Source organism: Cydia strobilella, chromosome Z (genome assembly GCF_947568885.1).
Source record: "Cydia strobilella chromosome Z, ilCydStro3.1, whole genome shotgun sequence".
Lineage (NCBI taxonomy): Eukaryota > Metazoa > Arthropoda > Insecta > Lepidoptera > Tortricidae > Cydia > Cydia strobilella.
In genome coordinates this window covers 57,844,463-57,903,984 of record NC_086068.1, presented here as the reverse complement: position 1 = coordinate 57,903,984, position 59,522 = coordinate 57,844,463, and the positions used below count along the sequence as shown (strand labels likewise).

Sequence of the window (59,522 nt, the reverse complement as noted above, 5' to 3'; positions counted from 1 at the left end):
GAAATAGATCACATGGCGCCATCATACTGGCCCACTAAGATGGGCCAGCGTGTTGAGAGGGTAGGTGTAGGATGGCTTATGGCGCGGCGGGATGGCCACGGTGTCGATTTTTCGTCCGCACATCAAAGGTAGTGGGCCAGCGATGGTGCGTACGCACATAGAGTAACTTATACTAGAGCGGTACTGCCATAGTAAATTTTGTAACCCCAGTAAATTCACTGCCATCTGTCGACACACTTTAAAACTAAAAATGAAGATTTATAAAAATACGATAGAATGTATTTAAATATAGATAAATGATTTTTTCTTATTTGCATTAATTATTTTTATGATTTTGACCCATTTTCTTTCACTGATATGCGTTAAAATTGTTAAATAACAAACGAAACCGTCAACGCCACCTATACGAGTGTAGGCCAAAACTAGTAGCGCCCTCTGAACGAGAATCAAATTTTCTTGATTTTTGAGGCACGTTTTTTCCTTAGACTGTATCCATCTATTACGGAGTTATATCTATCTTTGGTGCGCATCTGCACGTGGCCCATTCCATAGTGCGTGCTCTCAACCATCGCATGGCCATCTCGCTGGTCCAGCGCTGGGCCATCGTGTAGAGGAGCCAATACACTAACGAAAAACTGACCAAGCACTGGCCGAGACCAGAAGATCTATCATCATCTACATCTGTTTCAATTTATAATTGTCTATAATTTATATACAGCGTGGTCCAAAAATACGTTGACAAAGTTTTATTCTAATTTTACGTAAATAGTACAAAATAAGTTAAAAATTAAAACTGCAGTTTTTATGCAACAAATATTAATTGTCTTCAAAATAGCCTAATTTCGCGTTGATACAGCGACACAAATAGCGACAATTGACAAAATCTAACTAGTATGGATGGTATAGAAAGGATGCCAATTTCTTATGGCAGAATTGTTGCAAAAGTGACCGCTTTCAGCTTTAAATAATAGTTCCTAATCTCTCCGGTGGCGCTAATAGTTAGGCTCTGGGACATAAGTATAACATGAACCACAAATAACCCGACCAAATTACGTAGGTTGTTTTTGATAGTATTATGGTGGCGCCGCCTAATTACTGTTTTTTGATGGACACTTTTCATACATAGAGATTGTGCTCCTTTATATAGTCTCCATGCTAACTAGGTAAACAATCACACACCTTAATCTTTCCGTCTTCCACTACACACTCAGTCACAGTCACATACACACACACGACACGCACACACAATCACTCAAAACACACACGTACACACGTTATGCAAGCAATATCTAGTTTGTATAAAATGCTTTTTTCACATAACCAATTCGAAAAAGGGGTTTTTCTTCCCTGCTAGGAGGGATCAAAGTGGCACTTTTCTTCCCTGCTAGAAGGGATCAAAGTAACACTTTTCTGTTTTAGGACACAATTTAAATTTGTTTTTGCACATTATTATTTTAGCTTAAATAATATTTTTAAACGTCATAATTATCTCATAGGTGATGTGAAAAGCAGTATGTGTCACATGGTAGCAAAATTAACAATAACATTTAAACTTACCGAGCCGACAGAATCCAAAAAAGGATCTCCATCTTCCTTATTTAAACATAGAAAAGCAAGCGACGCATTGTTTACGGTGTCATATCTAACGTTACATTGGAATATTACAACTCAAACACATACAAAATGTCTACGTACCTATACATTGCCTATACCTACAGCGCGCAAGGGAGCGTGCGTGTACTGTAGTGGGAAGTGGGAAGCACCCGCTTTGGCGTGTCAATGTCAAGTTTATGTTTCTGATGTATACCACAAGATGGCAGCTCTAGCTCCAACGTGCACGCTCCCTATTTACCACCCATCGCCTCGCGACCGCGACACAAAGGAAATTTCGCACAATCCATTTCTGTATTAATGACGTCCTTGCCGTTATCGATGGAGCGACGTACGATAACTATCTGAAGGTCACATCACTATCTGTGACGTCAAACCGTGCATTCAATGAGGGCTATCGTTTTTTTGCTCACCAGTTGGCGCCTCTGTTGATGGTGGTCCAAAAGACTAAAGAACAGCTGTCAGTCATTGAAGTGACAAGTGACATTTGACATTTCGAACTATGGAAAAGACCACCATCTACACTAGCGCCCCTAGCGGCGAATTCATACGCGTTAGCCCTCATTGCCAAGGCGCTAGTGCATGCTCGGATATTTTGAGCACCTCGGCCGCTCCGATATATCTGATGGCGACTGTAATAGGACTGACCTTATAATGCCATTTTATTATTTTTTTGTTTTATTTATTTAATAAAATACAGAGTATTCATACAATAATCATAGCCCCGCAAAACTCAATAATGAGTTTGACTATGGGGTCATCAGTCTCTAGATACATATGTACTTAACTTAACAGTTGCCAACCCCATTGCGTGATTTCGCACCTCTTTCGCACAGCTTGTGGCGAGTCGCTTGAAATGCTTAAAGCGCGTTATATAATCGGTCAAGCAAATCTTGTCAGTAAATAAGAACAAAAAAAACTACACTCAATCCCCTTCTTCTGGGCGCCAACACTAGTGCAATACGAAGACAGTATGACTTTCTCCGTCTACGCCCGAAATGAGACCGTCCCTTGACAAACTATACCTACCTAGTTAAAAAAAAATTACATTACATAAATAACCTCGTTGGTTCGTAAATCGTATGTTTTTGGTCAAATAAAAAAAAACTTTTTTTGCTACGCTTTTTTTGCTTTGCTTTCCAAAACTGCAAATTTTCCACATGTAAAAATAGGTATTGCCGCTTGTCGTATTTTTGTATGGGAATTGAAATTTTCCGTTTTCAAAATGAAAGTTTCCTTTTTCCTTTCAAAATATTTATCAGTACGGTTTTTACTTACTATTATTTTTAGTCGCTTTTGGCGACATGTTTCGGATTCTTTGTTTGTTGTGGGTGTTTTGTTTCGTGCCTGAGGAAGGATTCCCAAAGAATCCGAAACATGTCGCCAAAAGCGACTAAAAATAATAGTGAGTAAAAACCGTACTGATAAATATTTTGAAATATGTCTCACGATAGTTTAAGTGCGAAAGTTTCCTTTGTTTTCTGCGCGTATACTGTGAAATTTTCCTGAATTTACCGAGAATTTTTCGTACTTTTTGGACACTTTCCGAACTTGCACTTCTCTGTGCAAGCACAGAACAAGATGTTACGGAGAAATATGTGCCATTTTCAATCAAAAGAGTACTTATTGTCGCTTGTCAGTAAAGCGCTATTTCCGTATAGCTTGAATTAGAAATCAACCTTATCGACGACAAGTGACAATGTGGTACCTTTTGGTTGAAAACGTCACATATGGTGAAATGCTCATTTCAGTTATTATTCACGATCTCAACTCTGCCGTGGAACTCTTCTATGAATTGGTATATGAGATCTTTGATAGATGTATACCGAGAAAGACTAGATTTCATAAACCTTGCAAGCGTTATCCAGTTTGGTTTACGTCCGACATCATCCGAGATATTAAGCAGAAAACTAGTCTGCACCGAGACTGGAAGCGTGACGGTGACCCAGTTGTATATTCCGCATTTTCCAGGCTCAGAGCAGACATTAAAGCTCGTATTGCGGCTGCTTACGAAAATTATATTAACAATATACAATCTAAACTTAAGTCTGACCCTCGCTCTTTCTGGCAACATATCGGTAGTCTTAAAGCCAAGGGAGGATTCGAGGCCCAAGTCACCTACGAGGGGAATGAATGCCAGGGGAGGGATGCGGCTCAGGCTTTTGCGGATTTCTTTTCGTCTGTTTTCTTGCCAAATCATCCTCATTTGGACTATCGGAATGTTATTCATGAGGATCGCAGTTACAATGCTCATTATGTCCATATTGCCAAGATTACCCCGCTGGATGTCGAAGTTTCGTTGAAACATCTAAAGCCTCGCAGCTCCCCAGGGCCTGACAATCTCCCGGCATATATATTAAAAGGTTGCAAGGAATGGATTATTGCACCTCTAGTGCACATATTTAACTTGGCGATAGGTACCGGGGAGTATCCAAGCCAATGGAAAGTCACGCGAGTAAGGCCGATTCCGAAAGTAAATAATTCAACCTGTGTCGAGGATCATCGACCTATAGCCATCCTGTCGTCGATAGCCAATTTGTTTGAGTCTATCATAAATAGACTAGTAGTCCCGCAAATCAAGCCCTTTCTTTGTGACTCTCAACATGGTTTTAGGGCTCGGCGATCAGTCGAAACAAATTTGTTAACCCTGGCTGATACCATTTCAGACCATTTAGATAAGGGCATACAAGTAGACGTGCTGTATTTTGACTTTAAAAAGGCCTTCGACCGAGTAGATAACGACGTGTTACTGAGCAAGCTGTGCAAAATTGGATTCTCCCCCCAGCTTCTTCGTTTTTTCGCTAGCTATTTGCGTGACAGGCTACAGTACGTGCAGCACGGATGCTTTGTGTCCAAGACCTTTCAGACTCTGTCCGGTGTCAGCCAGGGTTCCATTCTAGGGCCATTGCTTTTTGGAATCATGATCGATGACTTACCATCTGTTCTTGGATCTGCCAGATGCTTACTGTATGCCGATGACCTCAAAATTATTTACGGTGTCCAAGACATATCAGACTGTTTATCTCTCCAGGAAGACGTAGACAGAGTTTACCAGTGGAGTATCAAAAATAGGCTGACTTTTAATACTACAAAGTGTGCAGTCATGACGTTTAGTAGAGCTCGCAATCCACTTCTCTACGAGTATACTCTGGATTCAGAGGCTATATCCCGTGTCAATTCCATTCGGGACCTTGGCGTTATCCTTGACTCCCGCCTCAACTTTCATGATCACATGTTGTCATTAGCGCGTGACTGCTATAAGAGGTTAGGGTTTGTAATCAGGAATTCTAGGGATTTTCATGACACAGGTACCATAAAGCTCCTTTACTGTGCCCTAGTGAGAAGCAAAGTGGAGTCCGCCTCCGTTGTTTGGAACCCTTATGAAGCATCTTATGTCTTACTTCTGGAGAGAGTGCAAAAAGTATTCTTACGGTTCCTCTATAAAAAAATGTATGGGTACTATCCGTTTTTATACCCAACCAAATTTTTGCTAGGCATACTGGGTTTCAACTCGCTGGAGGTAAGGCGTAACTTTGCACTTCTCACTACTGCTTGCTGTATCCTGCGCGGGGAGTCGGACTGTATCGAACTGGCGGAGCAATTGGTACGTCTGTACGTTCCCTCGCGGACCAGAATCGATTTCAGACCTCGTGACCGTTGTCTCCTGGCAGTCCCGGCTTTGCGTACTGTATCGCGTAGGAATTCCCCTCTGGTTCGTTCCTTGCTCCTTTTGAATGCGCTCCTTGCATCAGCCTCTCAGTGTGATTTGTTTGCAGGCAGACAGGTGGTTGTGCGTGATGAATGTTTGAGGTTCTGTGAGAAGATGGATGCACGTCCTTCAACTGTTTAAAATGTGTTAATTATTTATTTTTAAATGTTATTATTTTAATTTGTGATTATTTGTATATTGTTTCTTTTTCTTTTTGTATTTTCTGTGTAAGTTAGCAGTGGTTTGGTAATTTACTGTCATGCTGTTTAACTTGTTTGATAAAAAAAAAAAAAAAATAATCTTTCTGACATACTTATACTATAGTGTGTCAAAGGACTGTCTCATTTCAAACATAGACAGAGAGACTCATACTATCTTTGTCTTACACTGGTACTAGCAGTACTAGCACCCAAAAGAAAAGGATGAGTATAGTTATTTTGTTGTTATTTACTGCCAATTTGGTTTGACCAACTATAGTTACTTTACTATGTATTGGCCAGTGTTAAGAGGCCGGTGTCGATTTTAGTCGCAAAAATATAAAATTGATAGATTTAGTCTGTGAAATTGTACATCTTTTTTTAGCTAATTGAAATAACAAGTACTGGTTTCTATTAGCACGTCTTCTTATCTTGCCTTTTATCAGATCAATTTTCTGAAAACAGGCTCACTAAGTTAGTAATGATTTTTTTTCTGATGGACGTTTAAGTAAACGCGCGTAAAGCACTGATTTTGTCGCTCTTATTTGTAAATTTCGTAAAGTTTGGACGGCTAAAAATGGTAAACTTGTATTACACATATTCTGTACTTGACCTTTATCAGATTACATTTTTGTCATATGATTTAGAGTTCAAGGAAATGAAAGTTAAACGAATTCAATTTTCTCCAGCAATTACTTCAAAACAAGTGACAATTTCTCTGAAAATGGACTTAATTTCAACGTAATTTTGATACTTAAACAATCTACAACATTTGCTGAAACTATTCTTATACATCAATTTGTATAATTTACCACCATAATTTTTTGATGAATTTTTAAAAACTGCCCCTTCTCTTCATATATTACCGTTGACGCACGCTCGCGACCTCATTATTAAAAGGCAAGATGAGAAGACGTGCTAATAGAAACCAATACTTGTTATTTAGATATTACGTAACAAAACGTGTATAATTTCAACGACTAAATCTATCAATTTTACATTTTTGCTCCAAAATCGACACCAGCCACTTAAGCCTGTCAATAACATTGGTCAGTTCTCGCTATTTTGATTTTAGAAACATAAACAAGTTTCAAACATGAACTCAACGAGACTATTGTATATAATTGGCATTCTAACGCGAATTCAACCTTCTGAATAAAGCATTAAAGTGCAATTTCGCTTAACAATGCGTACATTTTATGTCCAAAACCAGCGTCGAACGATTGAATTTCAAATTTGGCATTCAAACGGGTACGGCTGTTCGGTATAAATTTAAAGCGCAATTGCCTCAGAACACTCAATATCCAAACAATCATATTTAATATCAAAACTAAAGACACTTACGCTATTTTCGAATTGGCACTATCAAACACCGCAAACTTATCTATACAGGTGGATAAATCTGGAACTACAGTAACAACGTAATAAGTTGTAAGTGTTTGTTCTATGATAGCGACACGGTGAGCCGCAAAGTAAAGTTGGTACGGCGGTGGATATCCCGTATGTTTTGTAAATAATTTCCTTATTATTCTGAATAAGAGACTGAATAAGTGATTATCGCTTGGGTAACTTTCGCGACATTGACATGTACCTACACTGCTAATTCGCATACAAAATCTTGCTATTAAATATATCCCTCTACCTCTATTCCCATATCAAATATGTAATCGCCATTTGTACTTGATTATTTACATACTTCATTCCATTTTAGCTCTGTTAGTCGTTACATATTTTCCGACATGTCACGAACCGTTATTAGAACCACCTAGTCGAATGCGCCCCAAGGTCAACGCCCCTCGTCTTCAGCCATTTTGCAACGACTACGCGTCACGCGTCCTTGACACTGATGTCTATTAGACTATGTACTCGAAAACAATGACCGAATGTGGACCATATATGTTACTACTTAAGGTTTATGTATTGTCAGTCGACAGTGTAATGGTGCCTGATGGTACAGTCGCCAACAGATATATCGGAGCGGCTAATGTGCTCATAAATATCTGAATACGCACTCTATACTCTATCTAAGGCCTTGAAAATGGAGGCGAAAGGCAAGAATATATTTGCTATCACAGATAAGTAATTTTAAAATTATATTATGCGTAAATATTGTATGAAAAAGTCGGCACGCTTGGTTTCAATACAAATCGTGGTATTTGCGTCATCCAGCGTATATATTAAATCTGTGGTCGCTAGGGTTTAACCCTTAAATGCATAATGATGTATATATGCATCGTATATTTGATGGTCCGTGGCTCAATATGCAGCTATCCAAAATCACATTTATTACTTTTATACAGCATGACACATCTATTTCAATTTATTAAAAAGTTATACAAAAAATCATGCATTTAAGGGTTAAGGCCGCGCAAAACTCATAGTGAGAGTACTGATGTGACTGTATTGTTTATTAAGTTTTGAAATAAATTGGGGCATTTTCTATGAAAAGGGACCTTATTGTCGATGGCGCTTACGCCGCACAGCTTCGCGCGGCATTGTATTTATATCGGAGCATCGTTAATAATGGCGTAAGCGCCATCGACAATAAGGTCCCTTTTTATAGAAAATACCACAATTTAAAAATCCCTCTAAGCACTGCCTTTGTTTTTAATCCCAAGGATCACAGGCAAGACACAGTCGTAGGTATTTGAGGGGTCTAAACCAAATTTTGTGACGTTCCATAGTTAAAGGTATCTTATGGCGGTCGGCGCTTACGCCACATAGCACCGCATTAGTATTGGAGCGCCGTTAATATCGTAAGCGCCAACCACCATAAGTTACCTTTATTAGTAGAACGTCACATTTGTAGTTTTTATATGTGGTATTTTCTATAAAAAGGACCTTATTGACCTTCGGATCTTTTTTTCGATTTTGTAAATTTGCCCGAGAAGACATATGTTACGGCAATAGTCACCGAGGAAAGTTTTAAGCAGACTAAATTTGCATTAAAGTATTCGGGTTTTTTTTTCAGTTTTGCTCATTCAATTAATAAAGAAACAATCCGTAGCACGTAAATTAGTCTGTTGTTTTGCGCGCAACCGGCATCGGCAGCTGTTCAAACAACAGCCGGGCAGGACGACTACCGATACTATTATTTCTCTTGTTAATATGTGGTATTTTCTATAAAAAGGGACCTTATTGTCGTTGGCGCTTACGCCATTATAAACGATGCTCAGATATAAATACAATGCCGCGCGACGCTGTGCGGCGTAAGCGCCATCGACAATAAGGTCCCTTTTCATAGAAAATGCCCCATATATCGTTTATTACGGACAAGCTTGATCGTGTAAATTTAAAAAAACCGGCCAAGTGCGAGTCGGACTCGCGCACCGAGGGTTCCGTACGTTTTAGTATTCATCTGTGAAAATTTCAACTATCTAGCTATCACGGTTCATGAGATACAGCCTGGTGACAGACAGACGGACAGCGGAGACTTAGTAATAGGGTCCCGTTTCTTCCTTAGACTATCTGCTTAGCGCTCTGAACGAGAATCAAGAAAATTTGATTCTCGTTCAGAGGGCGCTACTAGCTTTGGCTTACTGTCGTATAGATGGCGTTGACGGTTTCGTTTGTTATTTAACAATTTTAACGCATATCAGTGAAAGAACATGGGTCAAAATCATAAAAATAATTAATGCAAATAAAAAAAATCATTTATCCATATTTAAATACATTTTATCGTATTTTTATAAATATTTATTTTTAGTTTTAAAGTGTGTCGACAGATGGCAGTGAATTTACTGGGGTTACAAAATTTACTATGACAGTACCGCTCTAGTATAAGTTACTCTATGGCCAAAGTAAATTCACTGCCATCTATCGACACACGATTATAACTAAAAATAAAAATATCAAAAAATGTATTTATATATGGCTAAATTATTTTTTCTATTTTCATTAATTATTTTTATATTATTTTGACCCATGTCCTTTGAGTCCTTTCACTGATGTGCGTTAAAATTGTAGGAACAAGTTAAGACATACATTTTATAATTGTAATTGTTTTTTTTTCATTAGTAAATCATTTTTGTTATATTTGAGCAAATTAACGTTTATTCCTTGTATGTTATTGTATTTTTTTTTGTGTTAGCCTAAGTATTTTAATGTATAATATGCGATGAAAATATTGCTTGTGAATGAAATAAATGAAAAAAAAATGAAATTAAATAACAAACGAAACCGTCAACGCCATCTATCCGATAGTGGCGCCATCTGATCGAGAATCAAATTTTCTTGATTTTGAGGCACGTTTTTTCCTTAAACTGTATCCATCTATTACGGAGTTATATCTATCTTTGCTAATAGAGATAAACTTGTACAGTCTCGCATTTTTATTTATTTTTGCAATGAGTTTAGAAAAACATCTACTGTTCCTAGACCCAGCCCAGGGCTCAGTGCGGGGTCACGATGCCATTCCCCCCTGGATTCGGCCTTGTGATGAGATAATATGGGGCATTTTCTATGAAAAAGGACCTTATTGTCGATGGCGCTTACGCCGCACAACGTCGCGCTGCATCGTATTTATATCGGAGCATCGTTTATAATGGTGTAAGCGCCATCGACAATAAGGTCCCTTTTTATAGAAAATACCACATATTGTTAACATTGATGTTAAGTTGTCAATATACCTTACACCCTGGTTACTTATTTCTTGTGTATCTAGTCTTAATAACTATAAATTTAATTCTTGTAATGTTACAAGAATCATGTTCCTGGGCAAGAGTACGAGTAAGAGTAGTACGGTAGTACTATTGGTTATTCTGTGGCAAGAGCGTAGTGTTTTCGGTAAAAAATCGGTAAAAGTTTATACATATAACAACCATCTGTTATTAAAAAAGTAGAGGCAAAGAAACTTACAAAATATTAGAATGCACATAGAAGTTTAGTATGGAAATTTGTGTCACTCCCCAGAAAAAGGATCCCTAGAGACATTGGCGCTTACGTGTTTTAGGAACGTTGATATTGACGTAAGCGCCAATCTATTTTTTATCGAAAAAAATCTACAAATACGCAGTGTTTGCGACAGATTGACAAAAAAAACGAAATAAACTTCTTATGTTTAAATATTTTCAAAATCAATGTACATATGGGGCATTTTCTATGAAAAGGGACCTTATTGTCGATGGCGCTTATGCCGCACATCGTCGCGCGGCATTGTATTTATATCGAAGCATCGTTAATAATGGCGTAAGCGCCATCGACAATAAGGTCCCTTTTTATAGAAAATACCACATATTTACATTTTATATTTCAGTGCACTTTTATTTTTAATTTTTCCTCAGTCTCAGAAATATTTACGTACGTTACCGAGGTACGTTATTTGAATACATACCTATATATTTAGTCGTACATAAACATTTTTATGCAATATCAATATGAACGCACAAAGAAAGGGATGAAAGCTCATATCGCGACGGCTCACAAACTAGTTACGCCGGTCGACGACCCCGAGCCCTGTCTAACGGCACCCAGGCCGGGCTCGCTAAATTCGTTTCATTCACAGAATTTTCTACTATAAACACAGCACGTGCACTTGAAACAATTGCATTTTTCAAATTTAGAACGCGTTCGATTAGTTCATATTCTGAAAGTCAATAAATCTATCAGCCAGAACAAAGAGAATATATAGAATAGAGGGGTACTGGCATAGTAAATTTAGTAGTCACATTAATTTACTGCCATCTATCGACACACGACTAAAACTAAAAATATCAAAAAATGTTTATATATTTTGATTTTGACCCATGTTCTTTCACTGATATGTGTTAAAACTGTTAAATAAGTAACAAACAAAACCGTCAACGCCATCTAAACGAGAATAGGCCAAAGGTTGATATTGGTGGTAGCGCCATTTGTGCGAGAATCGAATTTTCTTGATTTCCAAGGCACGTATTTTCCTTAGACTTTATTCATCTTATACGGACGGAGTTACATAGGTCTTTGGCCAGAATAAGCAAACCACTCAAACTTTGCATCAGATTGCTTTGCCACACAGTGGATAAAATGCAACTTTCTTAAAAAAACAGTTTTTGAAGTATCAAGAGAGCCTTTTACCAGCTGGTGTGATGAAAATAACTGTTGTTGACTATCGCGTGACGTCACCAACGACGCAGCTAAAGTCTCTGCGTACATTTTTATTGTGGTATTTTCTATAAAAAGGGACCTTATTGTCGATGGCGCTTACGCCATTATAAACGATGCTCTGATATAAATACAATGCCGCGCGACGCTGTGCGGCGTAAGCGCCATCGACAATAAGGTCCCTTTTTATTGAAAATGCACCAATTATGAAAAATACAAGTCTTTAAAAAAACAAAAAAAAAGTGGTTAAATAATAACAGGACCAAAACCGAATTTGTAAATTAATAAATATTATGGGACGATCTTACACAAATCGAGCTAGCCCCACGGCAAAGAGAATAGATAGTATAGAGGGTTATTGTCATAGTAAATTTTGTAGTCACAGCACAGAATATATAAGGTACAGAAGATTCACTCCCTAACAAAACGCGACTATTACGCGCAAGCGCATGCACGCACACCTCAATACAGGGTGGCTAAAAATTAAGTGCATTCCCGCTGCCAGGGAGGTTTAGGGATTATACTGAGCAACTTTTACTATGGGACCAACCACGAAATAGCGAAAAAAAAATTACCTTTCCATAGAAAATGGACCAGCCAATATGTATGAAACAGCCAAGTATTTTTTTGCGATTTCGTGGTTGGTCCCATAGTAAAAGTTGCTCAGTATAATCCCAAAACCGCCTTGGCAACGGGAATGCACTTATTATAATATTTAAAACTTTCGCGTTTTGAACACATATCAAAGATAGATATAACTCCGTCATAGATGGATACAGTCTAAGGAAAAAGCGTGCCTCGAAAATCACGAAAATTTGATTCTCGATCAGATGTCGCCACTAGCTTTGGCCTACTCTCGTATAGAGGGCGTTGACGGTTTCGTTTGTTATTTATAATTTTAACGCATACCAGTGAAAGAACATGGGTCAAAAATAATTAATGCAAATAAAAAAATCATTTATCCATATTTAAATACATTAGTATTTTTATAAATCTTCATTTTTAGTTTTAAAGTATGTCGATAGATGGCAAGGAATTTACAGTGGTCACAAAATTTACTATGACAGTACAGCTCTATCTTATTATATCCTCTTTGCACATATTAAACTACACCACATCAATCATTATAAGTTAGCCGCGACCACGACCAGTGAAACCTGTGTCGAAACGTCGGTAAATAAAGGTAACAAAATAAATTCGCGATAGACCCGATTGTAAATGAAGGGTACACGGAAAGAACATGTCTAGTCTAGTCACTTAAGTAACATTTTGAGTAATCGCGGTTTTAAAATTTGGCACCATGTCAAAATGTATGGTAATTCCGTGACCAGGTCTTTTTTAACAAAAAAAAAGTTGTGTTACTATTATACAGTAGAAAAAGATATAACTAATCATTTTGAGATGAAAATCTCATTTTCCGAAAAAAGTGACTAGGCATGTTCTTTCCGTGTACCCTTCAAATGTGAATGGGAATACACCTTTTTTTTAGCCACCGTGTATATGCTGCGCAATTGACCGCAACACCGCAACCGAACAATGGACTCCGATAACTAGGAGTCGAAGTGGTAGCCATGGTCGAAATCGGGCGGAAGATTCATCGTCATCACTCATCATCACCCACTGCTAAGAGGCCGTTACAAAAATAAAAATAGTAAAATATCCTCAAGGACCTCAAGTATTCGACTACATATAACTAACCAATGAAAATCCACGGGCAGAAATATCTGAAACGCGCCCAAGTAAATGTTGTACACCTTGGTTAACTAATTGAGAGGCATGCAGGCTTATGGCCTTAGTCAGTTGATGCAATCTACACAGATTAACTAGAGATAAGTTTAAAATCTGTTATTTGTGGTATTTTCTATAAAAAGGGACCTTATTGTCGATGGCGCTTACGCCATTATTAACGATGCTCCGATATAAATACAATGCCGCGCGACGCTGTGCGGCGTAAGCGCCATCGACAATAAGGTCCCTTTTCATAGAAAAAGCCCCATTTTTCGTGTAATGTTCTCTTTGATCTTCAGTTAAAAATGTAGTTGTAAATAGGCGCCATTCATTTATTATGTAAGACAATTTAGGGGGCGTCGAACATATGTTATTTTTTCTTACAAGGGGGAGGTAGGGGGTTTTCATAGTTCTCACGTAAGGTTGAGATGCGATTTTTTTAAATTTCTATGAAATTATGACGTTTAAAATAATACTTTTACACTATGCTATCAAACACGGTGCAGAGTTACCTTGAAACGGCTTCAGTACCTTTGTAGGTACAAATAAAAGTTACATAAATATTTTTTTTTGAAAAAATAGACACTAGAACACACCAAACGTGTATTCGTTTTTTCCTTTAGATTCTTATGTAATATAGGGGAGAGGAGGTCAGCCTATTTTTATTTCTTCTTACATAGGGAAGGGCACGAAAGAATTTCGGCAATTTATGGAAACTTTCACGAGAAAATTCTCTATGCAAGTTCCCACTTAGAAAGTCCCCGTTCAGATTAGGGATTATTATTCGATATTCTTAACTGTTGACGACTGTTTAATTTTCCATTTACGCAACTCATTGGCGTCTAAACTAACCGTAAGATAGTTTGACAATAAACGGGCAGAAAAAAACCGGCCAAGTGCGAGTCGTACTCGCGCACAAAGGGTTCCGTACCATTACGCAAAAAACGGCAAAAAAATCACGCTTGTTGTACGGGAACCCCACTTAAATATTTATTTTATTCTGTTTTTAGTATTTGTTGTTATAACAGACACATCATCTGTGAAAATTTCAACTGTCTAGCTATCACGGTTCATGAGTAGCCTGGTGACAGACAGACGGACAGTGGTCTTAGTAATAGGGTCACGTTTTTACGCTTTGGGTACGGAACCCTAAAAACTACCGAGAACATTTTATGAAAACTGCAATTTCTGAAAATTCTGTTTTGCACATTGCTAGTTGTAGAATATGACAATCGGACCCTGAACACTGATTAATCTTTTGAAAATGGTGAGTAGTTTGCATGCAACATACATTTATGATTTCAAATTACAGATTACAGAGAATTGTACAAACATATATTATGCGTAAAAAATGCAAGATTACGTCAATTCTGGAACATGAAATTATGGATGGTATAGAAAGGATGCCAATCTCTTATGGCAGAATTGTTGCAAAAGTGACCGCTTTCAGCTTTAAATAATAGTTCCTAATCTCTCCGGTGGCGCTAGTTAGGCTCTGGGACATGAGTATAACATGAACCATAAAAGGCATCAAATAACCCGACCAAATTACGTAGGTTGTTTTTGGTAGTATTTCGGTGTATGGTGGCGCCGCCTAATTACTGTTTTTTGATGGACACTTTTCATACATAGAGATTTGGCTCCTTTATACAGTCTCCATGACGTAGACGTTATATATGTCAGTTTTGACACTGTCAGTGACTCATGGTACGGGTATAGAGATCATTTGAGATGAACATAACAATCTGAAATACGTAAAAATGTTTCTTGCTTATTTCAAAACCAAATCTTGCATAATGTAGTGTTTGACCGAAGTTTAGATTTCGGCAAGATTGGTTCGGTTTCAGCCCAGGCCCAAACTAGAGCAAAACCGAACCGGTTTTGACAAAATGTCCGGTTTCGGTCGGACACTAACACCTTTTTTACTTCATTTTCAAAATAAGGAGATTCTTAACAAGCCTGTAATATCGCCGCTATACTTACTCAGCCTCGTATCTGCAACACTCATTTGATGACAAAAACACCCGTATTCCGAATGAAAGAAAAGCGACATTTCCATCAAATGATTGTTGCAGATATGAGGTTGAGTAAGTATAGCGACGATATTGCACTTGAACCGCATTGGCTGATAAAATAATTACCTATATCCGTTAAACAGCTTTAAAACCGGTATTCGAAATTCAAAATAAGAATTGAATTACACAGATAATATATTTTTTAATGTCATTGGAATGTTGTACATTAAAAGGAAACTAACTCGCGTTCCGTTACCAGAGAGTAGGTAATTAATCTGTGTTAACCTCCATACAAAGCCACGTGCGTGCTACGTCATTGTTGTAGGTGGCGCTATTTACTATTTATGCATTTTAGTTTTGCGCGTATGAAAACTGTCACTTTAATGGCGCCTTAAAATATATATTTTTTTTTATAGATATTTGGAATTTTATAATTGACTTGGGGCGATTATATGACACTTAACAAAGGGTTGGTAAAAAATTACAACAAATTATAGCTTGACAAATTCGTATTCGTGACGGGGGATGAAAGACGTACGAATTTGTGTATTTTTTGCTATACAAGCTATAGCATATATTATACAAAATATGTATATTATAAAAAATAAAGTTAAACCTATGTAGACCTCGACATTTTTAAGTAGATTTAAGAATTCTTCCTACAAATTAAGAAAATTTATAGATTGTAACTACTTAAAATATTTTTATCTGCTTTCGGATCTCCGACGGCGCACAGTTCCACTAAAATTATGTAGATATTGAGATAAAATATGGTATACAACACTGGTTCCGTTTAATACAAAATTAAGTCTAGTTGCAATTTGAACAGGCCTATGAATCACTACTATTTGCATAATGCCATTCCAATGCACGGTAACCAAAAAGATCTATGTTGTAACACAAAATGTGTCATATTCGATCTAAAGGAACCGGGCGATTGGCGCTTAAGGTGCTAAACAGCGCTCTTTTACGTAAAAGCATCGACAATTTTAACGTAAGCGCCAACTGCATTAAGGGTTATTTAGACTTAGGCACGAATCACTTAGGATTTTTCATTAACGGAATGATAAGTGCTGAAAGGAAATTCCTTAAAGTACAGACACTTAAAACAAGGTTATCTATATAAGATCTTTACTACAATGAGCTTCGTACAGTTAGTACATTACACGAGAGAGACCTATCTGTAGTATCTATACGTTAACCAGATTCTTCTAAAAATGCGATCATAAATAAAAGCTATTAACTATATTTTCCTTTGCACACTAGCTCCACTTTTTTTAGTAGCATATAGTGTCCCACTGCTGAGCAAAGAAAATTGTCATTAAATCATATGATGATAAGCAGTAGTAAAGGGAACTTTGTTATATATTTACCTCAGGATTGGCAAAAAAATGGTTGTCTGTAAAGTCGGTTTACGTAAACCGACTTTATCGTCCGTAAACTTTACGGACGATAATATTGCGTGATAACATAAGAAAACATAGATGAAAAGGCCGTAACGTCACCATGGAGATCTGTCCACAACGTGACACTTTTGTGTGCATGCTACCGGTATTCATCGATTTATAAGACGTTATCACGTCAAAAATCGTGAGTCATTGGCTGGCAATCTCGCAAGTCTTCTAATTACGGCAATATATTTTAGGATTTGTAGGCACCGGAAGACCTACTCATAGTTTTGCGGTGATCTTGAATTCTTCACTTGGCAAAAACTTTATTGAGTTTACAATTGTTTTTATAAATTTCGAATATTTGATTATTTGTGACGTCCCACGGGTGAAAGTACCTTATGGCGGTTGGCGCTTACGTTATACCATTGCGGTGCTATGAGACGTAAGCGCCAGCCGCCATAAGGTACCTTTTCACGTGGAAAGTCACATTTTAGCACGTATGTTTTTACAATTTTTTGTTGTTCCTTGTGTTTTTGTCTCTACGATTAAAGGACCTATCCATAAGGAATTGTATATGTGTGTTTAATCTGTATTTTTCGGTTAATATGACTAAGTCAGAGATTTTTTTACCATCCCAATGTTACTTTTTTGTGGACCAAAGCGTCACAATAACAGATATTTTTACGCACGTTGCGATAGTTCAATTCCATGACCAGTTCGTTTTGATGAGTCAGCAGCTTAAAAAATATATGTACCTACCACTTCTGCCAGTGACTCACTGACATCATATATCTTGGAGTAATTCGATCGAATGGCGATTTTACTATTAGGGGCAAATTCTATGAAAACCTTATTGTCGATGGCGCTTACGCAGCGCAGCGTCGCGCGGCATTGTATTTGTAAGCGCCATCGACAATAAGGTCCCTTTTTATAGAAAATACCACATTTGAGAGAGGATTAAAATTTAATAGTAGTTTATGGGACATGTTACTAAAAGGGGCATTCTAGTGATTGGCGCTTACGTTAAATAGTCAACATTTTTATTGAAGCATTGTTTTTATAATATAACAAGTTTCACATACACAGGTCACCTGAGTCACCTGTGACGGGTGTATTTTTGTTATGAGATTTTTAAAGTTTCCGGCTTTCCTAAAGGCAATGGAATGTTATTGCACCATTAACTTTTAACTTTTAAATTGTATCTTGATATGGGTGTACGAATGTACTTTTTGCCTGAAATAAAACTTTATTTATTTATTTATTAATTTTATTTATTAAGGTGGTCTGATGATCGTGCACGAATCGGCTTGATCAGTTTAAGGGAAAATTATTCTAAAAGAATAATAAAATTAAAGTTTGATAAAACCAAGCACCTATGTACTTTCATTTCAACTCTTGGAGTTGATGCTTATTAGGGTTCCGTAGCCAAATGGCAAAAAACGGAACCCTTATGGATTTGTCATGTCTGTCTGTCTGTCCGTCCGTATGTCACAGCCACTTTTTCCGATACTATAAGAACTATACTGTTGAAACTTGGTAAGTAGATGTATTTTGTGAACCGCATTAAGATTTTCACCCAAGAATAGAAAATAAAACAATACATTTTGGGGGTTACCCATAGAACTGAAACTAAAAAAAAAAATTTTTCAACAAACCCATACGTGTGGGGTGTCTATGGATAGGTCTTCAAAAATGATATTGAGGTTTCTAATATATTTTTTTTCTAACCTGAATAGTTTACGCGAGAGACAACTTCCAAAGTGGTAAAATGTGTGCCCCCCCTGTAACTTCTAATATAAGAGAATTATAAAACTAAAAAAAATATATGATGTACACAGCAACACACCACACACACAGCTACATTACCATGCAAACTTCCACCGAAAATTGGTTTGAACCTTTGAACAAGATATAGTATCTAAGTAGTTTTTTACGTCATACATCGTAAACCGCAATTTACCTTTCACTCACGTTTCACATAAAAAATACATTGTTTAAATTGTGTAATGTACGGAACCCTCGGTGCGCGAGTCCGACTCGCACTTGGCCGGTTTTTTAAAAGGCAATATTTACATAGTTGTGTTTTGAGTTTAAATCTTATTTAATAAGGCTTTTAACTGCAGTTTTAAGCGTATTTGTGGTATTTTCTATAAAAAGGGACCTTATTGTCGATGGCGCTTACGCCATTATTAACGATGCTCCGATATAAATACAATGCCGCGCGAAGCTGTGCGGCGTAAGCGCCATCGACAATTAGGTCCCTTTTCATAGAAAATCCCCCATATGGTATCCCATATTTACTTCATATGTCTTCGAGACATTTGGCATCAAAGATGAACAATTTTAGGTCAAAACACTTTTTTTAGCGACGTCAAAGACGAACCCAAATATGTAGATTTCGTATATCTAAGATCTTTCACAGCAATCGAGATACGAAAAAGTGTTTTTTTTAGACAATGTTTAAAAAAAACTAAAAAATAAGTATTCATTTCGTTCAAAGATTGAAGAACCGATAGCCGTTTGTCTTATAAGTCTATCTGTGGTGCAAAAGTGGGAGATACGATACAAAACTAGTTAAAAATCGATCAAAAACCTCGGGTAGCCCCTTAAAAAATCGTGTTCCCTATAATCTCGAGTTGGATTGACAAAGTTTCGTTCGGCAAACTTGAATCATTGGAGTTGGACCTTTAAATTGCTAAAATTCATAACTACCTGAGTCAACGCAAACTTTACTGTAACTTGACGGTTGAAAGTTCAAAATCGAAAAGCTCGCCGTAAACATAAGTCGTATCAGCTCCAAAGATCTTTAATCGTTGTTCCAAATTCAAATTTCCCCAACGTCCCTGGACCCGTGAGTCACCGTTCCGCGAACAAGCGGGCCGTTTGCGAAACTCAAGGGCTGATTCACAAAGCTCACCAAGCGCATCGCCTTAGAGGCCCCCAGCGCAGGCACGATTTCCGATTACACATACTTGTTGTCTCGAGGTTAAGTAACGCTAGAGTTAAAACTGCCACGACACATGCCCGTGCGCAGATTACTTACACAATCTCGTATCTAGCTCACAATAATATAAACATAGGTAATGACGAGATATAATGGCGCACTAACGCCATCTCTGTGTACATAGACGAATTATATATGTATGAGCAAAGATAGATACCGCTTCTTATTATAACCTCTTTGGTATGAGTTGACAAGGTTCCATGAATCTATATCTATGCATTTGCTACGTTGTAGTAAAATACAAGTACAGTCGCCATCAGATATATCGGAGCGGCCAAAGCGCTCACAAATATCTGAACACGCCTCTATTGTCAGGGCGTTAGAGTGCGTGTTTAGATATTTCTGAGCACCTCGGCCGCTCCGATATATCTGATGGCGACTGTACTACGAAATGCTTCATTCCATAATTGTAAAGCTTCAAAGACAGGAATAGGCTAGATGACCAATTTTCATTAATGGTATCAATCGATCGGGTTTATTTTTAGGACCAAATGTCCATATGGGACCCATTACATTAAAGCAATACCAAAGTCAGAAATGATAGTCAAAATCCGACAGTCGTACTTCACTCGCGAAACGCTCCAAACAAAACGATAAGTGAACGTGACGTCAAGTTCACTGAGAGCCCATTTCGAATGTATGGACAAAATAAGAAAATTGCGTTTTTGTCGGTGAAATATTGCGTCTATGTACCTATATATAGTTGCAGTACAATCTTTTTTTGGATAAAATATAAGGAATCGAATGGTACTCTTACTTTTTCCTTTTTGGAAGTTGAAAAATTACTTAAATTTTGAAACTTTCAGGTCCTGTATTTTTGTATTATTTCCATATATTATTTTAATATCTACATTATTATGATAAATTGCTCATTTGCTATCTATGTTACTAGATTTTGTTATAAAATTTAACATGTGTCATCATCCCTATTAAGTTTAAAACATTGCCGACTAACACCATCTCGTGGAGGCACATTGAACTACAGTTTTTATAGGAATTGGCTATTTCCTATTTTACATTAATCTTGATTTGCACATTCGTTATATTTGCATAAAAACTAGTCAACATATAACACAAGTTACACAAGGTTTTGGATTTTTAAAGCTACGGGAAAGATAAAGTATGTCTAAATTTTACATCAAATTCGTGGCCTACTAGCGCCATCTAGTAGCCTCCATGTTTAGACTAAACATAGCCTATGATCTATTTGAGAAAGTTTGCGGTACAATAGTATGTATAACAGGAGCGTTATGTGGCATTGGCATTCGACTGTGCAGTTTATTAGCCGGCTTTATCTGTGCAGTTGAACTGTACAGGCAAAACTGCGCCTGCTGCGCAATTGTATGGGGAAAGTTTTTCTCGATTTATGGCTTTTCTAGCCGGACATTTCTTTTTGGTCCCCTACAAGCTTTTGATCCTGGACAGGAATGGGATCGATTGGCATAAAAAAAAAGTTTGTCAAAAATGACCATTTTCTCGCATCCTGTATGTTTTTTCCAAAATCTGTAAACTAGACATGAGTAGTTCGCGAATGAAAGATTCAAATGAAGTACTTAACTTGATGTCACTCTTTCATTCACTAGTTCAGTTTGGATTTATTTAGTTCTTTACTTCAGCAGTTCAGTTTAATTATCTTTTCATCTACTTGCTCATTCGCTTAGAGAGTGACAAGGACGCCACGTTCAAATCTTGATTCATAAATTCATTTATTTGAGTGATTCATATTGAATGAAATTATCAATCGAATCCTTCATTCAACTCAATATATCCGCGAATGAGATAGAAAACCAGTACTGTTGATATAGATGAATCTTTTGAGCTACTGAACTAAACTGAACTAAAAGAGTGAAGTACTTCACAGCGCATGAAAGATGTATATCAATCTTTTCTTTTTAGTGACACATTTTGCGCATGACTACTGTAAACGCCAATCTTCATTAATTTTAAATCGAAGGAAGGTCTCCTAAGACCATTTTCGCCTAGCATCACGAGATCTGGTAGTTGCCCTCACTGACCCAAAATCTATTTCCACCCTGTATATTAAATGTGTGGTCACGCTTTATCTCGCTCTTACTGGTATTCATAAGAGCGATTCAAAAAATTGAAATAATCACTGAAACAATAAATATTGATAATGAGTAATGATTCACAATGATCAACTAGTGTACAAATTACGTCGACACATTGATAGCGAGATCTAAATGACATGCAGAGCCATCTATCGGCGAATCTTGTCACTAATGTTTAAAACGTGAAAACATAATAGTTATTTACGATACAAGTGCGGAGAAGAGGAAACTCGAAAAGAGTGGCGATAAATTAAAACACGACCGCAGGGAGTGTTTTAAATCGACACGAGTTGCGAATTACCTATTCGCACGTGTATCGTACAACGTTTTACAGTACATATGGCCCTTTAACCTTACGACATATGCACGAAAAGTGATCTTTTACGCACTAGTACGAGAAAGTAGTACCATATGTACTGTGAAATAATAAATTATACGTACCACGCCATTCATTTCATTAAATTATCTAAAAGGTCAGTCCTATGTGTTACGTTTGGTTCTATACGAGTCAAAGATAGATATAACTCCGTAATAGATGGATACAGTCTAAGGAAAAAACGTGCCTCGAAAATCAAGAAAATTTGATTCTCGTTCAGAGGGCGCTACTAGTTTTGGCCTACAGTCGTATAGATGGCGTTGACGGTTTCGTTTGTTATTTAACAATTTTAACGCATATCAGTGAAAGAACATGGGTCAAAATCATAAAAATATTTAATGCAAATAAAAAAAAGTCATTTATCTATATTTAAATACATTCTATCGTATTTTTATAAATCTTCATTTTTAGTTTTAAAGTGTGTCGACAGATGGCAGTGAATTTACTGGGGTTACAAAATTTACTATGACAGTACCGCTCTAGTATAAGTTACTCTATGATACGAGTGCACGCCTCTCAAATATTTTGAACACTAATATTGTGTTTTCACATTTTTTACAGTTTTTATACTTACCCGGGACGGGAAAGAAATTGTCGAAAATCAACTCCCCGGCGCCCTTTGCAAGCAATTGTAATTGGCGAAAGTTCATTAACAGAGCTTTGGACAATCATAAGGTACAGACATCTCCAATGTTATTGCATAATGAAACTTAAAATAACAGACGACACGAATTCTTTTACAAATTACCTGGAAGGATGTATCACACAACCGTTCCGATTTCAAAAGCCTTATACTTGTGTATTGTATTAAGATATGATTTTTTTTATGCAATGGCCTCGGCCTCGCTTAGGGATTGAGAAAGTATGTCCAGGCACCATTGCAAATTTGAAAAGGTAGCCAGTTAAAAATCCGTGAGAAAGTCATTCCATATTTAAATGGTTCATGATTTGAGTCATAATAGTTATTTAGAAAACCTGGTTTTCTGGGGTGATGATGCGAAATATACAGTATGACTCATGATTCATACTGTCAAAGTATAGGTATTTCCAAAAAAGAAGAAGTAATATCAAATAGACTAAAAACAAATAAAAAGTCCCATAAGCTCTTGTCAATGTATGAAAACATCCTGACAGATTTAATTGTAACTTGCATTTTTTAACCGACTTCAAGATTTCAAAGGAGGAGGTTCTCAATTCGGTTGTATGTATTTTTTTTTAATGTTTGTTACTCCATAACTCCGTCATTTCTGGATCGATTTTGAAAATTATTTTTCTGATTGTAAGTATATACATACAGATTGGTCCCGTTTTTGTCAAAAAGCAGTTCTGATGATGGGATCCATGAGGAATCGAGGTAACTCCTCAAATGTTAAAGGCATATATATTGATTTTAGTATTATCATCAACAAATCAAGCACTTACATTTAAAAAAGTGGCATTTGATGAAGTGGAACAGCTGATGATGATCAGAACGGAACTCTTCAATGACGCATAGTTCACGTTTGGCGATTTGTCCTCTTCGTTATGTTTGTTAAGCAAGTTAGGTTTCAAGAAACATTTTTGTCAAGCTCGAGTTCTGATGATGGGATCCATGAGGAATCGAGGGAACTCCTCAAATGTGAAAGGCATACATATAGTGATTTTTGTATTTTTATAAACAAATCCAGCACTTCCATTTTAAAAAGTGACATTTGATGAAGTTGAACTGCTGATGATGATCAGAATGAAACTCTTTAGAGACGCATAGTTTACGTTTGGCGATTTGTCCTCTTCTTTATGTTTGTTAAGCAACTTAAGTTTTTAAGGCATATTTTTGTCAAGCTCGAGTTCTGATGATGAGACCCACGAGGAACCGAGGGAACTCCTCAAATGTGAAAGGCATACATATAGTGATTTTTGTATTTTCATCAACAAATCCAGCATTTACATTTAAAAAAGTGACATTTGATGAAGTGGAAACTGCTGATAATGATCAGAATGGAACTCTTCAATGACACATAGTTCACGTTTGGCGATTTGTTCTCTTCCTTATGGACTCAGACCTAAACTTGGACCCTGACTCGGACACGGACCCGGGTCTGAACATGGACCCCAACTCGGACCCGGACCCGGACCGAACTCTGACCCAAACTTGGACCCGGACAGCCAGACACGGACCCGGACTCTGATCCGGACCAAGACCCGGACCCGGAAATGCTACTAGGAAAGTGGGTTAAGTGGGTGGTTGGGTTTTGAACTGCGATTCTCACAGAACAGAACTGCTATCAGAAAAGTAGGTTAGGTTAGAGCTGTGACCCTTACAGAAACGAAATGCTATCAGAAAAGTAGGTTAGGTTAGAACTGCGACCCTTACAAAAACGAAATGCTACTAGAAAAGTGGGTGGTTTTACCTCCTTTTCTACATAATTAGGCAAAAGATGCTGTCTTTTTCATTTCATTGTCTGGAATCTAAGAGTGCACCATCAACAATAAGTGAACTTTCAGCGGCCCCCAATGAGGTCGGTTTTTTTTTCTTAAAAATTATTCGAGATAGATTTTAACTGCTCTATATATACAGTATAACCGAGGTTTGAACCCACGAAGTTTGACCACCACACTTATAAAAAACAAGTATAAAAAAAAAAAAATCTAATAAAATGTGGTATTTTCTATAAAAAGGGACCTTATTGTCGTTGGCGCTTACGCCATTATAAACGATGCTCAGATATAAATACAATGCCGCGCGACGCTGTGCGGCGTAAGCGCCATCGACAATAAGGTCCCTTTTCATAAAAAATGCCTCAAATATCCATAGCCAGGTGGCCATGATTAGACGCGATCAATGTAATCATTATAAAATTATAACTCACGTTATTATCTTATATTAAAAATTAAATTGTTCTGATACAGTCACGCACCTGTTCTTATAATGTCTAGACGTGTATGTATGTACACATACCTATGTATGTGTGTATGTACACATACGGTCAACGATGCGCTGGCAGCCTTGAAGCATAGGCCGTCAAAACATGTCTGCCTCTACAAGTCTACAGACAACATGTGGTATTTTCTATAAAAAGGGACCTTATTGTCGATGGCGCTTACGCCATTATTAACGATGCTCCAATATAAATAAAATGCCGCGCCACGATGTGCGGCGTAAGCGCCATCGACAATAAGGTCCCTTTTCATAGAAAATATTCCATATGGGGCATCAGCTCTTATGTTAAGATTGCAGAAATATGTGCCATCCTCAATCAAATGGGTAATGTCGGTTGTCAATAAAGGCGCTATTTCCATATAGCTTCAATTTGAAATCAACCTTATCGACAACCGACAATGTGGTACCTTTTGGTTGAAAACGTCACATATGTTTGAAGCTGAAATGTTACATTTCTAAATGAAATGTGCTCAACTTTTACGGAGCTACCCGACGTAAGCGCCGATCACGCCATAAGGTACCTTTACCCGTGGAACGTCACATACATAGAGTAACTTATACTAGACTGCCATCTGCCGACACACTTTAAAACTAAAATTGAAGATTTGTAAAAATACGATAAAATGTATTTAAATATAAATGTTTTTTTTTATTTGCATTAATTTTTTTGATGATTTTGACCCATGTTCTTTCACTGATATGCGTTAAAATTGATAAATAACAAACGAAACCGTCAACGCCATCTATACGACAGTTGGCCAAAGCTAGTTGCGCCATCTGATCGAGAATCAAATTTTCTTGATTTTCGAGGCACGTTTTTTCCTTAGACTGTATCCATCTATTACGGAGTTATATCTATCTTTGGTCACATATGTACAGTAATTGGTAATAGTGGACTGTTACTTTTGACCCAGGGCCTTCAGTTTTGCAACAGTAAAAGGCTCGACGCAGTTAATAAGCAAGGCTTATGAAAATATTGGGTAAATCTCATCACATATTGTATTGTAATAAAAAATAACGTCATTCTTTTGCAAAAGTACCCATTATCGTGGTACAGTCGCCATCAGATATATCGGAGCGGTCGAGGTGCTCAAAAATATCTGAACTCGCACTTAACGCCTTGACAATAGAGGCGTGTTCAGATATTTGTGAGCACCTCGGCCGCAATAGTGTGCAGCTCTACAACAAGCTTCCCAGTGAGTGGAGGAACATCGATAGCCTTGTCATCTTTAAAAATAAATTAAAAACACTGCTGCTGAAAGAGTGCTTCTATTCTATAGAGGAGTTCACGACCTACTTTAGTGATTTGTCTACGTAATGTTGGTAGTAATTAATTTAGATTAATTTAGGTAAATACGTCTGATATTGTTCTGCATGTTAGATTGTATAATTCTTAGATTTAAGGACCTAGATTTAAGGAACTTAGCATGTAATTATATTCAAATGCAATTATATTGTTCATGAATAAATAAATACAAATACAAAATAAGGTCCCTTTTCATAGAAAATGCCCCAAATTAGTTAAATCACGAGCACGAGGTTGTTGTACATTCTGATTTCCATACGCGTCATGTCTACGTATCAAGGTTAAGTACTTGATACCTACTTGGGTTAGGTTAGATATATTAGAGACTATTATAGTCAATACACATGAAATAGTAAAGATATGTGACGTCCCACGGGTAAAGGTACCTTATGGCGGCTGGCGCTTACGCCGCATACGTCGCGACGTAAGCGCCATCCAATATTAAGGTGGTTCCCTGAGCCAGAAGGCGAAAAATCTCCTTATATGATAATGTTTTTCTAAGAGGCGTTGATATTCGTAGACGTGGAAAAAATATATCTAGTTCTTGACTATATTATCTTTAATAACATAGTTTCCGATACACGAAATATGACACTTCGCTCGATACAATTAATTCCCAAAGTAACCTCTAACTCGGACTTTTAATCACAACTTTACTCGGTTATTTATTATGTGATACTATAAACAAAAAAAGAAGAAAAAACAATCTTAACTTAAATAGTAATTTCATAGCTTTCGAATTTCGATATTGTAGGGTAACGTTTTAAATGGCAATAAAAATTTAATGGATGAAGTGGAAGGAGCTGTCGGGAGTGCTGTGTGACAATAGAATGCCGGTGCACATCAAGGGTAAAGTGTACAAGGCTGCAGTGCGTCCAGCTATGTTATATGGGGCGGAGTGTTGGCCTTTAAAGAAGCAACAGGAAAATAAGCTGCACACTGCGGAAATGAGAATGTTGCGCTGGGCAGGTGGTGTGACATTACTGGATCGCGTACGAAACGTACACATACGAGGCAGCTTCAGAGTAAAACCTATCCCTGACAAACTGGAAGAAACCCGACTCAGATGGTATGGTCACGTCATGCGGCGACCACCTGACCACATGACACAGAAAGTGCTGCACATTTACCCACCGCCGTCGGCGAGGCGAGGAAGACCACGACAAACATGGATGGCCACTATAAATAGGGACTTAAAGAAGGCAAAAATACCAGCCCAGACGACCCAGGACAGACAGTCCTGGCGAAGAATTACTAGGAGAGCCGACCCCAAATGATGGGATTAAGGCTAGGAAAAGAAGAAGAAGAAGGGTAACGTTTTAAAAAAAATAAAAAGCGACAAAATTTGATCAAAATGGACACTTGGCACGCATGCCCGTTCCCGTTCTTTCTTGCGTAATGTGACAGAGACAGCGGCAAACCGATAAAACGGCCTTAATTGGAGCGGCGTTAATAATAGCGTAAGCGCCAACCGCCATAAGGTACCTTTACCCTTGGGACGTCCCATATCTTTACTATTTCACATCTAGTGAATCTCTTATTCATTTCTCGAATCGCGCCGTAGAGCTCAACTCAACAGAGGATTATAACGTAAAGCCATCCTACCACAGAATAAGTAATAGTATTATCATACAGAACGGCCACGCACCGCCCCGCCCCGACTCGAATTACCTCGCCCCGCGACAGAAATCTGCCCGACTTCTGGCGTACTCTCAGTACTATTTTTAAGCAACTTACACTATGACGCATGACGCGTGTACAGACGTGCCGTTCACACATAGAAAAGCAAGTGATTTTTGATGTATAGCGTGTCCGCTCTGTTAAGTGACGTCATAGAGTAACTTATACTAGAGCGGTACTGTCATAGTAAATTTTGTAACCCCAGTAAATTCACTGCCATCTGTCGACACACTTTAAAACTAAAAATGAAGATTTATAAAAATACGATAGAATGTATTTAAATATAGATAAATGATTTTTTTTTATTTGCATTAATTATTTTTATGATTTTGACCCATGTTCTTTCACTGATATGCGTTAAAATTGTTAAATAACAAACGAAACCGTCAACGCCATCTATACGACTGTAGGCCAAAACTAGTAGCGCCCTCTGAACGAGAATCAAATTTTCTTAATTTTCGAGGCACGTTTTTTCCTTAGACTGTATCCATCTATTACGGAGTTATATCTATCTTTGGTGACGTATAAATAACACATGCATCTATGCTATTAAAATCGCTCCCATAGCTTGGTCTGACTCTAGATTGACTAGGCAAATTTTCTTTTTCTGGTAAATTTAGCACGTTCGCAAGTTGGTAACACTGGAAGGTCCCTGCTCCGACAGACGCGGTTCAGGTTGAGTCACGCTTCCGCCCGATAGCAAGGTCACCGCCCGGCCGCACGCACACGAAAGTAGTGAGAGTACCACAGTGGTACTATGTTAATAGTAGTGGTGTAGTGACTACTAGTAACAACTGTTTTATGTTGACAAGCACGTCCATGTTTAAAGAATTTTTGGGGTACATGTTGCGGTTATGTTATTACTTAATATTTTAATCTAGCTTCGAAATTACGCTCGCTTTGGCAAAAAATGCGGTTAATATTGCGTGTACAACAAAAAAATTACTTTTTTTAAAATACATAGCTACATGCACTAAGAAAGTAGTGAGTAACACCTGTTATATGTTTAATAAGTCTGTCCTTATTTACGAAATTTTTGGTTTATAAATCGGTTTCGGTTAACTTCGTTTTTTTTAGCATTAGAAAGAACTCCACGGAAGAAAGCGTACAGTTTTTATCAGGCTTTCTTTAATTGTTAATACCAAATAATTGAATTACCTTATGTAGCACGGTCAATAGTTAGACCAAGCTAAGTTAGCAGTGATTTTCACAGGACACTGTGCAAGTGTTATTTTAAATTAAACGTCAATGTTCTATGAAATTTTGACGTTTAAAATAACACAAAAGCAAAAAGTGGCCGATTTGGAACGACAAGCTTACTTCTGCGAAGTTTTTCTAATGCTAAAAAATGAAGATTTTAATCGAGTGCCGATAAAGGATGACTCACGTTAGACCGGGCCGTGTCCGGGCCGGAGCTTCCGGCGCTTACTTTTCTATGACATGACAGGTGAACACGTGATGCCTTCCATAGAAAACGAAGCGCCGGAAGCTCCGGCCCGGACACGGCCCGGTCTAACGTGAGTCATCCTTAATTCATTACTATAAAAAATAAACAAAATAAAATTCATTTATTTCAGACATTGTCCATATTTTGTTAGTTGTTAAATAAAACTATGTAGGTATAATATTGTCTTCGGTTACCGCGATAGTTACTCATGAAATAAAACTATGAAAACGGATTATATCGCGTATATTGAATCACATCAAAAACATTGCATGTAAAAAGATGATATATAGATGAGATGTGTCGTACCTTACCTCAAAGCCCCACTTAAATATTTATTTTATTCTGTTTTTAGTATTTGTTGTTATAGCGGCAACAGAAATACATCATATGTGAAAATTTCAACTGTATAGCTATCACGGTTCATGTATAGTTATCTTGAGATACAGTCTGGTGACAGACGGAAGGACAGACAGACAGACGGACAGTGGAGTCTTAGTAATAGGGTCCCGTTTTTACTTTGGGTACGGAGCCCTAAAAACTAAACTCGAGGGAATTGAATCTCGCCCGCCTGATGGTATAGTCTGCATCTTCTCAAATGATTTTTACGCTTAAGACGGTAATCTGTTAAACAAAAGCCATTGTCTCTTTTGTGCGAGTGGTCATTGTGTACCACTGTGTGAGCGCCGCACGCGCCGTGGCACGCGCCAACACACAGTGGCACACAAAGGCCGACCGCTCTCACAAAAGAGACGATGGCTTTTGCAGACAGACAGAGAGAAGATGCAGACTATAAGCGTAGTCAATTTAATGGACGCCAGCAACTCCAGAGGTGTCCAACTGCTCCACATGTGCGTTGCCTCTACAGGAAGTTGTCAATGTCATCTCTGTTAACAATTTCGGTTCAAAAAATTGATTTTGCCAGTTTTAGAAATTGTCTTCAGGCTCGAGTACAGATGTGCAACATACAAGTTGCAGAAAGTTTCTAAATGGTTCTAAAAAATGTCAGGAAATATTTACAGGCAACAAAAGAAATTTTCATTTTGAGCGGAAATTTGCGATTCCCATAGAAAAATATGAGAATTTATGTAAATTTTCCAAGTGGATATTTCGCGTTTGGAAACATTCCGATGACATCAGTTAGGCACGGGACAGCCTAGTTACTATTGGCGTCAAAATAAGAGATGAGAGATCAATATGTAAAGTTCGAATTGCCCCTCCCCGTTCTACGTACGTTTGAATGAAATTATAAAAGTCTCGTCGATAGCAAGGTCACCGCCCGCACCCACACAGACGTACAAGGAGTGTACACTGTTAACTGATTGTGAACCTTATTGGGAAGTCATAGGGTCCACCGATGATAGTCAAGTTGGATCCGCAGGCTCCTGCGTGCGAGCGAGACATCGCAATATGCATGTTTGCATAGCGCTTTCTCAGTTATGTACCGGAGCGGCATGCGGGTTCGCGTATGTTGTCGGGTTGCCAATGTTGCCATACGTTGGGACTTTTGGTCCTTTGGTCAGGATTGCGGGGGGACTTGGAGAGTGTTTTTCAGAAATTAGAAGCTGTAGGTATAAGCTGGGAGTTGGGCAGTGGGAACGAAAGGTTATGCTGTAGTATAGTTTGTCAAAGGCCTGAGAATATAATACTATCTTTGTCTTACACTAGTACTAGCACCCAGAAAAGGATGAGTATAGATTTTTTTTGTTCTTATTTACTGACAACTGTCAAAGGTTTGCATAGATGGCGCCATCATAGCTTGCCCCTTTTTATATGAGATTTGGCTTAAAAATGGCATCCAGGGCATAAAATTCCATTTAAAATACAATAATTTGACACAATTCTAGGGATTGACTGGCGCCACCTACTAAATATTTCGTCCGGCCAACCCCATTTGGTTTGACTAACTAGGTATATTTGTAAACGAGGAGAGCACAATTCTTCTGATTGTAACCACTCGGACCAATTTTAGGGTAAAAAATATACCTTAAAGCTACCTTGGCAAAAAAGAGTGTTTATTAAAGATTTTAAAAAATCTTAAGAGATACGGAGGACTAGTTAAAAAAACTATTGGGGAATTGATAGTCCGCAGATTACCGATAGTATTGTCCGTAGATTGGGGAATCGAATAGACTAACATAATATTCTAAATGCCTGTGACATACTGCTATATTTTATAATTTAATGATGTGTAATAAATTTAACTGGATAAGTCTAATGTAATCCTATTTCTACATAAATAATGACATATTTATAATTGTATGTAAAGTGTGCTAAACAGAAAATGTTAAATGACGTGTAACGCTTGTTATCAATAAACGATTGATTGATTGATTGATTGAATGTCAGAATTTTCAGGCTGATGTGCGGACTTTCGTCAGGATATTCCAGGATTGTCAGGATAACCGCATATCTAATTTAAGGATGACACGTTAGACCGGGCCGTGTCCGGGCCGGAGCTTCCGGCGCTTCGTTTTCTATGGAAAGCATCACGTGATCACCTGTCATAGAAAAGTTTGCGCCGGAGGCTCCGGCCCGGACACGGCCCGGTAACGTGAATCATCCTTTACTTATACTTCGTAAGAACTATTATATAATCTGTGCTTATACTTAAAAGTAATTGTACTTACAGAACTTATGTAGCACGTCGCTTTAAATAAAGAAAAAAGTCAATTATTCTCTCGCGTCTCAAGTCGTATAACGGGCTATCGTCGTTTTCCCTGTACCCCTCAGCTGTTTTATTAATGTAATTAATTAACCAAGTATAAAAAGCGGCCAGTAGGTATCAAAAACCGCAAAAACACAGTCAAAACAAGTCTATTTCGGTGAAAAAATCCCGAGGCCGCACCGCCTAAATTATTGGAGCTGCAGCGGACAAAAACACATTTCATGTCCAATAGGGGGTATTACTGCAATGTTCTGCCACCAGAGTGCAGCACTAGCCCGTTTAGTAAACCATAGAGTAACATCAAAGATAGATATAACTCCGTAATAGATGGATACAGTCTAAGGAAAAAACGTGCCTCGAAAATCACGAAAATTTGATTCTCGATCAGATGGCGCCACTACCTTTGGCCTACTCTCGTATAGAGGGCGTTGACGGTTTCGTTTGTTATTTAACAATTTTAACGCATATCAGTGAAAGGACATGGGTCAAATCATATAAAAATAATTAATGCAAATAAAAAAATCATTTATCCATATTTAAATACATTTTATCGTATTTTTATAAATCTTCATTTTTAGTTTTAAAGTGTATCGATAGATGGCAGTGAATTTTCTGTGGTTTCAAAATTTACTATGACAGTACCGTATCTTATTATATCTCTCTTTGGTAACATACATAATAAAAAAACAGCGAATTGTTTTTGCTCTATTTCGGTTGTTTTATAAACTGGAGCTATATAAACTAATAACTAATTACAGGACAGGACTAGATATACCTCATGTTTCCTTCGTTTGGAGGCCTAAAGGGCTGGAATAGAACCAGCCTCCTCTTCAGTGGCGTAGCGTGAACTAATCTAACCGTGGGCGAAATCTGTGAGGCCCTTTTCTTTCACTGTTCCCGAAGGGGCCTCGCGCGAGGCACCCCTTGGGCCGCGAGGGCCACTCCGCCCACGCCTAACTACGCCACTGCTCCTCCAGACAAATGCCTAAAACACTGTCTATATTTGAGGTTCGTTACATTTTGTTATACGTCATTTTATTTTACCAATAGGGTATATGACAAACTTTTACGAATGGCATCAGTCGATCAGGTTTGCTTTGAGGATCAAATGTCTGTATGGGACCCATTGTAGCAATACAAAAGTCACAAATGATGGTCAAAGTCTGGCACCCGCACTTTACTGACGAGACGCTTCTGACAAAATGTCAATACATCGTGACGTCACCATGTAACGCGGCTATTGCTCCGAAGCTGTTTCGATGTATGGAAATTTTCCATACATCGAAACGGCCTACCTACCTAATTTAAGCATGTTTTAAAATACGAGCACAACTTCGATTGTATGCGAGCGGCTTTTTGGCGACGGTTCGTGCGACTGAAGTCAAGTATGACTCACGTTAGACCGGGCCGTGTCCGGGCCGGAGCTTCCGGCGCTTCGTTTTCTATGGAAAGCATCACGTGATCACCCATGTCATAGAAAAGTAAGCGCCGGAAGCTCCGGCCCGGACACGGCCCGGTCTAACGTGAGTCATCCCTAAACTTGTGACAAGCCCTAAATCGTAGTTTAATTGCAAAATGCATGCAAAACAAACGGCTATTGCGAAATCTGTTTCGACATAGCGGTGTAACTGGAAAACTAACTCAATACCATAAACTAACTGTCCAAGCTGAACTACTAATTGCGGTCACTATACCAGAATAGATAGTACCATAGTACTAACATGTGTTAAGGTACTATAATGAGGGCTATCGTTTTTTTGCTCACCAGTTGGCGCCTCTGTTGATGGTGGTCCAAAAGACTAAAGAACAGCTGTCAGTCATTAAAGTGACAAGTGACATTTGATATTTCGAACTTTGCGAAGACCACCATCCGCACTAGCGCCCCTAGCGGCGAATTCATACGCGTTAGCCCTCATTGGAACCCGAACGCAGACGAAAACAGCAGACGTCGTGTCGCTGCGACAGTTAGTTCTACTTGTGATACTTGTGATTGGTCAATAAAAGTTTTGTTTGGCTAAAATAATATTTATTTGTTTTACAAGGGGGCAAAGTTGTTTAGCGATACCCGAGCTAGTGATAGATTCCAAAATTAACCAGCGTAGCGAGTGGTTCGAAAAATGGAATCTTGAGCGTTGCGAGGGTTTCAAGGCAAATTTTGCCACCGAGTGAAACTCAGTACGAGTACCATTTGGGATTTACCCTGTATAGTCTGTGATTGAAGGCTTCAAGAAGGATGAAAAGGGTATATTAATCTGTCAAATACACTCAGGATCAGGAGGCAATTCGTCTTGTTTGATTGTTACAATTCCACCTGTCGATACAGCTCGCTTAACTCCCATACAACAAACGTGATTTTTTTTCCTGTTTTCTGTGTAATCGTACGGAACCCTTCGTGCGCGAGTCCGACTCGCACTTGGCCGGTTTTATATTTTAACGTTAACGTTGTTTTATATATTGTACTGTTTTTTATGTAAAAAGGTGATGGTTTTGTTATATAAAAAAAAAAATCTATTTTCCGAACTAAACGGGATGGAGGATAGTTCGGATAATAAATAGATGGGTTACAGTATTTTGATATACTGGTATACCTAGTCAAGATTCTACTGTACCTCAGTTCGATTTAAAAAGTTTTTAACAAGCTTTTGTCGCTGACTGCACTTTTTTTCCACAGGCAACCAATACTCATCGAGACAATTCTAAAAACCCCAAACACAATTAGGTTTCGTTGTTGTATCACAGAGTTCCTATGGCCACCTCCTGTCTCCATCATCAGATCAGCTCGATGGTACCATAATGTTTCATTGTCACACGACTTACATATGTATGCAAATTTTCAGCTTCATCGGAAACCGGGAAGTGGGTCAAATTTAACTTGCAAGATTTGACCCTTACAAACATGTTACATACATACTTACATAGGTACATTGCAAGTTAAATAAAATCTTGTAATAAAAAGTAAACATTCTACCCAATAGCCTTAAAATGAGCTGTCATGTCTATCGTCTAATAACTCTAACAACTCTAACATTTCCTCTAACACAAAGTTATCCGATCACGGTGTCGCCACTGTCTAAAGGATGACTCACGTTAGACCGGGCCGTGTCCGGACCGGAGCTTCCGGGGCTTACTTTTCTATGACATGACAGGTGATCACGTGATGCCTTCCATAGAAAACGAAGCGCCGGAAGCTCCGGCCCGGACACGTCCCGGTCTAACGTGAGTCATCCTTAACGGTACAGTACCGTATTATTATACGATAGTGCTAATATTAGACCAAAGAGGATATAATAGGATACAGCGGTACTGTCATAGTAAATGTTGTAACCACAGTAAATACACTGCCATCTATCGATACACGATTAAAACTAAAAATGAAGATGTATAAAAATATGATAAAATGTATTTATATATGGATAATTGATTAGACTATTACAGGGGGCACTCTTGGCAGCGGTCCGTCATGAGTGAGCTACGAGCGGTCGGGTTGAGCTGGAGCGAGGCCAGAAGGGTCGCTGAAGATAGGAAGGAGTGGCGCGAGCTTGTGAAGGCCCTTATCACCTCTGGGGTGCCATAGGACAACAACAACAACATTACAGGGGGCCTATTAGCCAATCGTACACCATACATTATTTAAGTTTCGAATTTCTTTTTCTATCAACGATTTTCATCTTGGGTAAGACCCTTGGGTGGACAGACAGACAGCGGAGTATTAGTAATAGGGTCCCGTTTTTACCCTTTGAGTAAAGAACCCTAAAAGTTACGATTTTTTTGTTTGTTTTTTGTTAATTTGCAACGTAGTCAAATATTCAGACTATGTAGAGTGAAACCAAGCTAACTCTGCACGAACTTGGCAAGTCATAGTGTATAGGTGCCAGCATAAACGTAAAACTCCTTGCGAATTACGCTGCGTCTAACGTAAGCGAACAACTAAGTAAGAGTTGAGCGCGGCTCGCCAACAAACTGGTTACTCCAGTTTGGCGCATTTATAGTATATATGTAACTGTGTAATTGTTTTATATGAATAATAAAAAAATATATGAATAAATGAATGAATTAATTAACTCGCGTACGCAAAGCGAAGCGGCGCGGCGGGCCCACGGCGTTCGCGTTCGCAACGAGATCGCCCACGTAGAACACTTCTATAGGTATCAAAGGATTGATTCACCCCGCGCCGCATCGCTTCGCTTCGCGTCAGCGTGTTGTTCGCCTACGTAGTACGCTGTGAAAAGGTAACTACGCAAAGTTGTAGTGGTAGTTGTAGTCCAATACCCGCACCATGAGTCACTGACAGTGTCAAAACTCAAAACTGACATATACTCTAACGTCTACGTAATTTACTTTATATACATCTCGCTCGCACTAATATACGAGTACGAGCGAGATGCATAGAAAGTAAGTTACGTTCACGCTACCTTTTAAGGTGCCCACTGACTATCAGTCCGCTGGACGATATCAGCCTGTCAGTTAGAACAAAGATTTGATAGTTCCGAACAACTGACAGGCCGATATCGTCCGGCGGACTGATAGTCAGTGGGCCCCTTTATGTCAGTGCCGAACTGATGGTAGCCGTACAGTGCTACCTGTGCCCTGTTTATCAAAAGCTTGTATCTTGTAATACAAGCGGAACTCACCTTTTGACAGCTTTTGTTAGAAAGGGACTTCCACTTGTATTACAAGCTAAAGCCTGACCAGTAATATATGATCATTGTCAAGAGGGCGCTGGGTGACAGTTCAGTATAGTATGAAAAAAATTAGTTCCAGTGAAATTCCGCAACATGGCGCGTGATCATATATTCCTGGTCAGGCTTTACAAGCTTTTACAGTACATATGGTGCTACTTTCTCGCACTAGTACACCTTTAAACTTTCGACATATGTACGAAAAGTGTTCTTTTACTTTTCGTACATATGTCGAAAGTTTAAAGGGCCATATGTACTGTAAAACGTTGTACGATACACGTGCGAATAGGTAATTCGCAACTCGTGTCGATTTAAAACACTCCCAGCGGTCGTGTTTTAATTTATCGCCACTCGTTGCGAATTTCCTCTTTTCCGCACTTGTATCGTAAATAACTATTGATAAACAGGGCACTGCTGAGGTTTTAGTCTTATTAACATTTTGTTGTAAACATACATATTTTTAGGCTATTAGAACAGTCGCGGCGGATTCAGAACTGGTTCTAATAACTAGTTCTGATTAGAAATGCTTAGACGGTGCAGAACTAATTACAAACAACATTAGATAATCGCATCTATATACGATTTGAAAATGCGAATCGCTAATGGGCCGATTTTTATTGGATAGAATTTGCTGGAGCCTCCAAATGCCTACGTCACTTCTTGGGATTAGTCGTCAAGCGGACCCCAGGCTCCCATGAGCCGTGGCAAAAATGCCGGGACAACGCGAGGGAGAATAGGAGGACGTGGATCAAGTACAAAGTCCCAATTTGGGACAATAAATGTGACGTTTCAATCAAAAGGTACCACATTTTCGGTTGTCAATAACGTTGATTTCTAATTGAAGCTATATGGAAATAGCGCCTTACTGACAAGCGACAATAAGTACGCATTTGCTTGAAAACGGCACAAATGTGTTCATAACTCAGTGGAAGATTTATGGGTCAAATACAAATCTGTTTGCGTCTTTCCTGTAGACATACTACTGTACAGTTCGGACTAACACACAATTAAGTTTTCTCTCCTGTGGGCAATATTTAACACAGCTTGTGGGCATGTTGGTAATTATCTTATCATACTTATCCAAATAAAAAAAGTACCTTATCATGTGTATAAGAAGGGTTAAAAGTGCCATTTTCAACCAAAAGGGTACTTATTGTCGCTTGTCAGTAAGGCGCTATTACCATGTGGACAACCGACAATGTGGTACCTTTTGGTTGAAAACAACACATTTTGCTACTAAATTGCGGAGGCAGAAGCGGACAGCGTATGTTTGTTTGTAGGTACTCTAAACAGTACAAACACAATACATGTGTTTTTCTACTTCTTTCCAGTTTTTAGTGTATTTTCCCCATTCCTTTTTTTTTTTTTTATTATAGGACATTCTTACACAGATTGACTAAGTCCCACGGTAAGCCCAAGGAGGCTTGTGTTATGGGTACTCAGACAGCGATATATATAATATATAAATACCTTAATACATAGAAAACACCCATGACTCAGGAACAAATATCTGTGCTCATCACACAAATAAATGCCCTTACCGGGATACGAACCCAGGACCATCGGCTTCACAGGCAGGGTCACTACCCACTAGGTCAGACCGGTCGTCAAAACTTATATGTTTATCCTATTAATTTTGTATGTATTTATATCCTTTGTCTTTCTGGTACCTTGTTGTACATTTTGCTACATTTGTCACCCTCTTTTCACTTTCTCCTCTAATATTATATATTAGAGGAGAAAGTGAAAAGATAAGTAATATTATATATAGTAATATTATATATAGGTTAACTGGAAGAGATCCCTCAAAGGGATAGGTTCGCCTTTGTACATCTTGTTATTTGTACCATGTAATTTTGAATGTGTATTTTTGTACAATAAAGGGTTTACTACTACTAATATTACTACATGTGTTTACTGGGATTGAAAATCATCCTGTATGTTGTTGAATTGGACCGAAACCGAACCCCCTTGTGCAAATTTAATTCGATAGCGCAGCGGTCGGCAACCTTTTAGCAAGGGCCACATATGTGACGTTTTCAACCAAAAGGTACCACATTGTCGGTTGTCGATAAGGTTCATTTGTAATTGAAGCTATATGGTAATAGCGCCTTATTGTAAAGCGACAATAAGTACCCTTTTGGTTGAAAATGGCACATATCAGTTAACGAAGTTGCCGCGGGCCGCATTTTGTTAATTGACTATCAGACATTGTCGTTTGTCAATACAAAGAGGATATAATAAGATAGAGCGGTACTGTCATAGTAAATTTTGTAGCCACTGTAAATTCACTGCCATCTATCGACATACTTTAAAACTAAAAATTAAGATTCATAACAATACGTTAAAATGTATTTAAATATGGATAAATGATTTTTTTATTTGCATTAATTATTTTTATATGATTTTGACCCGTGTTCTTTCACTGATATGCGTTAAAATTATAAATAACAAACGAAACCGTCAACGCCCTCTATACGAGAGTAGGCCAAAACTAGTGGCGCCATCTGATCGAGAATCAAATTTTCGTGATTTTCGAGGCACGTTTTTTCCTTAGACTGTATCCATCTATTACGGAGTTATATCTACGTCGACTCTCTTTGTACTACTGTACAAAAAAACCGAAAGTACAGTTGTGAGATTGAACTAGTTGGGAGCCATCTTTTCAGTGAACGAGCATGCACAACTCTAAAGGATGACTCACGTTAGACCGGGCCGTGACCGGGCCGGAGCCTCCGGCGCTCCGTTTTCTATGGAAAGCATCACGTGATCACCTGTCATGTCATAGAAAAGTAAGCGCCGGAAGCTCCGGCCCGGACACGGCCCGGTCTAACGTGAGTCATCCTTAAATCATGGTCACCCTATGACTTATGACATACGCTGTATGGACAGCGACAAGACGTGACATTGAGTAGGATGACCAAATTGTATGCAAAAATGTTTCTTTTCTACTTGTCATCTGAAAAATAATCATTATTTTTGGTGATAACCAATTAACAACATCATATAAACTAGTTTGCTTTCGAAAATAGGGTTTTTCAACGGCAAACTGGGAAATATTTCTTAGGACAGCTTTGTCTTTATACAACCGTTATAAATATAATATGTCATGACCCAAACATTAGTTGAAAAGATTTTTTACTGAGGATATTGTTAGTAATTTTTACAAACGTTTGCATTTGTGTATCAAAGCTAAAGGATGACTCACGTTAGACCGGGCCGTGTCCGGGCCGGAGGCTCCGGCGCTTCGTCTATGGAAAGCACCACGTGATCACCTGTCGTGTCATAGAAAAGTAAGCGCCGGAAGCTCCGGCCCGGACACGGCCCGGTCTAACGTGAGTCATCCTTGGAGAGTATTTTGAAGATAATACGTTTTATTTCAGTTAAATGATCGCAGCTTTAATTTATTATTATAATAAAATACGTAAGAAAAATATTCCTAAACTTTTAAAACGCATATTTGGTACAGCCTGTATATCGTCGGTTAGAATAAATAATAAACATAACATATATGTACCTATTTGTACAGCGTACATATACATAACAGTAGCGTCCAGTGTCACCGATATATATCTTGACCAAAATTACTTGGAGAACGCTATATTCTGCAAGGTTATTTACGTTCGTTTCTGCTAGTAAACTGGTTACAGGCTTCGATGTAAAATATTGCATCATACAAGTTGCATTACAGATATCAATCATTAAACCCTTAAAGAGAACATTCGCGCAAGGCATATAATAAAAGCACATGAAATTAAATATAACTACATTTTGGTCGGACCACATTTTTTCAGATAGAAGTCAAATTGAATTCAAACAAGAAAAGGTAAAAAAAATACTTTCGAAATCAGCGCTTATGCTATACATATACAGTGTTTATTAAACATGGAATGGATCTAAATAAGCTGATAGTAAAAAATAATTAAAGTACAAAGCACTCAGTTTTTTTACCTTTTACTCGTGTGCGTGTAAAAAGGAGCGCCCCGCAACGGGTGTGTATGTGTACGAGACATACGAGTAAATATCAGGCGACGGGGGTGCTACCCTTGTCATGTGACGACACGACCTTCAGTCGGCGCACCGACCTTGAGCGGCGCTCGCCCCGCGGGTCAGAGGTGAATGCACTTCCCCGCGCCCGTCGCGCCCCGCCGCCCCACGTCTAACGCCACCACTCACCTCGCTTCCTAACATTCCAGCTGCTAAACTCCCGACTCGCAACGCCGAGCTCTACTAGCCAGCACCCACCCGACAGGTCTCGGCACGACGCGGCACACCTTTCCCATTAAATGCCGCCGACAAGTATATTGACATCGACGCCAGACAGTTTCGACACGGAAAGTTCTTTACCGGTCACACACGCGCACGCGATATGTTAAAGTTAACACGAAACTTGGAAAAAGAAAGTTGTATTCACATAAAATATAGATTTAACAAGAAAAACATTGTATACGGCGAACGGCGAGCGGCGAGCGACTGCGAAGCAACGTCCTCCCGTCTCCGCAAAACAAAGCGGAATGAAATGAACTCAGTCAAGCAAGCGCACGAACGTGACATCTCGCGAGTCGCCGCGCCGCTCCAAAAAGGAATGGTTTGGCCATCTAGCGGTGAAATTGTTTTCTAGAATGACATGGTCCGTAAGAACTGTTTTTGTCGCGTTGAGTTCAATACTCCATAGATGGCAGTATTAAACATGTTTTAATTTATTGTTTGCTGTTGCAGTTTATTCCTCATAATAGTGTAACGTGTAGATTTTATATAGAATTGTTATGATTTTGTAGGACTACTTTTATTTTAACCTAAATATTTACCACCAGTAGGGAGACTTATATAATTTCTCATGATGTGTGAATTTTTCAATAGATGGCACTTTTTACCGTTACGTTTAAGAAGACTTAGGAAACCTTTTTTTTATTATTACTAATTTAAATAATTAATTTTTATACAATGAACTCTTATCTCAGAGTTTGTATAAGAATTTGAAATGTAGCTATACTACTATTTCGTTCCAAAGACGAACGAAAATCAATCGGAATCGCCAGAATTTTGTAATTATTCGCAGCCAAAATATGTCTGCTCAAACTTTTTTCAGATTGACAATTAAATATGACATTTCCTTAAAGATTACAAGAGAATCAAGAGATTACACATTACTGTGTGTTCTTGTGTTTGATTTGTGTAGCGAAATTAATTCGTGAAATCGATCAGCTGAGCACAAAAACATTTTTATTAGGAAACTATGCAAACGAAGTAACTTTCCAAAACACAAACTCTCAAGAGCTCGCATCCAAGCTCATTAGAACGCCCATCATATTGAGTCATTAATTAAACACCAGTAAAAACACTTGCTTTCAAGGTTGCATCAATAAAAGACTTAAACAGTGCTTGGAATATAATGGTGATATTTTAAAAATGGGCGAGGAAAACGATCGTGATTGCGGAAGGAGCGGGCCGAAGAATTGCTTACTGAAAATCGTGATTTTGGGAGATGGCGGGGTTGGCAAATCTTGTTTAATGAGCCGCTTCATTTCGAACCACTTTGATGATCACAGCTTCCATACTATTGGTGTGGAGTTCATGAATAAGACCATAGAGGTGAATGGGAGGCAGTATACTTTACAAGTAAGTGAATTTGTAGTTTTACTTTCTTTGGTTAAGTGCAGGCAGGAATAAAGTGGCTATGGTGTTCAACAAATTATTATTTTATTATTGCAATGTAAATAGCCTTTATTATTGAAGTTTTGGATACATAGCATATATTAATTTGGACTCACAAGTTTAACTTCAACCCATCCTTTGACGTAGGCCTCCTCTATAGCTTTCCACTTGTTTCTTTCTTTTGCTGTTTGCATCCATTTACCTCCATCTATTTTTCTTATATCATTCGACCATCTAAACTTTTGTGGACCGCTCTTTCTTTTATTTTATCTAGGACACCACTCTACCAGGTCCTTTTTCCACTTCCTCTCGTCCTCTTCCTCCAGGGTTTCTCTTCATTCTCTTCTATCCATGGTAGATGTGATTTAATATGTATTACATATTAAATCACATTTACAATCGGGTCTATCGTGAATTTATTTTGTTACCTTTATTTACCGACGTTTCGACACAGGTTTCACTGGTCGTGGTCGCGGCTAACTAAAGTTAACAAAATAAATTCACGATAGACCCGATTGTAAATGGGATTTAATGTGTTTAAGCACGCGAAAGTTTTAAATGTTATATTGCAATGTATTAGCCCTTAGAGTTGTGACTTGTGAAGTGCTGAATATGCGGTAAACAGAATTATTTGTTTATCTTTTATCATACTAATAAGTGACTGGTAATTTGAATGCAACTTGGAGTGAATAACCTTTATTGTTATGCTATTTATAAATATGTGGTTATGGCTCATTTGTTTTGTAATGTATAATACAAATGTTGAAACCACAATATAACAGGGAAATCCCTTTAAATACTAATTTTTAGGGTTCCTTACCCAAAGGGTAAAAACGGGACCCTATTACTAAGACTCCTCTGTCCGTCTGTCTGTCACCAGCCGTGATCTCATCAACCGTGATAGCTAGACAGTTGAAATTTTCACAGATGATGTATTTCTGTTGCCGCTATAACAACAAATACGAGAAAGTATGGAACCCTCGTCGGGCGAGTCCGACTCGCACTTGTCCGGATTTTTTATTGTTATTCCCTGCTTGGCGAATGTACAGTCATGATAAAACACATTTATACATATTATAAAACAAAGTCCCTCGCTGTGTCTGTCTGTACGTCTGTGTGTCTGTATGTTCCCGACAAACTCAAAACTACTGAATGGATTTTTGTGCGGTTTTCACCTACCAATAGAGCGATTCTTGAGGAAGGTTTAGGTATATACTTTTATTAAAGTTTACCCTTATTGAGAATGGGACAACTGAGTCACAGGACGGATATGCTACATCAATAATCACTTGCGTTTCTATGTATGAACGGCACGTCTGTACACGCGTCATGCTTCATTGTGTGACTAAGTTGCTTATAAGCATGTTTTGGTGATACCAAAGAGAATATATAGTATAGAGGGTTATTGTCATAGTAAATTTTCTAGTCACAGTAAATTAACTGCCATCTATCGACATATGATTAAAACTATAAATGAAAATGTATAAAAATATCAAAAAATTGATATTATATGGATATTTGTTTTTTATTATAATTATTATTTTTAGAACGTCATATCAATTTGACCAATAATCTTTCACAGATATGTGTTAAAATTGTTAAATATCAAATATCAGATAGGGTAGATTCTACCCAAGTATAGGCCAAAACTTTTTCTTGATATTCCGAGGCACGTTTTTTCCTTTGACTCTATTTATCTTATACGGAGTTGCATAGGTATGATACATTCATTAATTCATATTTCTCAAACAAGCAAAATTATTGCAATAGGAGGAAGGAAACGCAAATCTCTATTGCACACACTAAACTTCCTAGTGATATCCAAAAATATGCTTTATGATAATGTGATAGAGTCTATTTTAGATGTTTGCACTTTGACCTTAGTTAGGTAGGTTATATAATTTAAGGTGAATTAGAGGCTCCAGATAAGGAAACTGTTTTGCTGTTGTAGATTACATATTTGCATATCTTGTAAGGTTAAAATGTAAGTATGATATCATACCAGAGACTAAATAATATTGGTATACCTACTAATCATATAATTTTTAAGGGTTTTGACCATATTTTTCTGCCACTCTGATATTTCATTACCAGTTTGGAATATCATTGAAAACACGTTAATACCAGTGGGGGGACACTCCTCCTTTCGGGCTTTCTCGGCTCCGTTCGGCTCAGCATTGCTCCGAGCAATTATTAGCGTGTGTGTGTGCGTGCGTGCGTTTGTCCGTGCGTTTGTTCCTGTGTGCGTGCGTGCGTGCCTGCGTGCGTGTGTGTATGTGTGTGTGAAGACGGCTTTCTGTTCTTCACCCATCAACTGAACCAGCCACTAGACCTCCGTTGAACAGGCCAGAGGGCGTCGAGATTGCATAGACTCGAGAAAAGTAGCCCCATACCGGCGTGACTCGGTTGGCCCGTTGTCCGAGTGGTTGAGGCATGTGCCGCGAATGCAAAGGACGCGTGTTTGATCCTAGCCCTGATCACTGGAAGCCATGATCACTTTTTCTTTAGTATATGACATATATTTCATATTATAACTTAAGCGATCTACTCATCGTATGAGCAAGTATGAGGAACCGCGCGCCGCTCCTGTGTGCGAGCGGGATATCGCTTAATACGTACATAAGTCTATCTCGTTCACACACCGGTGTGGCATGCGGATCCGCATCAGTGTAATAACCGCGTAAGTTACTACAGTCCACCTGTTTTTAGGGTTCCGTACCTCAAAATGAAAAAAACGGAACTTGTAGGACCACTTTGTTGTCCGTATGTCTGTCAAGTCAAGACCCTTTATCTCGGGAACGCGTGGAGGTATCGAGTTGAAATAAAGACCTTATACTCAGGTCTACGACAGTCCCTTGAACTGTGAAAAAAACAATCTTAAGTTAACAAAAAAAAAATACGGCCGTTTATTCCGCAAAAATAGCTATTTATGCAACAAGTGCGGAAATCATCTTTACGCACGTGTATCATACAATGTTTTACTATGCATTGTGCGAGTAAATAAAAAAAACATATAACGGCAAATGTTTAATTATTAAAAAATTGAAAACAAAACGCTTTAGTGCGAGAAGGGCACTTTTCCGCACTAGTGCGAGAAAGTAGCACCATATGTACTGTAAAAAAAAAATGAAACAAAAAGCACTAGTGCGGAAATGTAGTACTTTCCGCATGATATGGCTCCGTAGGAAACGCACTTTTCGAGCACATGCATTGTAAAGTATATTTCGAGACTCAAGGGAATGAAAACGTATACGGTACTTCCCGTTGACCTGAAACGATGAAATTTGACAAGTAATATCATGGGAAAAATCTACAAAATACAAATTTGTTAAAAAATCACTACATAGTATAAAACAAAGTCGCTTTTCGCTGTCTGTCCGTCTGTCCCTACGTATGCTTAGATCTTTAAAACTACGCAACGAATTTTGATGCGGTGTTTTTTTAATACATAGTCAAGAGGAAGGTTTATATGTATAATTTGTAAAGGTTTTGTGTAAATTTGTTGAACTACCCATGCGAAGCCGGGGCGGGTCGCTTAGTGATAAAAATAATATAAATTTGTATGGAACCCTCGGTGGTCTAGTCCGACTCGCACTTGTCCGGTTTTTAACCGACTTCAAGATTTCAAAAGGAGGAGGTTCTCAATTCGGTTGTATGTTTTTTTTTATGTTTGTTACTCCATACTCATTTCTGGAACGATTTAGAAAATTCTTTTTTTGATTGTAAGTATATACATACAGATTGGTCCCGTTTTTGTCAAAACGCAGTTCTGATGATAGGATCCATGAGGAATCGAGGGAACTCCTTAAATGTGAAAGGCATACATATAGCGATTTTTGTATTTTCATCAACAAATCCAGCATTTACATTTAAAAAAGTGACGTTTGACGAAGTGGAACTGCTGATGATGATCAGAATGGAACTCTTCAATGACTCGGACCCGGACTTGAACCCGGACCCGGACCGAACTCTGACCCAAACCGACAGCCGGACACGGACCTGGACTCGGATCCGGACCCAGACCCGGACCCGGAAATTCTACTAGAAAAGGGGGTTATGTGGGTGGGTGGCTTTTAACTGCGATTCTCACGGAACAGAACTGCTATCAGAAAAGTAGGTTAGGTTAGGTTAGAACTGTGACCCTTACAGAAATGAAATGCTATCAGAAAAGTGGGTTAGGTTAGATTAGAACTGCGACCCTCACAGAAACGTAATGCTACTAGAAAAGTGGGTGGTTTTACCTCCATTTCTACATAATTGGGCAAAAGATGCTGTCTTTTTCATTTCATTATCTGGAATCTAAGAGTGCACCATCAACAATAAGTAAACTTTCAGCGGCATCCCCCATTGAAGTCGGTTTTTTTTTCTTACAAATTATTAATCATAAAGAGTCACGTAGAGTAAAGGCGCAGTTCGCACTGTAGTTTCATTGTCACACAGATAACGGCGCGGCCTTGCGTGCTAACATAAAGGAAGTTTTCGTTCCACAGTTACAATATTTGTTAAGGTGGTTCGATTTTCATACAAAATTCAATCTGCTTTAATTAAGGCACTACACACTATTACTACACAAATATTTGCTCATTTATCTACTTTCGAATATTCGTTTGCGCTAAATTAATAGAAAAACTTTGTTTCATACAGAAATCATACATAAATCAACGTAATTTTTTCATCAATTTTACGTATGTGTGTGTCACAAATGTCGTGTACAAATACGTTGCGTGCGGCGTTGCCGCTCTATGACGTTGGCGACGTTGCCTGGCCGACCTGGCAGGATTTGCAGTGCCGTCATGTTTAGTGCATTTTTATTTGACAGTGTTGACACTGACACATAGGGTCATGTTTATTGTGACTTATCAACATGGATACCTACATCTATGCTTATCAATTTGTTTGTATAAATTGAAAATGATAGCAACGTCTAAATCAAGTTACAAAAATCATCGGTGTTCTGGTCCGCGAAAATCCAGAAAAATTCAGACTCAATTGAAGCGGAATTCATGATGGTGAAGTTTCGTAAGGTAGGTACAGTTTCATTCCTCCATTGTACATTGTAATTTTCTCGTGCCGATCTTTTTAGAAAATAATTCTCACTTCTTCCGTAATGGTAGATATAAGCAGTGAACAATACCTATATAATGTAATTATTACTGTTTTGGTTGCCGATAAGTAATGTGTCACTAACTCTAGGTTTTTTTAGGTATTGTGCAAAATGAAGAGGCATTCTTGGAAATAAAATGTTTTCCTTCATTAGCCAGAAAAATCAGGACATCCTCACTGCAATAAAGTAAAATAAAACATTTCCTGGGGATGAAAATTATGGAATTTTGTCTATGAATGAAAAACACAATTATTACTAGGTAAGTAAATGATAACTTTATTAGAATCCATATTGTTGCATCATCTTTCTTCCTATAACATTAGAGATTTTGTGCTATCATGATATTATTTTTCTTTCAGGTACAGGGACAACTACGGATAATAAATATGAAAAAATGTTATTTCATTTGTTGTGTGAATCCGTCTACACCAACAAGACATCCACTGCTGGACATAGGCCTACCCAGGGATCTCTACAACGACTGGTCTTGCAAGACCAGCCAAAATATCGAGAAATAAATAATATAAATAAACATGATAAATATCCCGTTTTCTATAATAGTTATAATTAGAAGGCCATGCAATGTTGTTACTCACTGTACCTACTTGAATCCAAAAAAAAATATATAAAAAAAGTTTTAATTTTATTTTACAATTACTACTTTATTATTAGTACATTACGATACAAGTGCGAAAAGTAGGAAATTGGCAACGAGTGGCGATAAATTGAAACACGACCGAAGGAAGTGTTTTAATCGACACGAGTTGCGAATTACCTTTTCGCACGTGTATTGTACAACGTTTTACAGTACATAATTATGGCCCTTTACATTTTCGACATATGCACGTATTGTACTAATTACCGCACTAGGGCGGTAACGTATATGTAGCACCATATGTACTAAAAAGTATTTTACAGTACATATGGTGCAACTTTCTCGCCCTAGTGCGTAAAGAGCACTTTTCATGCATATGTCGAAAGTTTAAAGGGCCATATGTACTGTAAAACGTTGTACGATACACGTGCGAATAGGTAATTCGCAACTCGTGTCGATTTAAAACACTCTGCGGTCGTGTTTTAATCTGTCGCCACTCGTTTCGAATTTTCTCTTTTCCGCACTTGTATCGTAAATAACTATTTCAAACTGCAAGGGTACGATGAAAGATCTCAATTCAATATAATTTTGCAACATTTGGCATTATTAGGTTATAAATTGTATGGAGATGAAATCTATCATCGTACCCTTCCAGTTTGAAAAATACTATAGAGGCTGGGCAGTAAGGGATTGCTTTACTTGTAGAACTATATTTAGCGCTTTAAAAAAAACTGATACCTGACACTTACAAACCTGGACTTCCTTGGGCTAGTGCTACTAAGAATCGTCAGTATTCTCCATCCTTTCTGAGTTGGAAGAACCCAAAAAGGTGAGATTTGTGAAAGTCAGGTTTTCAATATATGTGGCGTTTTCAACCAAACGGGTACCTACTTATTGTTGTCATATTTCCATAAAGCTTCAAAATGAAATCAACGTAATCGACAACCGACAATGTGGTACCTTTTAGTTCAAAACGTCACATATTTTTATAAAACGTTATAAACTAATTTATTAATAATACTGAATATCTGGGAGAAAAAGGAAACATAAGTAAAAACTCAAAAACGCTCGTTTTCCCAGAGATAAGACCTAGCTAGATCGAACCCCTTACAGCAAATTTCATCGAAATCGTTAGAGCCGTTTCCGATATCACTGAAATATATTTCGGTTATATCGGAATCGGACAAGAATTCGAAGAATAAAAGGTATAAGAAACATAAGATAACACAAAAAGGACAAAAAAGTACCCCTGACGTACCAGTCTCGAACCCGAATCCTCTTGCACGTATTTCCACGAACATACCGCAACGCCATTGCAGCATACTTACACTGCATGAAATTGTCTACTACAAGCATCACGGAAACACTGTTTGCATGTGTGAGTAATAGTAGGAAATAGCATGACAGAAACACTCTGTCGACTTTAAAAGTGTTTTTTGCACTAATGAAGTATTCAATGTTTATTATAATAGTTCAATATTTATGTAAAGAGTGCGCTAAACATACTTTTAAGTATACAGATACCAACACTATTCCGCAAAAAAATAAAACCTGAAAATTTGCGAAAGTGACGCCATCTAGCGGGGTTTAAGCTTTGGGTAACCTAGTCGAACCACCTTAATAACAATGTTGAAGTAATATATATTATGTCAGTCAAAAATATTCTTTATTCAAATAGGTCTAGCAACAAGCACTTTTAAATTGTCACGTATTACAAATATTACCTTAATCTAAATAACAGAGCAATTTATTGATGCAGTTATTATTGTTCTTAAAAACATTGAATTATATTATTATAGATATGTCCAACTTAATAATAAGAATTTCACAAATGATCGTGGAACACCAAAATTGTATAAAAAAAGATTAGTATAGAAACTTTCTAGAAGAAAACCCTAAATGTAAAAAAATACGGATTATCTAACATAGGTATTCATTGAGTTACCAATTTCATCATTGTTAACATAATAAATAATTAATTATTTTCAATCACACTTAATCCCATGTAGTCTTTTTTTTTGGGTATCACTGATAGTTTTAGAATATGCGAATGTATCTCTACATGAACAATAAGAAATATTTAAAATTTGTACTTGACTCTATTTTTTGACTTGCACTGCGCAAATCGCGAAAAGAATGTTACCCTCCCATAGAAAATGGACCAGCAAAAATGTATTAAACAGCCAAATTTTTTTTCGCGTTTTCGTGGTTGGTCCCATAGTAAAAGTTGCTCAGTACAGCCACCGCGTTTATTACAAGCTTAGCAAAATCTGATTTTTGTTATAATTAAAGCTTAATAAGTATTAATAAGTTTAACCATACCCTCCCCCCATTATTTATTAAGTAAAGAAACCCAAGGATGGACTCAAAGCAGGGAAAGCTCTCCAGTAGTGAAGGCCGGATTCGAACCAGCGTCTTTAGCTATCGCGGTTAACGCCATGAACCCCTAGGCCACTCCGCCACGGCGGTACCCGTCCCAATTTCTCGACTATATGCCATCTTAGTAAATCTAGGCGTCTTTGACCAGCTCTAAGGGCAAGCAGTGCGCGTTTGCACCTCCTATACGAATTCCTTACAGAATTACGATATAGCGAGAGAGACTGGTGCTGCCATTTATGAACAAGTTTGAGAACAAATCAAATTATTTAATTAAATATATGACATCTATTACAGTTTATAATTTATATTATTACAGTACATATGGTGCTACTTTCTCGCACTAGTGCGTAAAAGAGCACTTTTCGTGCATATGTCGAAAGTTTAAAGGGCCATATGTACTGTAAAACGTTGTACGATACACGACTCGTGACGATTTAATTTCCTCTTTTCCGCACTTGTATCGTAAATAACTATAGTAGTGTGACTACTTAAAAAAACAAAACACAAAATATTTAATAAAATAATTTGATTTGTTCCCAAAATTGTCACAATTTTATATAGAAAAAATCTAAAAACAATCTAAAGTTACCTATTCTTCTAGGTATGGGACACAGCAGGCCAGGAGCGTTTCAAATCCCTCCGGACTCCGTTCTACCGCGGCTCGGACATCTGCATACTAGCTTACTCTGTGGACGACCGGAGTTCCTTCCAAAATGTCAAGATGTGGCTGAACGAGTTCCTACACTACGCCGCTGTTAAGAATGGCGTCGAGAGGTTCCCATTCATGGTTGTAGGAAACAAGGTACTTTTACCTGTTTTTTTAGGGTTCCGTACCTCAAAAGGAAAAAACGGAACCCTTATAGGATCCGTCGTGCGTCTGTCTGTCTGTCTGCCCGTCTGTCTGTCTGTCTGTCCGTCTGTCACAGCCTATTTTCTCCGAAACTACTGGACCAATTAAGTTGAAACTTGGTACACATATGTAAGTTTGTGACCTAAAGATGGACATGTAACGTAAACATATTAATTTTAAACACGGGGGCCGCTTTTGGGGGGTAAATGAGAAAATTAAAAAATAAAGTTTGTCAAACTATATCGTGTTACATGTCAAATGAAAGAGCTTTTTGTGAGAATCTCAAATATATTATTTTTATACTTTTAAAGTAAATAGTTTAGAAGTTATTCAAGAAAATAGGCAAAAAATGACCAATTCCTCCCCTTTATCTCCGAAACTACTGGATCAAACATTTTGAAAAAAAATACACAAAATAGATCTTTACCTATAGATGACCGGAAAACTTATTAGAAATGTGCAGTCAAGCATGAGTCGGACTTAATTACTTAGTTTTTGATCCGACCCCTACGGGTTTTTTAAAGACATTTCACATAAAAGATACATTGTTTAAATTGTGTAATGTACGGAACCCTTGGAACGCGAGTCCGACTCGCACTTGGCCCGTTTTTTATAATCTTTTTACTTTTAGCGCTTTCGCAAAACCCCAATAGATAAGAGTTCGTGTAAGAAGGTTTTAAGAATGATAAAACAGATTTTGAGAAATCTGCTGTTTTATCAGATTTGTTTGCCAGTAAAACCAGGGTTTCAGTGAGTTGTTACTAACAAAGATAAATATAACTCCGTAATAGATGGATACAGTCTAAGGAAAAAACGTGCCTCGAAAAATCACGAAAATCTGATTCTCATAGTCATACTCATCATTCTCGATCAGATGGCGCCACTAGCTTTGGCCTACTCTCGTATAGAGGGCGTTGACAGTTTCGGTTGTTATTTATAATTTTAACGCATATCCGTTAAAGAACATGGGTCGAAATCATATAAAAATAAAATAATTAATGCAAATAAAAAAATCATTTATCCATATTTAAATACATTTTAACGTATTTTTATAAATCTTCATTTTTAGTTTTAAAGTGTGTCGATAGATGGCAGTGAATTTACTGTGGCTACAAAATTTACTATCACAGTATATCCTCTTTGTTACTAATGACCGTTTTTACTCCTGAGGGAGTAATACAAATGTTGTGTTAGTTATTTATTATTATGAAACTTATTCATGCACACTGACTATTAGTCCGCCGGACAATATCGGCCTGTCAGTTGTTCGGAACTGTCAAGTTCTTGTTCTAACTGACAGGCCGATATCGTCCGGCGGACTGATAGTCAGTGGGCCCCTTAAGATGGTAAATTTTTTCTATAAAAATACAATCGAATCTCATCAGCCTTACTCATTGAATATAGAACACAATGTTTAATGTGCCGCATGTGGTCGCCAAACCGCCTCTGTAGGCCGAGCACATTATTGACGCGACAGTACCTCGCCTCGAAGCGCTGGTGGCCTAGCGGTAAGAGCGTGCGACTTTCAATCCGGAGGTCGCGGGTTCAAACCCCCGGCTCGTACCAATGAGTTTTTCAGAACTTATGTACGGAATATCATTTGATATTTATACCAGTCGCTTTTCGGTGAAGGAAAACATCGTGAGGAAACCGGACTAATCCTAACAAGGCCTAGTTTCCCCCTCTGGGTTGGAAGGTCAGATGGCAATCGCTTTCGTAAAAACTAGTGCCTACGCCAATTCTTAGGATTAGTTGTCAAGCGGACCCGAGGCTCCCATGAGCCGTGGCAAAATGCCGGGATAACGCGAGGAAGATGATGATGACCTCGCCGCGAGATAGACTACCCGTCTTTTACTAACTGTATGAATAAAAGGGGGACGGGTAATCTATGTCGCGGCGAGATACTCTCGCGCCAATCATGTGCTAGCCCGGCTGCTTAAACAAGGAATAAAATAAACAATCTTAGTTAAAGCCTGACCAGTAATCAGGGATGTTGCGGATGCGGATTTTTAAAGGCTTACATCCGCGGATACCGATGTCGAGATTAGGCACATAAAAAACTTCAAATATTACACTTTAGTAATTTTTATTAAAAAAACCGAAACTTTTAGTATTTGAACAAGAATATACGTGCCCCACAATCGCATTACTATACTAAAGCCCAAATAAAACAAATTATTCACTTCTTGTCGCTGTCCGTCATAGGCTAAAGTGCTCGATCGACGAATTACAAAAACGAAACGAGATTCCTATTGGCTAATGACGAAATTACCTAGCACTTACGCCGCCGCTAAGACGTTCCTGTACCTACCTGTTCCACATCCGCATCCGCATTAAGCTCCGCATGGATTTTATCCGGATGCGGATGCCGATGTTGAAAATAATGCGGAAGTTCCGCGGTTGCGGATGCGGATGCGAACATTCGCAACATCCCTGCCAGTAATATATGATCATTGTCACGAGGGCGCTGTTCATTCTCATACAGTGTGACAGTTCATATAGTATGAAAAAAAATGTTCTATTGAAATTCCGCAACATGGCGCGTGATCATATATTCCTGGTCAGGCTTTAACTAACTGTTTTTTGAGCTTTTTTTCTTCTCCAGTCAGACGTGACATCACGCGAGCGAGAGGTAACATACGATCAACTGAAACAGCTGTGCGCAGAGAATAAAATAGCATCGTACATAGAGACTTCGGCTAAGAGCGATAACAACGTAGTTGAAGCTTTCACCATGGCTGTTCAAAGGTAAGGGTCGCAGATGTAGGGGTAGTCCCTACCACACAAGTGCAACAGCGTGATCGAAACACACGAGCAGCTGAAATATATAATATTATATCTGTTGATATACACCCCAGGCCAAAAGTATGGAAACAACGTTGTTTTCTTTAACATCTCATGTTTCTATCTTTGTTGTATATATTTGTAAACTAAGACTTACATTAGGAAAATTAAAAATACACGCAATATAATGTCAAAACATCCTAAAATATTGCCAAAAAGCTAAAAAAATAAAGTAGGAAAAAGTTACATAATTAGCTCCATGCATGAATTTATTTTTATTTTTGGATTCATAATTTATATCGTTGAAACACCGGAAATGATAAAAATACTTTTGTAAACCTTAACATTATTTTATTAAAAAATATTTAAAATGTTGAAAATTTTTGAGCGGTTGAAACGCTCATAATTTTTGGCGCGAATTCGACAGAGCGTGATGACGTCACACGTTGGGCGGCCCAACTGACGTTTGCTACTAATGACACTAATCTGTCTAACGCGTGACGTCACGTGGCGTTTCGAGCGTTTCGCTCACTAGCTTTTCGCGGGAAAATTTTTGTACTTTTTATTTATAATTTTAAGTAATTAAATGGTAATTTAAAAACGGAAATGCATTTGTAACATGATATAACGGTAACAAACATCCGAATAAAACATGTTTCGTTCAAATATAAACTTCATGCATGAGGCTAATTATACCTACCCTTTATTTACATGACAAAATGTTGAATTGGCAACTATCACAGCCAGAGTAATTTACTTTTAAAATGTTCTATTATTATTTTTACCAAATTGTCAATGAGTAGTATAAAATCCATCGCTTAAAAGATCACTATTTTCTATTGAAATACAAGCTTGTTTCCATACTTTTGGCCTGGGGTATATACAGGGTAAAATGAAACTGTAAACGGATTATATCACGTATATTGAATTTATAATACATCCCGACGTTTCGAACCCTTTACAGCTTTTATTTCATGAGTAACTATCGCGGTAACCGAAGACAACATTATATACAGGGTGGCTAAAAATAAGTGCATTCTCGTTGCCAGGGAGGTTTTGGGATTATACTGAGCAACTTTCACGACCAATCACGAAATCGCGAAAAAAAAATTACCCTCTCATAGAAAATGGACCAGACAAAATGTATATAACAGCCAAATTTTTATTAATAAACTATCATTTTAATTTTTTTTATATACATGGCCTTAAACAGTTTTTTGACAAGTTTTCGCTATGACATTGATGCATCAAAGCGGTTTGTTTACAGGTGGCCTACCGCGAAACGCGAAAATCGAAATTTCGTTATCTGCCTCTCTATCAATCGAATATGCAAGAGTGATAGAGAGGCAGAAATCGAACTTTCGATTATCGTGTTTCGCGGTAGACCCTGTGATTGTGCTAGTGACGCCCTCTGTGCAGTTTTGCGTAATATTCGCTATTTGGACGACATACAGCGTGCGGTGATTCCCTGCAGGCGGTATAACGACTACAGTGACCCACTCACTCCTTCTGCTTTACCGACCTTCTGTGAGTTGAGTAGGTGCACAATTGAAAGAGTTAAAAACGACGAAAGAGATTGAATTTTAATACTTTCTCTTTTCAGATGGTTGGAGCTCGAGCAAGTCGCCGAAAAAGAAATGGGCATGCTCGAAAACCCAGACTCCATCACGTTACATGGCGACCGCGCCGCGTCCAACCTGCGAGCGACATGCTGCTCTCGATTCACCGACGCTTGAACGTGATCCAGTACATTCTGCGTCGTACTATAAAGGCTATAATCCCTTGCGTGTCCGAATGCGACGTAGGTAACTTCGGCGAAGTTTAGAACTTTCTTACAATCACTACACTTTACAAAACAAAGTCACCCGTCGCGTCTGTCTGTATGTATGTTCGCGATAAACTTGAACGGAATTTCATGCGGTTTTATCTATATTCATTTTTGTGGAAGGTTTAGGTGCATGAACTGTTAAGGTTCCACCCGTGTGAAGTCGCTAGTATTTCAATAATGGTCGCCGAATATTGTCTTATTTCAGGACCATTCTGTATGGTTGAGGTTTATTATTTTGTTTAGATTTTAAATCTTGCTTTGACACTGTTTTTAATATAAAGTGTCAAAAAACGTTCTTCTCGCTGGAAGTGTTAAATATCTCTTCTATGTGAAGGCAGTGGCCGTCTCGAAGTGGGCCGTCGCCCGCGGCCTCGCGCGAGGCCCCTTCGGGCACAATGAAAGAAAACGGCCTCGCAGATGCGAATTCGCCCACGGCTAGATTAGTTCACTCTATACCACTGTGTGAAGGTATGATGACTGTATGATATATATATTGATTTGAACGTTACATAGTAATGTTATTAAGCTTAATGTAATGGGATTATCACATTACATGGCGACCGCGGCGCGTCCAACCTGCAAGCGAATTGCGGTTATAAAGGTATCCCTTGCATGAATTGCCGAATGCAAAGTGTTAGTTTCGGCGGAGTTAAAATCTGTCTTACAATGCTTTAATTGTGGTCTCCAATTTGGCCTATGGTAAGACTATACTAAATATAAAATAAGGTCAATAGTGTCAAGACGGCTTAATCCATCTGCGGGAAATTCCGTACACGGCCGTTATTTTTACAGATCACAAGAATTGACATTACTTAGAATTTTTATTATAATTTCCTTTAGAAATTGTATGAACAATCTTACTTTTTTGTAATATTTTATTTCCATGTTGACCAAAAACAAAAAGATTAGTTAAACTTAGTATTACGTTTGGAGGAAGTGATATGTGATTGAATCACTGGTTTCGTCAAACGAAACCGTTTGGTAAAATCTATTTAAGTTGGAATGTAGGCTTAACACATTTAATAACTTTGCTCTCGTGTTGCACACATAATTTTTCACCTCAGTAGTGAGAACATATTAAAGGTTATCTATTTGGAATTACACAGAATAATACAGAGAAAAAAAAAGAAGTATGAAGTGAAAGTTCATGGCATTCACTAAATTAAAAAGCTACTTTGTTTCACTTCCTGGAGTGAGGAAAGTCGCACTTTCTTCAATCCAGGGAGTGACGAAAGTAGGCTTGTTCGAGCTGCTGAGGTGAAAATAACTATTTTCGTTAATTTATTATAGAATGGTAATAGATAATTCTGACGCTAGGAGGATATAACCAAATGGAGCCGCCTCGTCTGTAATTTGCTGTACAAAAAAGTCTGCCAATTTTTGCGGGGGAGGGGAACGTCAAATGCATACGTAACGTCAAAATAGCCATGTCAAGATAACCGTCAGTCCATACATTGTGTATGACGAATGACCATTGGCCGACTATTTTCGACAGAGGGGCATGCCTGTTAATGGCTACTTCGTTTGGTTATAATCTCCTAGTTCTGACGCGTACAAAGATCAGTGTTTTTATATAAGAAATATCAATTAAGTGTGCTAAATTACTAGAGTCAAACCAAGATAAATCTGCAGAGATTTTGAAAGCACACGCAGTGTAGGTGTTATTTTATACGTCATACTTCTATGAAATTATGACGTATAAATAACACTACTATACTAGCGCAGTATACTAGGTGTTCGCAGAACTGATAGAATCAGAAACACGGAACTGCGCTCCAGAACTCGAATTGTAGATGTAGGTGTCCAGACCGCTAAGCTTAAGTGGGACTGGGCTGGGCATGTCTGCCGCATGCACCCTGAAAGGTGGGCCAAAATGGTTACCGAGTGGGACCCACGGAACACCACAGATGGTGCTGGCCGGGGTGCAGGCAGGCCGAAAAGGAGATGGCGGGACGACTTAGACGCATTTTATCCGGATTGGCGGGACACTACAAACGACAGGGTCGAGTGGAGGAAACGAGGGGAGGCCTTTGCCCAGCAGTATGACACTAAATTAGGCTAGTAAAAAAAAAAAAAAATAACACTGGCACTGCGTGTGCTGTCTAAATCTCTGCAGAATTATCTTGGTCTAACTCTATTAATGTATAATATTGTTTATTTGATAAACTAAGTACTCATAATGGATTTTACTGATATTGGTGAGAGTGTTAACTCTATTTATGTATACATAATTAGTTGGTTTTATGTGAGTAATGGAAGTACTGTAAAAGTAACAGGGAAATCGATTTTACATTGTAAATACATGTTTACACATGTATGTACAGTGGTCTATTACCAATATTAATATATTAGCTTACTTCTGTAATATCATAGAGTAACTTATACTAGAGCGGTACTGTCATAGTAAATTTTGTAACCCTAGTAAATTCACTGCCATCTGTCGACACACTTTAAAACTAAAAATGAAGATTTATAAAAATACGATAAAATGTATTTAAATATGGATAAATGTTTTTTTTTTTTTATTTGCATTAATTATTTTTATGATTTTGATCCATGTTGTTTCACTGATATGCGTTAAAATTGTTAAATAACATACGCCCTCTGAACAAGAATCAAATTTTCTTGATTTTCGAGGCACGTTTTTTCCTTAGACTGTATCCATCTACTACGGAGTTATATCTATCTTTGGTAATATGTAACATTCTTGAAAATTAGGAGGCCAGGCATTTTTACATGATGTAAAAACTAAAATCTAACTGTTTAAATGTTTAAAAGCTTACGACTGTCTTAAAAGTCTACAATACGGTTAATATTGTTTCAACTAAATCCATTTATATACTTACTTATTATTATTTTAAAAATTGCACTTCCTACTTAAAATATAAACTTCAATATTATTGAGACCAAAACTATCACTTAAATGTAATTTTAATTATAAGAGGCATTGCATATCTATACACATTCCCGTTGCCAGGGAGCAACTTTTACTATGGGACCAACTCCGAAATCGCGAAAAAAAAAATTTGGCTGTTACATACATTATGGCTGGTTCATTTTCTATGGGAGAGAAAAATGATGAGGGGAGGGAAAATTTATGATTTATGAACCTCTGGCAACGGGTATGCACTTATTTTTTAGCCAACCTGTTATATTATAATACCGCTGTATAACAGTTTTTTTTTTTTTTTTTTATTATAAACTGATCGGCGATTGGCCCTAGTCACACCTGATGGAAAGTGAAGACAGGGCCTAAGATAGAGCTCATCGGTTCAGTAACAGCCTATTCACTCTTGTTTTAAAGAGACCGAGGTCATATTGATCAGGGAATACAGATGGCGGGAGCGCATTCCATTCCTTAGCCGTCCGTACCAAAAAGGAGGAGGCAAAAAGGAGGAGTTAAGCCTAACCTACGCTGTATATCACGGATTAACATATCATGACGGAAC

At 38.0% G+C, this 59,522-nt stretch overlaps 1 protein-coding gene across 1 annotated transcript; it reads left to right on the top strand.

The window, feature by feature from the left end:
• The first annotated feature begins 42,028 nt into the window (after window positions 1-42,028).
• Window positions 42,029-59,216, top strand: LOC134754039 (ras-related protein Rab-9B). The gene is made up of 4 exons (XM_063690098.1): window positions 42,029-42,497; window positions 51,213-51,413; window positions 54,067-54,209; window positions 55,849-59,216. Exons 1-4 carry the CDS (start codon window positions 42,288-42,290, stop codon window positions 55,979-55,981), a joined length of 687 nt encoding a protein of 228 aa, XP_063546168.1. The 5' UTR covers window positions 42,029-42,287; the 3' UTR covers window positions 55,982-59,216.
• The last annotated feature ends 306 nt before the right edge of the window (window positions 59,217-59,522 follow it).

Bases quoted from the DNA above. Each gene is read 5' to 3' on its own strand.
- LOC134754039 (XM_063690098.1), top strand. From the start codon at position 42,288: ATGGGCGAGGAAAACGATCGTGATTGCGGAAGGAGCGGGCCGAAGAAT. The intron at 42,498-51,212 runs GTAAGTGAATTT...CTATTCTTCTAG, and splicing joins GGAGGCAGTATACTTTACAA to GTATGGGACACAGCAGGCCA. The intron at 51,414-54,066 runs GTACTTTTACCT...TTTCTTCTCCAG, and splicing joins TCATGGTTGTAGGAAACAAG to TCAGACGTGACATCACGCGA.